The sequence below is a fragment of the Lytechinus pictus genome, chromosome 11 (assembly GCF_037042905.1).
Source record: "Lytechinus pictus isolate F3 Inbred chromosome 11, Lp3.0, whole genome shotgun sequence".
Classification (NCBI taxonomy): domain Eukaryota; kingdom Metazoa; phylum Echinodermata; class Echinoidea; order Temnopleuroida; family Toxopneustidae; genus Lytechinus; species Lytechinus pictus.
The window spans coordinates 10,915,183-10,987,271 of NC_087255.1; the positions used below are offsets into that span (position 1 = coordinate 10,915,183).

The 72,089-nt window shown below is 36.5% G+C and overlaps 3 protein-coding genes across 4 annotated transcripts; 2 read left to right on the forward strand and 1 right to left on the reverse strand.

Moving 5' to 3' along the window:
* The first annotated feature begins 306 nt into the window (after positions 1-306).
* LOC135155927 (uncharacterized) lies at positions 307-8,352 on the forward strand. The gene is made up of 2 exons (XM_064106435.1): positions 307-875; positions 5,402-8,352. Exons 1-2 carry the CDS (start codon positions 846-848, stop codon positions 6,458-6,460), a joined length of 1,089 nt encoding a protein of 362 aa, XP_063962505.1. The 5' UTR covers positions 307-845; the 3' UTR covers positions 6,461-8,352.
* Positions 8,353-17,318: 8,966 nt separating this feature from the next.
* LOC129271764 (alpha-N-acetylgalactosaminide alpha-2,6-sialyltransferase 3-like) lies at positions 17,319-50,233 on the forward strand. The gene is made up of 9 exons (XM_064106622.1): positions 17,319-17,348; positions 20,958-21,149; positions 21,840-22,072; positions 29,192-29,299; positions 31,114-31,558; positions 33,947-34,109; positions 39,718-39,776; positions 45,446-46,824; positions 47,099-50,233. The coding sequence occupies exons 1-6, from the start codon at positions 17,319-17,321 to the stop codon at positions 34,052-34,054; spliced, it is 1,116 nt and encodes a 371-aa protein (XP_063962692.1). The 3' UTR covers positions 34,055-34,109; positions 39,718-39,776; positions 45,446-46,824; positions 47,099-50,233.
* Positions 50,234-58,344: 8,111 nt separating this feature from the next.
* On the reverse strand, positions 58,345-69,941 carry LOC129270806 (thimet oligopeptidase-like). Of its 2 annotated transcripts, none has more exons than XM_054908135.2 (8): positions 69,499-69,941; positions 68,842-68,946; positions 68,301-68,408; positions 66,743-66,816; positions 65,983-66,214; positions 64,627-64,758; positions 63,496-63,612; positions 58,345-61,943 (listed from the first exon to the last, which is right to left on the reverse strand). In XM_054908135.2, the coding sequence occupies exons 1-8, from the start codon at positions 69,499-69,501 to the stop codon at positions 61,860-61,862; spliced, it is 855 nt and encodes a 284-aa protein (XP_054764110.1). In that variant the 5' UTR covers positions 69,502-69,941; the 3' UTR covers positions 58,345-61,859. The 2 variants fall into 2 exon arrangements, with proteins under 2 accessions (XP_054764110.1, XP_054764109.1); XM_054908134.2 differs by lacking the exon at positions 66,743-66,816 and adding an exon at positions 66,888-66,961.
* Between the last annotated feature and the right edge of the window lie 2,148 nt (positions 69,942-72,089).

Consider the following 72,089-nt stretch of genomic DNA (forward strand, 5'->3'; position numbering starts at 1 on the left):
CCACTCGTGAATGGAAGTGGCCCCCCCGGGAGTAGTAGTAGTAGTGGTGGTGGTGGTGGTGGTGGTGGTGGTGGTGGTGGTGGTGGTGGTGGTGGTGGTGGTGGTGGTGGTGGTAGTAGTGGTAGTGGTAGTAGTAGTAGTAGTAGTAAGTCGTAAGTCGTAAGTCGTAAGTCGTAAGTAGTAAGTAGTAAGTAGTAAGTAGTAAGTAGTAAGTAGTAAGTAGTAAGTAGTAAGTAGTAAGTAGTAAGTAGTAAGTAGTAAGTAGTAAGTAGTAAGTAGTAAGTAGTAAGTAGTTAGTAGCAGTAGCAGTAGTAGTAGTAGTACATGTAGTAGTAGTAGTAGAAGTAGTAACAGCAGCAACAGCAGCAGTAGTAGTAGCAGCAGTAGTAGTAGTAGTAGTAGCAGCAGCAGCAGTAGTAGTAGTTGTAAATATCATATTGAAAGGAAGCCTTTGGGTTATCCTTTTCCTTTCCTTTATACATCCATGTGGCTCTCCTTATCCTATTGTTTTTATTTGTTCCTTACGTTTGATGATTATGCAGGATAAATAATAATAACATTAATAGCAGGAGGAAGAAAAGGAGATGCTGATCATGGCATTTTTCAAAATTTGCACTTGTCTTTGTAGTATCACGTTGCAAGCTATGGTATTTACAATATTTCTTTTTTCTTTGTTTTTGTTCTTACAGATAACACCCTCCATGCCTACAACTCGCCCATAACAACTCGTCTCAATGAGGCATTCAAAACACATCTCAGTCTTGCGGACTGCCTAGCTACACAGCTCTAGAAACGTAACGTCGAAGGAGAAGCGCATAGGGCGCTTACAAACCGTCCAACTCAACATGAGGCTGCCGTTTTTATCAGGCTTCCTGGTAAAGTTATTTCTATTTTGATTTTTATATTTTATTTATTTTGTTTGTGTGTTTGTTTATTTATTCATTTATATATCTTCTGTTGTTTTGTTAACTTGTTTTAATATGTACTTGTATGTTTCTTCATCCCCATTCCTCTTCACATATCCACATCCCATTTCATATCCTTCTCTCTGAATTGCACCAAATCTTCACCCTTTCTCTCTAATTTCTCCAACCTCTCACTACGCCTGTCTCTTGCACTTCCTAGCCCTCCAATTCTTACTCTGCCACCCCAATCTTCAACAAGTTCTAAACCCATTTCCTCTACCACCACTTCCACCCTCTCTACTCCTCTTTAAACTGCCATTTTTGTCTCACCTGCATAGCAGAGTGAGACTATAGGTGCCGCTTTTCCGACGGCGACGGCGGCGGCGGTGTCAACACCAAATCTTAACCTGAGGTTAAGTTTTTGAAATGACAGCATAACTTAGAAAGTATATGGACCTAGTTCATGAAACTTGGCCATAAGGTTAATCAAGTATTACTGAACATCCTGCCTGAGTTTCATGTCACATGACCAAGGTCAAAGGTCATTTAGGGTCAATGAACTTAGACCATGTTGGGGGAATCAACATCAAAATCTTAACCTAAGGTTAAGTTTTTGAAATGTCATCATAACTTAGAAAATATATGGACCTAGTTCATGAAACTTATACATAAGGTTAATCAAGTATCACTGAACATCCTGCATGAGTTTCACGTCACATGACCAAGGTCAAAGGTCATTTAGGGTCAATGAACTTTGGCCGAATTGGGGGTATCTGTTGAATTACCATCATAACTTTGAAAGTTTATGGATCTGATTCATGAAACTTGGACATAATAGTAATCAAGTATTACTGAACATCCTGTGCAAGTTTCAGGTCACATGATCAAGGTCAAAGGTCATTTAGGGTCAATGAACTTTGGCCAAATTGGGGTATTTGTTGAATTACAGCCATAAATTTGAAAGTGTGTTGGTCTAGTTCATAAAACTTGGACATAAGAGTAATCAAGTATCACTGAACATCCTGTGCGAGTTTCAGGTCACATGATCAAGGTCAAAGGTCATGTAAGGTCAAAGAACTTTGGCGACGTTGGGGGTATTTGTTGAATTGCCATCATATCTCTATAAGTGTATTGGTCTAGTTCATAAAACGTGGAAATACGAGTAACCAAGGGTGCGTTTATCCGCCACTTTTTCACCCTAGAATCATGATTCAAATCATGATTCTGCAGAATCACGATTGCGTTTAGTCGAAATTGAATATAATCATGATTAGAATCACAAACATGAAACACGAAAAAAGGGGCGTTTGGAAAGACGTTTCTGCAGAATCACGTACGAAAATGTTCGAATAAACGATATCGTGATTTGAATCATGATTATATGACCTCACTGTGTCGGGCTACTTTCGGTTTGACTCTTGCCAAGCTCAAGGCTCTCTATATGCTCATTGTATGTACATTATTATTCTGCATGCATTTCTTGTCAAGTTCTGTGTTGGTCATCGCATCGTCCACTACTTTTCATTTTTTGGTCATGTCTTCAACTTCAAGTTCTAGTAAATGAATTAACTGGACAGACAATGATCTCAGTTGTTGTTGAGTATAGAGTGTCAATATTAAATTGGATCTACGCTGAAATTCACTTCCGAACACCATTTTGGATAAACTAACAAGATGAATATAAGCATATGGACCCTATATGATAGAAGTAAACGAAATTAGGTATAGACTGAATTCTGGAAGCAAAAGATTTTTCGAGAGCCGAAACACGTGCGAAAAACTTCCTCTGTCAAACTGCGCACTAGTGATGCGCACTGGATTGGCCCGAATCTGAGGAGAAACAGCATTGGAATGAAGGTCGTCTAAACGCTGATTCTGTGATATCGTGATTCATGTTTGTGTTTTGAATCATGATTCAAATCATGATTCAAATCATGATTCTGGCTTGAGGTCGCATAAACGCAGCCCAAGTATCACTGAACATCTTGTGCGAGTTATAGTAGTTTCCAAAATCAGCACTGCTGCTATATTGAATCGCGTGCTGCTGGTGAGACGGCCAGAGGCATTCCACTTGTTAAAAAATTTTTTACTCACTCTCTTTATTACACTTTCACTCTTTGTCTTTACCCCCTAGTTTATCCCTCTTTCATGCCTTTCTTGTATATACTCATCTCCCCTCTAATCTCCCTTCTCTCCTCTTGACCTCCCCTACCTCCTTTTCTCCTCCACCACCTTCTCCTTTCCTCCACCTCCTCTCCCACTCTCTTCCCCCCTCTCTCCATCCACCCACTCCCTTCTCTTCTCCCATCTCTTCCTTCTCCTTTCTCCACCTTCCCTCCATCCCTTCTCTCCTTTTCTTTTCTCCTCTCTTCTCTTCTTCTCTCTGTTCTTCTTTTCTCTTCTGTTCTCTTTTCTTTTCTCTTCTCTCCTTCCTTCTCTTCTGCCCTCTCTCCCTCTTCTCCCTCCCTTCTCTCCCTTCTTACTCCCTTCTTTCATCCCATCTAATTCCCATGTACCCTTTCCTTTCCCTTCTTCCCTCATTCCACCTTCTTCCTTAGTCGATATTTCAAGTGCATTCTCTCTCAATTTCCCCAGACTCCCGACTGATAGGATAATTCCTTCTCTCCTGCCCTCTCTTCTACCAGACAATTAATTAAAACGTGTGAGGTGAACATAAACATGAACATGCTGGCACAGATCTTTCGGGATTTAGAATTTCATATGGTGTTGTGCTTTTGTATGGAAGAGTGCCAGAAAATTTAGTTTGAAGCTTGATTGAGAATTGAGAGGGCAGGGGAGATATGAGTAAACATAATTACTTGGGGCTAAAAGGTATTCTTGTATACCCTTATTAAAAGGGAACATAAGCAATTGTTATGCATAGGTGCCAAAACAAGCTGTACATTTTTGTCATTTTGCCATTAATCACTCACCTCCAGTGTTAAAGAGTTGTGAGACAATTCCCATATTGTTGGCAGAAACGATTTCAGTTTCGTTCCTCATCACTAACAAAAATTCAGAAGCTTTTATTGAGCAAATTAGGATATTGGCATTGTTTTTTTAAATCATTTTTTTTTTAATGGGGGGGGGGGGGTGTGTTTTGGAGAATTAAGTATAACTATCAACGTAGAGTCGTATTGCATTACACCTAGGTGCATTTTACAACTTTTCTAACACCACCACGTTGGTCAGATTATGCTTTCAATACGGGTGTACTGTTGACTCGTAGTCATGTATGAGATAAGGCTTTAAATACTTTACTATATTTAGTTCATTGGCACTTTAGAACATTAAACTCTTTGGCCCGAATTCACAAAGGTGGTTTTGAAAACCCACGGTTCAATCCATGGTTTATGCTGATTTCCTGTATAAATTGCGCTTAATTTATCGCGTATCGGGCGCGTGTTTAAAAAATGTCCAATGCTGACGCACGCTTTTGTCAGAGTGCGCCAAGTTGACGCCTGTTGCCACGGTTATCCACGCTATTTTATTCATGAGTCCACTGTTTTTATTCATGAGTCCACTCTTCAAACAGTGGACTCATGAATAAAATAGCTTATCGAACCATGGTAACAGCCGTCAATTTGGCGCACTGTGACAAAAGCGCGCATCAGCATTGGACATTTTTTATACACACGCCCGATATGCGCTAAATTAAGCATAATTTATACAGGAAATCTGCATAAACCACGGATTCAACCGTGGGTTTTCAAAACCACCTTTGTGAATTCGGGCCTTTATGAGACACCCTTAGGATTAATAATGAATAAAACTCATCTTTAATTAAACGAACCCCAATAAAACCTACTCTTCTTTTGTTGAATATTTGAGAGTGAACCATTGTGTGTTATAACAGTCTGCTTGTTCCAGTGACTTTGCAGACACTGTAAAAGTGAATAAAATTTCCATAGAAAATTAGACTGGAACAAAGGAAAAACATACCTTTTACAATAAGCAAAAAGGACACAAACTTAAAGTGATTGGTTAACATTGGTTTGACTTTAAAAAAATCTGAGCTAGAAGGTCACACTTGTCACCTGTGTCTGGGATATGTTACAAAAATGAAGCCCAGAAAAAATTGCGTTCGAAAATAATTATTTAGTGCTTCAAAAATTGAAATATAAATTGACCGAAAACACCATCTTAATTTCATCCCATACACTTATGTGTACTATTTAGGCGTCTATAAGACGCCTATTTACAAAATCGGGGTTTGCCTTGTAGTTTTAGCTTTTCATTCTCAATAATGGTTGTTTTCAGGGTTTATTAGTTCTAATACATGCACTTGTACACATGTTTCATCTTGGTTTGAGAATTTTTTAATCGGCTGCTCACAAAGTTAAACAATACCTTTAAAACTAAAAACTAAGTGTGTTTCTGGGTGTCTGTGATATGGCATAGTACAGGAAACTTTTAAATCTAAATTGGGATGTATCTTGTCTCTTACGCCTTTTAACAGAAAAAAAAATAATTTCTTTTATTTTGTCACTTTTCAGACCACCAGGAAGCTGATCATACTACTGGTTTGGTATGCCATCGCCATGGTGATAGCGATATTCACATTCTCGCACACTCGCTGGAAAGAGGAATCTAATTTATTACGTGTATACAACTCTCTATTCTTCGTGCCCAGCGATGTGCCTCTTGTCAAAGACTCCTTACCCACCCGGCTCCCGGAAAACCTCTACCGGCGAAACTCAACAAACCGGTGGGAGAATTCAAGTGTGTGGTTGCCCTTTGACCCCGAAACGGGGGAATTCAGGTATCGTTACGCCTCAAGGACGTATCCGCAAAGAACTAGCAGTTTAGACGCGCTCAAAGAAAGCTTATTACGTAGATCAGGCAATAGTAGTAAATTGTCAACTCTGGTGCTTATACGGAACATATCCAACGGGCAGCTCCTGTCGGAGACGCTCAACAAGGATTTGTGGAGGGAAAGCGGGAAGGGAAGAACTCGCAACGATTCGTTGGCTGGCGTCTTGCACGAGCTGGTCGGGGACGACGTAGATGACCTCTTGGGGGAGGATAAATATAATTCTTACAATAGCTCCATGCTCCTTGCTGCCATTGAAAGGAATATGCAGAAGATACGCCAGGAGACGGAGATTAGCTTAAAACACTTGTCGCACCTGACCGGGATTTTAAATGGGAGCATGACCAGCAATGGCTCCTCAAAAGAAGGGGATCTTCCTGGAAAGCTCAAAAATAGGATTCAAGACGATGCCGACCTCTTGCCTGGGGATGCGAGGATAGGTATCAACCAGGATCGTTTTGCCTACAAAGGAAGGACAAAACAAGGGAGTGAGATGAGCGCCCTCGCTGTTAAACAATCAGACAGGCCTAGTCTACTAAGTGTGCTAATAGGAAAGGACCTTGTAGATGAAAGTAAACCAAAGCCCGCTGCGAGGGCAAGTATTATACGAGAACTAACAAAGAATGCTTCGGTTAATTCGACAGCACCTAGTAATTCTACCAGTACTCCACTTTCCACAGAAACTCCAGAAGTTGATGGATATTATCGCATCGATACGAGAAGGGTAAGTATATCTTTTTGATCCTCTGAGTTTCTTTACCTATTACTGTTTAGGGATAAATTAGGGATTTTCTTTTCTTTCTGGAATGACTGCATATCGAACACCAAGAAGAATTTGATTACCCTAGTGATGATCACGTCACAATCTCTGTATATCAAAGAAGCATGATAAGAAAAAAATTCACAGCCCAAACTTGGTAGGAATTTGTTCAATGGGGTCCAAGATATACATGTAGCCACATATCTTTGAGCTCCATCAAAGTCCTTGTATTGTTGGCTTTAGTTCTATTAAAATGTTTAGAACCAGGTAAGATGTGGTGAATCTTATGGTTAATCTTGTGGATCGAACTACTTCCTCAGTTTTCTCCCAATACTCATTGGGAAACATTTGGCAAACACATTGCTTTAAACGTAGTTAAGAGGTGCGAGATATGTCAATGTGTCCGGTTCTGTGTTGCTATTGTCTTGACATTGTAAAAATCAGGGAACAATTGGTTGAGGAACAAGGACTCAGTCTTTTGCCAATGCTAGTGAAACTTGACGAGGAACAAGGACTCGGTCTTTTCCCAATGCGTGTGAAACTTGAAACTCTTAAAGAGTGAAGAACGCAAGACAATACTAAAGTTTGTTAGAAGCTGCATTGCCATGGTGAGGGCATATGGTTTTGCAATTTCCTTTCAGAATGCAGTTTGTGATAGAGGTGGTTAAAGTATAAATCATCTTCAATAATATTTTAGTTTTTGTTTGTAAAGAAAAACACATGTCTGCAGGTCCTGTTATGTACATGTACATTGTAGGCAGTGTTGACTCATTTGAGAATAAAAGGACCATACTGTTGCAGTCAATAAATCTAATTGTAATAGCTAAGAAGAGATATGTTCTTGTTTCCTTTAGTTTCTTCAAATTTTTTTAAAATACATACATACATGTCATCTTGTTGAAATTAATATAGACCCTTAATACTCATTGATAATCTGGACGTTGCTTGAATATACAAACCAAGCAGTGACCAGAGGTATATACATGTAAACCCCTCAAAAAAAGTTTGGAAATCTGAGTTTGGCCATTAATTTCTCCCAACTCTCAATTTTGCACAATGCATATTTGACATCATTCAAAAGGTCATTTAATTCTCTTTAAAATGATACCATGCTTGTTATGATCATGCCATCACAAAAAGAGCAGCATTCAAAAGTGTTGGATGAGGTCTGAATTGAAAAGCTGCAAAACGAGCAGAAATAGTCATGAAGGGTCAATACAGAACATGATTCCATTTTCTGTGTCAATAGAGATGAAAATCCATTCAAATCAAGCCCCTGCTTCTGTAGTGATGGTTCTGTGAGATAACATGGTTTGAGTCGTGGTTTGAAATACCCATGCATGTTTGTTTGTTATGTGTTTGATTGTGCAGAGGTGTGTTTGATTCCATGTTAATGTTGATGTTAAGGTGCATGAAAATAATTAAAAGAAACCACTGAGAAACCCACTCGTCACCACTGAAAAAAGAACAGTGACTTTCAATATTGTGTCATTTTGCAACTTTCGAATTTTGACCTTGCCCCACATTTCAATGCACTGCACCTCCTTGTGAACGATAATCACATCATGTAGGGTATCATTTTAAAGATAATTAAATGCTCTATTTATTAATATAATTACACATTGATATTTACTCAAACTGAGGAGGAAATATCGATCAAAGTCAGATTTCCAAACTTTTTTGAGGAGTTTATATTGCCCTTATTTGGCATGTACATGAAGGTGTTGTATCTGCGGTTAGGAGGAATTTGAACCTTTTTTTATATGAGCAAGACATAATCGAAGGAAGTTCATAATAAAAGGAAACAGTTCCACATGCTGTCCTCTCATACTCTTGTTACAATATGTACACAGCGTATCTTATCTTGAAGTTAATGAAGCTGCATGTATATTATGACCTACGTACAGTACCATATGGCACATCCAGTTCCTTAAGTAGCAAATTCTCTTATACAAGTAATTATCCCCTCCCTGGCCGTCGGGCAGTAAAGTGAAGCATTATCAAGGGAAAACCAACATGATCTTCTTTCCCCGGTTCTTTGTTAACGCCGAAAACGATGGTTAGGCACGTTTAGAGATCGCCTCTTTTACCTCTTTGATTGCTCAGATGCAAGTCGTCATGGGAGCCGGAGAGGAGTTTGCGTGACATGAATAATACTCATTACAGCAGCCCCTGCCAGCTTGGAGGTGCGCAAGGGGTCCATGCTTTCTTTTCTTTTGTTTTTATTCCCCATTTTCTCTTGCCCTCTTGGTACTTAATGGGTTGGCCAGTGGCCACTTTCACACTCAGAATTAGTATTGTACATGTACATGTATGGACTGAGAAGCAAATTAAAGCCCCATTCAAATGCTAGGTTACATTTATCTTAAAGATAAATGCCAGTTGTGGTAACGATCTCAAAATGACTTTTTACAGAATCCAATATAATTACCACCCGAGTGTCTGTTTGTATGAATATAAATAATATGTGCCAAAGGATTCTGGAAGAAATTGTGTAATTGCTGAGAAATAAGCAAAACAAGCGCGGATTCGGGCACTTCCGTCGGTTCTTTATTCCAGCAATAATAATATACTGTCCCACGTGTGCCTATCTGAATTGGCGATCTTCAGTGTGATCGTTTTTCAGCATAGATTTTATGATTTCACAAAGTTCAGTTTATTTAACTGTACCAGATCTACATGTAGATCCACGATGATAAAGTATTAATACTTAACCTTGGTTGTACAGACTTTCTCATGAAATCAGTGTTTTACTGCAACTACTTTCATTTAGCTTTAATACACTATACTGTCAATATATGTCAGAAGCTTTCTGCAATCTTGCCCCATTTACACTCTGTAGGTTGACCCACAAAAGGTGGTTCTGGCCTGTTGAGCGGTTGGGTGTAGGGCAGCTAGGGGATTCCCAAAAATTCTAACTGGATGTACATGGATCTAGTTCAAAAAAATTGATAGCAAACTCAGCTGTAAATTGTTTTTTCTAATTTACTATGGAAGATATTTAGGATTTTTGAATTCACCCTATCCATGCATGTAGCTTTAGAATATCACAGATTCATGTTTCATGTATCCCTATTTTGTGGTTTTCAAGGCTTTATGCTTATTGCACTTCAGGTACTGTAATATTAATGCATAAGATATGAAAAATTCCTTGAATTCTTGCTCTTCCTGAATACTCAATCAGTATCTTTCCGTGAAGACAAATTAAACAAACAATTCAAGTGCATTGCATACAAATCAGTGTCAATGACATAGGTGCTTTCGTGTTTAAAGATGATGATTTTAAGAATGATGAAAGGAGCAAGACTGCGAAAGCTAGTGATCAAAGTTCAATGGTGTTCAGAGTGGTGACTAATTTCTGGTGAAGTGGAAGAATTTATTTTTCCTAGTTTGTGTTGACTTAAAATCTTGTTAGTACTAACTCGAAGGGGGGGGGGGGTTGCTTCAGCCCCATATGTACAACTAAATGACCATCTGATTGTGTTTTTTTGTATGATCAGCTACCCCACCCCCCCCCCCACTTTCAAAACGGTTCTGCTGCCTCTGCTAAACCTGGTGGGTGTTTCATATTAAGCTGTTGGTAAAGTTACGCACGACTTTACGCTCAACTGGAACATGTTCTTAGGTCATAAATCAATTACATATAGGGATATCACATAGCACAAGAAAGGATCACCAGTCGTGCGTAAAGTCATTTGTATCTTACGAACAGCTTTATTAAACACCCACCAGTGTACTTAGTGTATTTTGCAACTTCTTCTTACATGTACATGGAGTAGATAAATCAGAAAGATACACATTACACTTTTATAAACATGCATGCTCTGTAATTCCATTTTATACACTAGTGTATAGGCCTACATGTACATACTGACTTCTTTATTTTTTACACATTAAATTTTACATGTACATGTACTTTCCTAGTATAGCATGAAATTCTCTGAAATTAATTTTCCTTTTAATACAACAGTAAACATCAGGTACTCCATGTATTCATTAGGTGGTTTCAGACCGCCTCGAAGTTCGTCAGTTCCAGGTATTCTCTGATCGGGAAAGTTACCCCGATCAGAAAATACCAGGTATTTTGGTAATGTGAAAGCAAACTACGCGTAATTTCCCCGAAAGAAAATACCTGCTAAATAGTAGGTACTTGGCGAAATTACGAGAACTTTCGCGGGGATTTTTCCAAGGTCGCAGGTATTTTGGCAATGTGAAAGCAATTTACGGGAACTTTTAGCCCAGCGTGTCGTTGGGTGCGGGCGCCGTGGGTGGCTGCTGGGCTAGTGGTTTTGAATCTCGCGCCTTGCCTGCTTATTAGACTATACTGCGCATGCTCCTAACTTCAGGAATTTACCCCGAAGGGTATGTTTCGGGGCGGTGTGAATGCAGGATAATTAATGGGTATTTTTTAGCCTAAAAATGTTCTCGTAATTTAACGGGGATTCTTGTGATCGAGGCGGTTTGAAACCGCCTATTGTGGAACATTTCAGAGGGTGAAATGAGATCAAGGACATTTTCCGAGCTTTCCGTGGAGACACATGCGGTTGAAGAATCTAGGAATGCAAATGACCTATCGACTTGTAGACAAGGTGTAAGATCCTGTTTAAGAGGTAATACAGGGAAATGACAGAAGATCGTTGGTGTGACGAACGAGATGTCCTTGTTTACGTATCCTATTTTGTAAAGGGCATTCAGACAAGGGAAAATAATTGAATTTCTTGTATACTTTTTTCTTTAAATAAACACATGCACATGTACATTATGTTTGCAGGACCTTGGTACCATACCATTATTTGATGTAAGAGCCAAGGAGATATGCCTTGATTGAGGGTATGAAGTGCTGTGCCAGGAATCGAACCCCAGACTTTCCTGTGTGTAGTGAGGCTCTCGAGACCGCTAGGCCATGGCACGTCCACTTTTTCTGTGTCTGGGCTATTTTTCCTGCATCTGTTAATGCCCAAACTTACTACTGTATGAAGGCCTACACTGTACCATGTTTGTATTAAAGATAATGGAGCTCAAAGATACATTTTACTGTAAATGTCATTTATAGGGGCTGTTTATTTTTTTTATAGCAACTTTTTTTTTTTGGGGGGGCTACATTTTGGGGGCTATTTATTTGCCCTCATCTCCATAAAAGTAATTTTGATGAAATTGTATTAGAATGTGCAGAAATACACTCTTAACAGTACACAAGTACAATGACATGTGATGTCATAATACTTTTCCCGTGCATGTACATAAAAATCATTGGTATTCAAGTAGAATTTGATTATTACTGCATCTGCAAGTAAGATTATTTTCGAATGCTTTATACCTGTAGCCTATCAAATCCCTTTGAATTTTACACAAAATGTTGCTGGGTAGTAATAGCTTTGTAATGTAGTGCCAATTACAATTCTGAACAAACCTTCAAGCCTCCCTCGTGATTAGAAAGCTCGGTCATACATGTACATAAAGGTACCTGTACTTTCATATGACTTCTTGTTCCTGTGCCGTGGACATGTCTGCCACATAATACCTCAGTCACATTTGCTCTACGGCGGCCGTACGGCAAGTCGAAAACAGCCCTTGTAACATTTTTTGTAATACATGTAGCTACATATAGGTAGTTTGAATAAAAATGAATAAAACGGCTGCTTTCGACTCGCCGTACGGCCGCCGTAGAGCAATTGTGACCGAGGTATAATATTAAAGCATTTGACCAAGTACAAGCGAGTCCCTCTGCATAATCTGGAATGTTCTCATTTGGTCAAATTCACTTGGGAAATTAATATTCATGGCTGGATATTTGATCAAAGAGTACGTACTACCTTTGTACCATGATGGGTCTAATTTACAATCCCTCTCCCTCCCTCTCTTTACTGTCTGGTTGTGATTTATCGTTTAAGGTGAAGGGAGGGGGAGCGGGGGGGGGGGGGCAGTCAAATGTATTGCTGTACACATGTGTGACCAAATTATTTCCAAACTCCCCCTAAATGAGTTTTTTTCCCTCTGTGTGCAAAATAACCCCCTAGACAAGTTTTTTGCTGGCTTTATTTACACAATTTGGCCCCTAAACAAGTTGTCGCCAGAATATGACCTCGGGGGGGGGGGGGGGGGGAAAGCTTGGGAAAAAAATATATACCCTAAACACGTTTGGCTAGTCTTTAAAAAGAATAAGAAAAAAGCTTTGTTAACTGAAAAAAATACCCTAATTATGTTGGTCCCCCTTGTTGACTATTGACCAGTCTTTCAAAACCACCCTTTTTCTTGAAAATCAGTGTTTTTGATACCCTTAACAGGTGAACGCGTGGCCCGCGTCCAAAACTGAAAAAGCACCCCTTTAAACATGTTTTTTTGGTCACGCATGTGTACAGCAATATATTTGACTGGATCCCCCGGGGGGGGGGGGGATAGAGGGGGCTGAAGAATCACTTGTAGATTTCTTTTTAGTAGGGCATTCATGTACATGTAAATCTAGTTTCAGTACAATATTTTAATTGCATTCACTTCCTTTTCATTCACATCTATATACATTAGGCCTACACACCAAATTGAAAAATTTGAAACAAGGAGCAAAAACAATAGACCTACTGTGAAATGGATACATTACATGTACTGTAGGCCAAGTTGGCCAGCATGTGAATTATTTTTTTTTCACAAATATAAAAAAAGGTAATCTAGAGTATATTCTCTACCTGAACATGTGGACCCTCAATACTTGGAGATTGAGAATATTCAGATACACGCGTTACATGTACCTTTTGCGAGTGCATGATATACAAGCTTTGAAGTGTCAGTAGCAGCAATTAGACGGCTTTAAGTATTTCATGACACACTTGATTTATATTGAGCATGGAAGAGGAGTTATTATAAAATATTGATATTAAATGCTTGTAAATAAGCTGCTTGCAAAGGTAATTACCAGCAAAAAATGCTGTCCTGCCGAGTTCCTACGGGAGTTACCACAAACAGAAACAGAATCAGAATGTAATTCTTTTTAAAAATCCATTCCATTCTGTAGGATGTGATTAAAGTATACTGAAAAGGATAAGATACACATCATTTTTATTCCAATTTGGACATAATAGTTATAAATTTCATTCCTGGATATCAAACTTTATATCACATTAAACATCTTGTAGTCTATTATTACATTTTATGATTTATCTATGAATTCAAATCTTTGTGAATGTGAATGACATATAATAGCTGTACAAATACTGATTAATAATTATGATAATAAACAGTTCTAGAATAGTACATGATAACGTCTGTATGCGCTTCCAAAGTACTTGGATATTATTACCCCGGCTTTAGCTTGGAGGCCGTAAGTACTTACAGAGCACACATATTTTAAGGAATTAATTCCTACCAGGTACCCATTTACCTCACCTGGGTCGAGTGCAGCTCAATGTGGATTAATTTCTTGCGTGACAAAGCTACGCCATGGCTGGGATTTGAACCCACAACCCTTTGTTTCAAAGTCTGAAGACTAATCCACTGGGCCATAATGTTCCTCATTGGACTGCAGGCTTTAATTTTGTATTCTTCGAAGGTCTCTTCTTCTTCGGCTACATGGACTACAGCTCTTGATTTGAAGTGAATCATCTTTTAATAGCTATATTAAAGAAAACTTAATAATGGAGGCTTTATTTTCGTATTCTTCAAAGGTCTCTGGCTACTGCAGCTCTATAGAGACCGTTGGGAAATCATCTATGAATTGTAAAAGCCATTGCGGCCCCCATGTGTGCTCCCATTGACCTTAACTGTAAAGAAATAGTGTTCATATTTGATTTTTTTTTTGGTAGGAGTTATTACTCCTCTACCACAGAATTGATCTTCTCAATTCTACTCCCAATCAAAGTTGATTAAGACCTTCATATTTTGAGGCGAGTAGTCCACTCTAGACTAAACTTCATCTCGTTCTGCTTAAAAATCATCATGTGCATTTTGCATTTTAAATCAAACCCTGTTTATAAATGTATGTCTATGATAATCGGGTAAAATTTAATGAATTTTATAAATCATTAATTAATTTTTTTTGCACAGTGATGTGATAATTTGCAAAACCAGATGGCATTTAATAAAGCTTTTCATAAATAATATATTATGAACAATTGCTGGTATATTATATGGCTGCAAGCCAAATTTATTCACACCATGAGATAAAGGGTGCTTGTGTCTGTAATTCTTTGATTCAAGAGGCTTATTCTTGCCAATTTTTCCTCATCCAAAGTTATTAAAACAACAATGATATTTTTTATTTGGTCTTTCTTTTTACCTGCCCCCCTTTTTTTTTTTTTGGGGGGGGGGGTACAGAACTATTTATGACACTCTATGCATTGGCCAATCTTGCCAATCTTTGTACAATTCAGTCACGTGATAGGAATCATCCATGTTATATTGAACTTTCTTTTTGTCATTACAACTAAATATCGCACTGCCGACTGTCTTTAATGAAGAAGCCTAACCTTCTTTAACTCCACTTCTTAATGAAAAAAGGATGAGTGATGAATGGCGGCTGTACAGGTCATAATAGGTGCCTCGGCTGGTATTAGTGGTATCTCATATAACCTGGAAAACTACAAGAGGTCAGGGGAGCGTTTCATGAAAGGACTTGTCGGACGTTTTATCCGACAAGTCCCATTTTATCCGACAGTTACCATAGTAACAGTACCTCTCAGCCAATCAACATCAGAGAAAGATGTCAGATCTGACAACTTGTCGGATGAAAATGTTGATGAAACACTCCCCAGAGCGTGTGATGTATATTCCTCTCTTGATCTGAAAATGGCCCCCTTATATTGCCTGCGGAAGTACCTTACATGTACTATATAACCTAATATACTCTGCAGATTTACGAAGGTCTAGCATGGCTTTTGGCAAAGGCACTATAACAGGTCCGTAAAATCTATAAAATGTATCCATGACATGGCAGGATAAGGGGGGTGGGGAGGGGAAAGTGGTACGGTGGGGGGAGGGGCCTTGTACTGTCACTCCTTGTGACGGCTTTGCATTTCTTATGTATCTTTCGAAATCAAACCAGTTTACTAGGAATAGATCTTTATTCTGAAAAAGTGTAATGCTAGTTCATGTAAAGTGTATATTGTAAAATTCATATAGTAAATAGAGTTTTGTATATTACAGTTTCTTTCACAATTCAATCTTCGGACCGAGTTACCCCCTACACGGACAGTGTGAGTTTACATTGTATCTTGAAACGCCGAGTTAATTAAAAGCCCAGCCTTTGAACGGCAGACAAATTACATCTCCTGTCCCATTAGCTTACTGAATGCAATAAGAAAGTCATTAAGGGATGTCATCTGAAAGACGTTATGCTCACAGCATGATGTACATGTATCCCCGGGTCCCGTAACACAAAGGTTTGCGATCGATCGTACGCTTGATTTTAATGACTGATTGTACATTGTAGTCAGTGCAATCAATCGTAAAGATATGTTTTACAATGATTGCTAAGCTTTGTGTTCCGGGTCCTATGTTAATACCTCGCAATATCTTGCTCTACAGATAGCAGCTAGAAGTACAAGTACAGGGGTCCCATATGGAAGAAATGAGCTCTGTTTAAAGGGAAATGTTACTGACATAAGATTTTAATAGATTACAGGATCCCCTTTCCAAGGTAAATGCCATGCCGGGGGCCCGTTACACATTAGCAATCATCGTAGAAGATGTTTATTACGATTGATTACATTGACTACGATGTGCAATCAATCATAAAAATCAAGCGTACAATTAATTGCTTACCTTTGTGTTGTCAGGACCAAGGTCATAGAATAATCATGGGAGAAGTTATTTCGCGACCTTTGGGGATAAATGTTGGACTGAAAGAAATGTGAATTACTTTGTATGTCAGGTTTGGAATCGGTATACATGCAGGCCTACCTGATTTTACAATGTCAGCAAATAAGAAACTGCACACTGATTTGAATATGTGGGACTGAACATCATGATATATTCATATTGTCCATAAGGCTTCGAGAGATTGACCAGTCTAGTCTTGTTACATAGTCTTGATTATGGAATGTCAATATCTCATGTTTTTTAAAGAATGTGACGCAGTAGTCAATCTACGGTAGATGTAGACTCATTGCTGATTTTTTTTAGTTCCATCTTTGCCAACTCTCTCTTAGCTGCTGTTTCTTAAAAGGGGTACTCCAGGCTGAAAATAATATGATTTGAACAGATTAAGAAAAATCAGACAAACAAAGCACTGAAAATTTGATCAAAATCGGGCAAGGAATAACAAAGCTACAGGCATTTTAAAGATTTGCACTATTCTAGTGAAACAGTTCTAGGCATGTCTTCATGAATATTCAATGAGCAAGCTGATGATGTTATATCCCCACTTGTTCTTTTGTATTTTTTTCCTTGAAGAACATAAAATATTGGAATAACAACTGATTAATTGCATTAGATATTCATTGCTGCAACTTATTTCATTATATGGGGGAAATATCATTCACACATGTACGATGTAATAATAAAAGGGAAAGTGGGATGTGACATCATCAGCCCATCTTATGAATATTCATCATGACGTGCATACAGTATAACTATTTTCACAATATATTACTCAACTTCAAAACTAAATAACTTTTCCATTTGTTATCAGATTTTGATGAAATTTTCAGCATTTTGCTGTATTTAAATCGACATATATCGACAACACACTCAACCATAACAAATGATTTCTGTGATTAATTTTTATTATTATTTTATTATTTTTTATTATTTTGTTTGGCGTCACCTGTGCCTGGGAGGCGAAAAGCGAACTGAATCACTATGACCCGCAGGTCTCTCCTCCCGATATAACTGATTGGGGGAATTAATCATCATGCTTGGTACAAAAGGAGTAAGGACCCAGGTGTGCAGCAGGCAAAATATTATATTCTAAAAATTATTTTGGGGCTCTCTTCCACTCATACCTGATGTGGCTATAGGGTCCGCATTACTTCTCAGAAATGTAAACATCTTTCAACCCTTGAAAAGAATCCCTATATGTTTAGCATCTGGGGGAGTAATTCCCTTTAATACATCTTCAGGTTTGTTGCAAGTTCTTCACATTTTTATGCTACTAGTAATATGGTACGTAAACTGTAGAACCCTCCCAGTATGAACCCCTTTGAATATGCATATACTGGCTATGCTTCCGTATGTCTCCAAAGTATCCTTGAGACGTTGTTTTCCACTGATCTGGGAATGGGTATGCCAAAGTGGCTTTTTTATATCTCGTTGGCTATTCTATTATATAAGATCAACCCTGCTTCTCACTAGTGAAAAATTCATGCATCTATCATCCTTGAAAAGAATTCTTACAAGCATAGCAGGCAACTCCCCTCTGCAAATTCTCAATATTCTACCATATCATGCTTGAAAGTTACATGTATGTTCCCCTTTAGGAATTGTTTGCTTAGCTATGCCCCCGATAAGACTCCTCAAAATTATTCTGGAGGGGCTCTTTTCAACTGATCTGGGAATGAGTGTGCTGCTCTCATGTAAAATGCATGAACTCCAGTGGAATGCATGGAACATTGACGGGGAACAATGTGGCTGAATTGAGGAGTGCAAGCCCGAGATAGTGATCGTGATGGACGGGAATGTCGAAATGCGCTGACAGCTTCGAAAAATTTCATGTGTGGGTCTCTTTGGAGAGGCCTTGATTTGGATGTGCCTCGCAGATGCAAGATGACTACGAATACATTCAAGCGACGATCCTTCGGCTGAGAAGCATATATTTGACTTTCAAAAGATGTTAAATTGAAAACTCAGTTGCATTATTTTGCATGGTCACGACTGAGGACGTTGATCTTCTAGGTTTGATAGGATTCTCAAGATTATTCATTGGATTTTCTCCATTTTAGGTAGTTGGTAGCATGGACCCTACTACATTGTTGGTAGCAAGACTAATGCAATGCTAAGATGCTGATGTAAACCTGGGCAATATTTTCTTTATTCATTGATATATTTGCGTTTTATTTAAAACAACAAATATATACGTATTTGGAAGTTCCAAGCACCAGAACAGATACTGTTTGTATAATCAGAATATAATAAAATACAATGTAGATGAAGGCAAAATATATAATTCATAATAAAACACGAACAAATAACAGATGAATGCATAATTCATAACAAAAAAGTATTAAATAAGTTCAAGAGCAAAATAAGGTTAGCAAACTGTGCATGTCAAATGAATAATAAACAAAAAGATGAAAATAACAAACAAATCAGTCAGTGTGAGAGCAATATTAATTTATTTTTTAAAACTGGATTGTCATGCTGGATGTGAGAATTTCCTGACTTTTTACCTCAGCCCATTTTACATCTTCCCTTAAAAAGAGAAATTGAATCGATCACTCAAAAGAGAAAATTAGAAGCAACAAGGAAGGTACAAAAAAGGGAATAAAAGTCGAAAGTGGCTCTTTTGATGGATGGGATTATAAGCAATCTATGACAGTGATAGGGGAGAATACAGGCCATCAATGATGATGTCTTCTTGTAATAAAAAATCTCCTAGCTGCACTCTTAGGGTGCGTTCTTGCTCAACCACAAAGGCATTTTAAAACACGTTTCTAAGTATTTTTTGTGTCCTTTCCACCAGTAATCAAACTTTTCATTGCAAAAAATATTTTTTAAGCTAATCAAAACCAAGGATTTTGCTTTGTTATTGTAATAAATGAATTGCAAGTCGTCATTAATAACAATTCTCAGTAATGAAGAAAAAAACAGGCCCTTCATGTCAGAAATGAATTGTGCTGTACATGTATGAATGTAGTCTATATACACAGACCTTTTTATTTTTAATAGTGCATAGTGTAGAGTCTGAAGTGGCGAGACTAGATTCATTCAGATACCGTAGCTGCTTCTACCATTCCATTACACATATAAAGTTTGGAGTATGGTAGTCTCTACCCTAGACATGGTATTATTTTTTAAGTGTCAAATGTGAGTCTGTTCGATTCCCAACTCTGTCATTGTCTCCACTTTGATAAAAAGGCCCGAGAGTGATATCTGTCGTCTATAACGTCAGCCACTATGACTGATTAACCTAGACGTAAAATGTTTCCTCGGTAATTGGTTATATACCAGCTTGGCGTTTATCAGCAAAAATGCTGTCCTGCCGAGTCCCTACAGGAGTTACAATAAACAGAAAACAGAAAAAACAGACTAGTAGGAGTTAGTAAACTTAGACTGTTTCAAAAGGGGAAGTTCACCCTGACAATAGTTTATTGTGAAAATAGCAGAAAAATAGGGAAAATATTGGTGAAGGTCCAAGGAAAATCCATTAAAGAGGAGGAAAGTTGTTAGAATTTTAAGATCTTGATTTATGATGTCATATACGAGCAGGTGCCCCATATGTTGTGTCATATAAAATGCATTAATTTCAATATTCTAATGGTTCGTGATGACTAAAAATTGTCTTCTTTCAGAATAAGCAGGTGTGAAATAATTTGTCCGATGATAATGTATAAAGATAAATTCCAGTTCTGGTAACGATCTCAAAATGACTTGTTACAGAATCTAATATAATGACCACCCAAGTGTCTGTTTGTATGAATAAAAAATATGTGCCAAAGGATTCTGGAAGAAATTGAGTAATTGCTGAGAAATAAGCAAAATAAGCGCGGATTCGGTCACTTCCGTCGGGTCTTTATTCCAGCAATAATAATACACTGTCCCACGTGTGCCTATCTGTGTTGGCGATTTTCAGTGTGATCGTATTTCAGCTTAGATTTTATGATTTCACAAAGTTCAGTTCATGTAACTGTACCAGATCTAGATCCACGATGAAATAGTCTTACTTCAACTTGCTTTTACAGACTTTCTCACGAAATTAGCGTTTTACTGCAACTACTATCATTTAGCTTTAATAAAACCCATTTTCAATTTTTTGACAAAATGACTTTTAATTGATTTTCTTGTTAATTCACAATACATGTGATCCTGCTCACATGTGACATCACAAATAAAAAATATTAAAATTCTAATAACTATTTAAATCTTTGATGGATTTTCCTCAAACCTTCACCAATATATTTTTTTTCTGCTATTTTTACAATAAACTTTTTTGTCAGGGTGTACTTCTCCTTTAAAGTCGTTTTAACCTAAAGTTTTTTTTTTTCCTGGGGACATGTTGATCAAATATTCCATTAACCTGTTACTGTGAATGATTGAACGTGAGTTCGTGGAATATAGATTGCATTACTTCTCGTCTTTCCCTGCTGATTCTTATTAGTAATTCATTAGCTTCTGAATTTTGTGGGGTCTGTGTATATAGTGGATTTATGCAGTTGAACAGTCAACAATAGTAAATGGAAATTACTGAAGCTTGCTTATTTTTTCCCTTGTTTTCTATTTGAGAACACCATCAACATAAAGTTCCTAAATTTGAAGATAATAAGTTTCTCTGAATATCTTAGACATTAATAATCTGACATGATGACATCTCCTCTCCTTTCTCTTTATAAACCAGAAATTACGACTGCAGTGCAGTTCCTGTGCGGTGATCTCCAGTTCCGGTCAACTTCTTAACAGCAGCGCCGGTGCGCAGATTGACACCTATCCGTGTGTCCTGCGCATGAACAGCGCCCCCACCAGTACCTATGAGAAAGATGTGGGATCCAAGACGACAGTTCGGGTCATGGGCCACGTCAATTTGTTGAAGGTATTTTTCCTGTTGAATGTCATTCATGATTTTAGATGTTAATCAGTCTTTGCTTCGCTGTCAAGTGAGATAATACTTTGTTTTATAATAATACTCATTTGCTTGCTGCTTTTTCAGTTCTTGAAAATGCAAAAATTTATATAGAGACCAATAAGTATTAAACTCATAGGCCCGTATTCTGAAGTCGGGTTTAACTTAAACTCAGCTTTAAAGTTGTGGTTTAATTATGGAGAGCCAATTGTTACATAAATCACTAACAGTAGAGATAGCTCATTTGGCTCTCAAATCATTCATAATTGTGTAGGAAGTATAAATTGATGATTGTCTTCACCATCGATGCATCAGGAAAGAGCACAGTATTACATAAGAAACATACAACTTAATAAAAATGTTGACACTTATGGCTGCCCATAATTTTAGCACAGAGTTAGACCATGGTCTAAGTTAAACCTGACTTCAGAATACGGGCCATTTAGACTAAATTGGAAATAGAAAATAAATGAAAAACTGGGTAGAAGCAAAGAGAAAATAAGACTTGCTCTCCCCAGAGAAACCGTACCCAAATGACACCCCCTTCAATGACAACTTGCCTGTCATTGGTAACTCCTAGAAATGTTGTCCTAGACCTGTCTTGTTGTGCAGCCCCTGTTCATCACGAGTGTTATATTTGCATTTTCTTCCGACCCGAAGGTCAACCAGAGCGACGCGGAGCAGATGGAGATCTTCATCAACAAGACGACGAGAACAGAGATGCTGGTCATTCCTTGGCTCTACACCACCAGAATCAACAAGAGACGAGACAAGCACTACAACATCGCCAAGAACTTCTCCAAGGTCTACCCGGACACCGAGTTCTACGTCCTGTCCTCTGGGAAGATGATCTCTGCAGAGAGCATCTTCCAGCGGGAGACTGGTATCACAAGGTGAGTTAAGAAGAAGGATGTTTGAATCTACTTCAATATGCACTTTTTATTAGCCATAGAGATCAAAATGCAAATTAATGCATAGAAGGGTTATGGCTAATAGGCGATCTATAGGAGCCAGGAGGGTGTTTTACAAGAGTTAAGTGTGACCTTGAGTAATGATTAATGCCATCGCGCACACAGTATCCAATGTGTAACCTCCTTGATGACTATGCAGTAGTGTGTGCCCTCTAAATACAGTATGACCTGACCAATGTAAGGATGCCTTATATACTGCATGCAAGTGGGAATTAAATGCGATTACAGTTGAGCTTAAATCTTTGTGAAACTCCTATCCTAGACATCCTAGACCTACTGATGTGAATATGTAACACCCCCAGGCTTTTGTCTGATTCCTACTTTCTTCTCCCTACGATCAGCTGTTTGATCGAGCTCTCATTGCACAAAATTTGAATTATTTGGCAATGGGCATGATTTCTCAGTTAAGAAATAGATCATTGCCTGAATGACCTTGTTATACCTTACTTACTTACTGCCCGTTAATGCCTCCTGGCATCTTGGGCAGCAACAAAAGCTCTCCACTCCCGTCTGTCTTGGGCCAGTCTCTGAAGTGATCCCCAGGTCTGTCGGAGGTTAGACATTTTGCCCTCCACGGTCCATCGCCAGGTGTTCTTGGGTCGACCTCGTCGAAAGATGCCGACAAGAGAGTATGGAAGACAAACTTATGAAAAGGAGGTGGAGATGGATCGGACATGTATCAAAAGAAGTGGATGACATTACAAGGCAGCACTTGTTATACCACAGGCTACTTAAGCAATATTTATTTTGCAAACAAGGAGGAACAACAGTTACAATTTACTGTTCGGAAAGTCAAATATTCTTTTATTTTAATTCATATCACAAAATTAGTAACTACTCCCGCCCAACGACAAATCTATAAGTTGAAAAAAAATGTTTTCATTATCAAAGCTTAAACTCAAAGATTTCATATCAATTCACTTTGAATTTCTTTTACGTCATAATAACGAAGCTATTAAAAAAGCCACCTGACGTGCTTCTAGGTATGGTTTTGTCTTCGATATGAAATTGATTCAACCTCGCATAGTACTTGCGCAATATGAGTGTATCATATTCTAAGCTTTCAATGGGGTTGGCATGGAAACAGCAATTTGAGTCGGCTCATTGATTATTTTCTTGGTGTTTCTGTTGCAGCTTTAATAACTGCCTTTGATATTTAAAAGGAAAGTAAAGCCAACAAATATAATTGGAACCTAATAAGAAGATGCCACAGGGATGTTAATGACATATTGAAAAATATATCAGACTGTCTTGCGATAGGATTGTATTTTGTAATTAAAGAGATATTGAGAGGAAAATATCAATTGATTTCAGAAATATGAAGATATGAACGGATACAGCATCTCAACTTCATGTAGGATTGGAAATTTGAGTGAATTTTTCCAGGTTATGTATAATTTTGATGGGTTTTTCATTTTTTGTTTTCACTATGTGGGTGAAAATCTATGCGACTACTGTATGAATTATAAAGGAAACCCTGTCCTTGAAATAAAAGAAAAATGTTTTTTTTTAAATCCTGTTGGATAGAACAGATAGGATTACAAGTAGAACATCAAACAAGCAAATCTATCGATTACTCCTATCCCTGAAATAACTATGACAACAACAACAAAATACCCAAACAGGTATGAAAACAAAATGACTGATGAATCCTGTGTAAGATCGGGTATTTGTGGTGTATTTTGCTAGACCAACATTTGGTAGAATTTTCAATTCTCTATATCTGCTCATGAAAACATAGCAAAAAAAAAGCATATCATGAAATTCATCAATTGCCTCATGCAATATTTCATACTGGTAAATTTCATAATCGCTCTTAGATCAGAAATCCCCTGGAAAATTACCGAAGAACATTTTCATTACCTTAATGCAAGGATTATGATATAAAGAAAATATTGCTGAAATCGACTCCATGAATTGGATCTGAGGCGATTTTGCGATGGAAAAAAAATGGTGTAATAAACACTTGAGATTCGAGAGACGTACATCAGTAGGAGGATCATCATTAGAATCTTAAGATGCTAGAGGTTTGCCCTGAGAAAGTAGATCACACTTCCCCTAGTTCTGAGGATCGTTTACATCCATGCAACGATTTGGAAAACATATTCAGATGATATTAATTTCATATTTCACATACATGTATTTCTTATTGTCTACAGGCTAAATCAGGCTGAATGAATGTCTCTTTTTCCTCTTCCTGATTCCAATAATCCTGAGTTGTTTGCAAATGTATATACCAAAGCAATCGGTATGGATCTCACTTATCTTTTGTTGAACCATGAATTTCTTTAAGCATGATCTGACCAAAATATAATGATATTGCACACAACTGGGAATTCAAATGCAATATCCTTATTAGTCTTTGTGAAACACCCCCTTTATACTAACTTTATTACAACACAAACGCACGTCTTCATGCGCTTTCTATAAGCTTTTCCGCTCTTTTCTCTCTTCTTTTCTCTCCCGCTTTTCTTCTCTCCCTCTTTTCCCTTCTCTGCTGTGATGGTACAATGGTACATTACTGCAGGCATGATGCATGATTCGTGATTTCAGCAGATGATATTATCTCTCATAATGTCTCCTAACCCTGGGGGAAAGAAGGTGAACTTGCATCTCTGATGATGACGGCTTCATGCTAGGGCATTGTCAATATTCTTAGTGCATGTAAAGGGTAGGGGGAGAGTGAGGGAAAGGGTGAGAGAGAAAGACAAAGAGAGTGAGAGTGAAAGTCCGATAAAGAGAGAGGAGGGGGAGACAGACTTAGAGAAATGAATAGATAGAGAGATAGAGATATATAGGTAGATAGACAGACAAAGACGGACGGACGGACAGACAGACAGATAGATAGATAGATAGATCCTGTAGACAGATAGATAGATAGAAAGAAAGACGGATGGACGGACAGATAGACAGATAGATAGATAGATAGATAGATAGATAGATAGATAGATAGATAGATAGATAGATAGATAGATAGATAGATAGATAGATAGATAGATAGATAGATAGATAGATAGATAGATAGATGTAGGTAGGTAGATGTAGGTAGGTAGGTAGATGGACAGACGGACAGATAGAGGGAGACAGACAGAAAAAGAGGAAAGAGAGTGAGAAAAAAGTAAAGATAACGTCATGAGGAATTATTTCATTGATAAAGAGCAGTAATTGAGATAATTTGTTGATGGGGGACAGGAATTAAAGATATCTAGGTGATTCTACCTCCAAAAGTCCCATTATAATTGAATAAAGGGGTGAGAGGAGAGAGACAGAAGTACAGGGAATAAAAAAAATTTGATTAACTGCATGTACAGTATAAAAGCATAGGAATTATGGGCATTTGTTTGCTATGGAGGGCTTCCTTATTGGTAGGTGGTTAGAAATGAATAGTGCTGGCCAAGGCCATGAAAGAGATACTGAGAGCCTGAAATAAATAATAATTAAAGAAAAGTAGATCGAAAAAAGACCAAGTATAAGTTAAATGTTATCCTACATGTATGTGGTCCTCTTTGTTGATAAATAAATGAAAATAAAAGTGTCTTGGTGTATTGATTTTAGATTCTTCATTTTAATCAGAGTCACAAATGAGACTCTTACTTCACCAATTCAGTTTCCTTTAAAAAATAAGTCTTCCATTTCTGTACTGTACTGAACTGAAATTGGAAGAATGCATACCTGGGGCCCGTCTTTCAACTATGGAAACTATAAAATGCATGTTTGTTTAAAAAAATTCTAGATATGAATGTATATCCATAAATTCATTGATATCAATGACAATTTGGTGTGTTCTCCTTTGTTTACAGAGAACATTTTGCAAATTTCCTGTAGAAAAAATTATGACACTGATGGATTTCCATAAAGTTACGATCGATTGGATCAGTCGTAATTCTTTGTAAGACGGGGCCTAGGAGAGCATTCTATGAGACAGAATATATAGATTGTGATTTTCACTTGCTGTAGTTATAAGCTACTGAAATCCTGGCATCTGATTGGCTCAGAGCAGATCAGTGACTATGTTTCATGAAACACCGACTACCCTGATGGGAATTCATTAATTGAAATGTAGTGTCGTTGCTACAGCCTGGGTTATAATGTTGCACTATTACCGGTATACATGGCATGGAAACTTCTGATAAAAGTTAGTTTTGAGTGGTATACTGTATATAACTAGGAATCATCATTACTTAAAAATGTCAGCAGACTCAGAACAGGAGTCGCTTTCAATCACGAGCATGTATGTGTGATTCCTTTTTCTCGTACTGCATAATTAGGCGCATTACCAAGTAAATGAATTAAGTTTGCAGCATTAACATCTCAGGAAGCTAATCGCGAGGCCCTGGGGTGATGTATATTACTTTTCATCACACCGAACCTAGTTAATAGGTAATGGGGAAAAACCCCATGAAAATACAACTACATTAGTTTGACGTCTTCGTTCTCCCTCTGTAAATGGATTGAAGCGGTTTATGCATCCTCTGTTCACACTGTTATCTGAGGGGTGGGAAATTTCTGCGTCTTGGAGAATTCTTCGATAGTCTCATTGAGGGCGTCTGCACCATCCCGAGTTTTCAAATTAGCGCGCTATTTCTGATCCGACAAATTATCCTGATCTGAACAATCTCGAGATTATTTGCAATGGAGACGCAATTATCGCGCTAGTTCGTACGATTAATCTCGAGATTGCAATCCCAAGTCAACTTAGGATTATTTGCAAAATAGCGCGCTATTTTACGAATTATCGCGCTAATTCGTAGGTGCAGACGCACTCGGGATTATTTATTCACGGCGTCAGACCATAATGCATCGATGCCTCGCTCGAGCAGGAATCGCTCTTCTTGCGATGGTGGAGACGGGGTTTCTTGAATCTCGAGATTAATCGTGAAGAGGGCCGATCGGGCTAAAATCTCGTGATTGAGCAAACTCGGGATCGTGCAGCACCGCCTATTGTCACAGAGATTCAAGTATCACTCCTTGCCCATCAATGGATGAGTCTGCAGACAAATTTGGAGGAGAGAGCGACCTTGAGAGGATTGATTTGGCTCAGCTGTTTTCCTTGAACATGTGCATTTCCAAAGCATGCAGGGATGGCGTACCCTTTCATAGCAATGTTAAAGTGTTGTAATGGGGGGGGGGGCACTCATGTATAATGGCGCTATGTGTATGTGCAGCCCTCACTCCCCCCCCCCCTTTTTCGCGCCTTGCCAGGAGTTCCCAAACAGATCATTTTCACCCTTTTTGAATGACCAACCCGTTCTCCCCCATTCCTAAGCCCCTTGTTTTAGGAATCGGTTTTCGAAGATTCCCATTTCATGTTAAATTCCAGGAATTACCCGCATTAAATTTTCAGAGTTTCATCTAGTTCTGAATCCCTTCATTTCATAGTCTGAATCCAGGAGTAGTGCCAATAAACTGTTTATTTTTTTGTGGTGAATTATGCGTTTACTTTTTGTTTGAAACTTCATGTCAATGCGAAACCAATAAATGTCTCAATCAATGATCATGATCATGATGAGTGATAAATTCTCTAAAATTTGAATGCTGGAACAACAACAAAAGTACATGTACATATAACTGGCAGGGCATTTGGAGAGGGTTTCTTTCAGTAAAGTATTTTTCCGTATTATTATTATTATTATTGTTATTATTATAATGCCTTGATAAGAATTTGAAAGATCGCAATATCGTTCCTCTAGTGAATATCACTTCTCTGTATACAGTCTGTAAAGTATACTTTGTGTATCCCCCTTTTCTTTTCTGATATTTACTGTACCTTTCTGTGTTGTTTTCAATCAAATTTCAAACTACTTATATGCAGCTTTACTTGTTCTGAGCAAATGGCTTGATGAATTTAGGAAGAAATTTGTGTCTGAAACTGACAAGAAACCACATGTGTGTTGACAGTCTATTGAATTATGTTTCCTCCGTATCTGCCGAAATTGTCAACATGTACGCATTCATTCCTAAATTTTGAAAAATCTACTTTGCTCATGTTCTGCTGCTGTCTTTAAAGTGTATTCCTCTTCAAGAATTTTTTTATTAAAACTGAATTATTATTAAAAGAAAGGAGATTCAAGGATCTGTTTTGAACCTTGCTATACTTACATGACCAAACGGCCTCCTCACTTAAGTTAGGCTGTAGACATTTACTAATCTAATATTTACCCAGACCAAGGTCTTTTTAAAGTAAAGACCCGAGAGCATTAGCCAGCAAAAACTCAATTCTAAATCTCACGGCCTCATATCTTAATGAATCAGCAACGTTTTGTTGTGACAGGAACCTCGCTGTAGAAATATAGGGACAAGGACTGTTATGAAATCCAAATGATTTGTTGATTAGAAGTATTAAATGTCTCAATGGGGAAAGGGCATTGAGCGAAACATAAAGTGAAAGCTATGGTTAATATTACTATAAAGAAGTAAGTCCTGCAATAAAAAAATCCTTCATGTAGGTGAAAAGTTTAGGTCAAATTTATTATATACCAGTACTTTTTTAAAGGTAAAAATCATTGTGCACATACACACTACTCTTAAATTACTTCAAATGTATGTGTATATTTTTTAGGTCTTAAAACATGATAATTTTTTTAGGTAAAAAAACAGTAATGGGGAATTTGCTGAAGTTTTAATAGTATTAGCATTCCAAGTTTTATGTAATATCTTTTAAATGACAATCTCTTGCAGTTAATCAGTTAGCTACATGATATTTCTCCCTTAATTTCAAAATAATTTGATTTGAAAGCTCGTAATAAATTGTGGTCATATACATATAGCCCACAAATGGAACATGACTGTGTATTTCTTATTGATGATTTAGGCTGTTATTTTAAACATGATTATTGATATGTTTAATGCTGTTGTTTTCAACAGTTATATTGATGATGTACAGTAATGCTGCTATTTTCAACATGAATATTAGGCCTAATATTTTTACTGCTATTATTTTACCACAAATATGTATACCTCTATATGATTTTCGATATGATTCTATCTTAATGCTATTGTTTTCAACGAATCTTGATTTTTTGAATATTTTATTCTCTTCAGGAAAGATGCTAAGACGTGGCTTTCCACGGGCTGGATGACCCTGCTGTTTGCTCTCGATGTCTGTCACAAGATTGATGTCTTTGGATTGGTGCCGGAGAATTATTGCAAGTAAGGATCACTTTACACCTATCAATCTAATATCAATTACATTGTTTGTTTATGCTTTATGATGCACTAAAAAGTATTGGGTTTCAAAATGTAAACTATCCATCTAGAGAGAGGAATAAGGATACACCCACAGCTAACATGATATTAAAGATAAATACCAGTTTTGGTAACTAGCTCAAAATGAGTTTGAACAGAATTCGATAAAATTACCACTAAAGTGTTTGTATGTATGAATAAAGAATATGTGCCAAGTGACTCTAAAAGAAAATGCGTAATTGCTGAGAAATGAGCAAAATCAGCACGGAATTCCATCAAATGTCCGGTATTTTTCCGAGCAATATTAATACACTGTCCCACATATGCTTTGCTGTGTTAGTTGTCATCAGAATTATCGGTTTTCAGCTAAAATATCAAGAATTCACAAAGATAAGTTTATCTCACTGTACCAGATCTAGATCTATGATAATATTGTGGCAATTAAACCTTGATTTTAAAGACTTTCTCATGAAATAATTGTTTGCTGCAACCACTGTCTTTTACCTTCAATGCGTCTGTTGTATGTTGGAAGTTGCAAGAGGTTTAGAGTGGCTCCGTCCTGTCGGATGGCAGGACCCTGTGAAACGAAGCTTAGCGATTGATCGTGGATCTGATTTCAGTGATTGATTGCATTGATTATTGTGTATGATCAATTATAAGAGTTAGCCCCACGATCGATAGCTGATTATTTCACGAAGATAAGGAAAAGAACGTAACATTTTAATAAACAGAACATGTTTCAAGGTTCACACCTCATCATCAGCCTAACAGACCTGCCAACCAGTACGTTTTAGCCGTATTTTAGTATGTTTTTGCAACCAAAATACGGCAGTACGTTTTTTCTTTGAAAAATACGTTTTTTGTAATAATTTTTTATTTTTTATTTTTATTTTTTACTAAATCGTAATTTATTGAGAAAAATAATCTCTATATGTCTCTATTTCATTAAACGTACACAAATATGGTTATTAGATCAATGTAATTTCAGGTAACTTTTTTTTTTTCAATCATTTTGTTAAAACCAGGGTGAAGATATACACATGTTTTAATGTTTTTTTTTCATCTGCAAGAGCAGTGCGCATTTTAGCTTGCATGCAGCCAGAGCGCCGCGATGAGCGAGTGCGCCAAGCATTTTATTATGAAATACACTTTTTTTGGGAAAAATACAGTTTTTTTTATCACAGAATACAGTTTTTCATTCCCAGAGGTTGGCAGGTCTGCATATTTATCTCACATGGTAAAAATACTGATTTTTTTGTCAAAATACTGATTTTGGGGGATAAGAATACTGAAAATGCAAAATACAACTTGGCAGCTCTGGCCTAATATCATAAACCGAGTCACTGGTATTTATACATTTGGGATCTCAAGGTAATTTCAAGAATGTACGTGTAGTTTAATACAACGGTATGTGGAACAGGGTGAATTTAGAAAGGAGTGAAAGTAAAAATTATGTCAGTATGGGTGGGTTGATAGTATTCTTCTTTGAAGGAAAAAGAGATTGAAAAAGAGAGGGGGAGAAAGGGGATGAGTGAGAGGGGAGGGGAAAAGAGGGATTGGGAGAGAGGGAGATAGAGAGAGGAGGGGTGGGGGTTGGATGGGCAAGGGAGAGATTATTTCTTAAATCTTTGTGCAGCTTTGAAAACGTCCTTAAATCAGATAAGATGTGAAGTGGAGTTTAGGTTGGTAGAGTGAAGAGTTCAAATATGCTGAAGCAAGCAGTTCTTAACAGGACTAACAATTATAATGAACTTCAAACCCCTTCAATCTTTTCACAGAACGCACCCCAATGATACCACACCTTACCATTACTACGACACCGAGTTCAAATCCCAGTGCACGTACTACAAGGAGAGTGAGGAACATCTCACGTTTGGCCATCTCTTTGTGACCGAGAAGGCCATCTTCGCCCGCTGGGCCACCAAGTACAACATCAACTTCCTCCACCCCACCTGGAACGTGACCGTCTCCAACTCGTCGGCGCCGCTGGACACGCCATTCATCAAGCTCTTCCACGAGGCGCAGCTCAACAAGACCAAGCAGAAGTCGCATCGGCACCGCTCGTTCCTCGGCGCTCGCATCCGGCCCCGCAAGCCGCCCGTCATCGGCCCCAAAACGAAGGAAGAGGCGGAGAAGGAGAAGTACCAGAAGCTGACGCACGCCATCATGTTCATCGTAGCCATATTTCTCAGTTTGGTGGTTTTCCTACTCCTGTTTTTACTGGCAAGTCTCTTTGTCTTTTGTTTCTATTTATAACGCAATATTCTCGAAGTGACGCATTGTGATCAGCTTGACCAACAAAATGTACATATATCTATATGATGATAACTTATTCCATTCTACTCTTTAAATGATTCACTTTATTATCTACAAGCAGGTATAATGATGATTGTGACCTTGATTTTTTTATGAGAAATTAACGCACTTGTCTTTAAAGTGGTGCTGAGTGTAGTTTATCAATTAATTTATTTTATTGGCTATTCCTCAGAATATATGTCAATATCTGTTATAAAATATCCATGTCTATTATTGACTTGCATGTTGTCACTTTCACAGCTAGCATATATTGAATATGGAAGGGTAATTTGATCAAAGCTATTTGTAATAGTTTTCCCTCCACGTCAATCTAATGAAAGGTCAAAGGTCGTTCATGATGCTGTCATCGGTTATAGGGGTTGATTGTAAGATCATATCAGTCTTGCCCTTGACAGTTCTGTCAATCTAATTTTATGTTTTGAAGACCTGCACGAACGGAATGAAATACCATTCAAATGGGGCATTCTTGTACATGCATTTAATTGGCTCATCTTCATCAGCCTGAGCTCTTCAAATTGGCCATGTATTTCTGGTCGAGCAAATTATCTCAATCAGAATGCTCTCAAGGTCAGCTGAAAAGAAAACCCAGTTAGTGGACTATTTCAAGGATTTCATCAAGTTTACAATCCCGGTGGGTGTTTCATGAAGCTGTTCGTAAAGTTACGCATGACTGGAACATGTTCTTAGGTCATAAATCAATTATATAGGGATATCATTTAGCACAAGGAAGGATCACCAGTCATTCGTAAAGTCATTCGTATCTTACGAACAGCTTTATGAAACACCCACATGAGTCTACTTTTGAAGTAACATTAACCCGTTCCTTTAACCTTGATGAGGGCTAATTTGGGTAGAACATCACGGTAGATAAAAGTTGGACTTGTGGAGAACCAGCCATTGCCTCTGCGGCTTTGCACGGAATCTGTGGTGAAATTGAAACCATCCATTATGGCAAGATGAGACATATCGTACAACGACACATGTTTTGAGTCATTAAACATGGGACTCGTGAAAAGAATGCCAAAAACATCTGTCACGTACAGCGTAATAATCGGCAGCAGAAAGAGTGATGGCGATGAAGGAAGAGAATATTAGGATCTTTGGAATAATTCTTAGATGGCTTTGCTTACAGATGTTGCATTTTTTTTAATGGGGGGGGGGGGGAGAGGACTGTAGTGGAGTTAGTATCATGATTGTTGTTGTTATTATTATTATACTCTGGAATACTGTTACATTCCCTAGTCTGACAAGCACATCTTACAAAAACACTTTTATAGCAGTAGAAATTGTTCATCCGAGAAAACTGTAGATAGGCTTAGCTAGACATTAATTAACCTCTTTGCCAAAATCATGCCAGACATTTGCCAATCTCTATTGCATAAAAAATAAGCAAACATCTATGGCAATATAAAGTATTCAATGAATTATCTTGTTATTGCTTTTGTTTGAATAATGGATGCTAAAAAGAAAAACAAAACAAAACATATTTTATGTATTTTCCTGTATTTATGATGTATTCTTGTACTACATGTAGAACAGTGACCTATCTCATTGCATTTAGAGCTTTGAGTAAATTAAGAGTAATATACATACAGTATAAATAGTAAATGGTAGGGTTTGAGTAAAAGATAAATTATTCCAGTGTAAAATGCCTGTTTGTTTAATACAAGTCGAATGCAGCAAGTTCCAGGTAAACTCTCTATATGTTCTAGGCATTTAGTATGTCAGGAACATGCATTACCTATTAGGTAGTAGGAAATTGGGAAGCTTTAAAGGCATGTGCTATCGTCTCCGTGTTATTTGTGTGCTTTTCGTCTTATGTTTGCACAATCCTTGCACCATGTTTTTCTGCGAATCGCCTCTTAAAGAATGAAAATCGTCATGTCATGTTACCCTTCGCTTTTGTTATAAGTTGAAAAACACCTGTTTGCGTCTCGCTATTGAACAGTGATGTATTTAAGTCAGATAAAGGTTAAGTAGCCTTAAAGTAGATGTATGATGTAACTTTCAATTAAAAGTAATTTAAAGTAAATCAACAGCCATAAATGATTTGAAAAATCTTTTTTGACATCCCGACTCCAAAATCATGTGGATTTTTTATTCTCTTTTCCCGCCCATGACACGGAATGTCAAGAAAAATACATATTAATGCACACATCTCTACTTTCAATGTTTAATTTTTACATCCAAAGCAGATATTGACCTAGATTTTGTAAAGTGTTTTGACCTTTATAAAGTGCATTGACCTCAGTGAAAGTGCAATGACCATCTGTGCTCCCCCCATTGCCTCTACAGCAGCACATGATGCTGGAGGGCGAAGAGGATGAGGACAAGGAACGCGAGTGGGTCAGTAATTTGGACAGGCGAACGCTCAGCCGCTACCGACATAACTACGGCTATTGAATCCAAATTACATGACCCCCCTTGGCATTTCATGGGCTATATGATGAAATCGAAGGTATACATTCGGGTCGCAAAAATTTATCATTGTTTCATGCTTTTCTTGCTTTTCTTCATCAAACTGGTCCTCCGTCAAATGCTCTGGCAACAATTGTTCCGGGATTGCTTCATTAAAAACGTTTGGGTGGCAAATTGATATGTACATGTATGCTTGGTTTCAAAGGGCTGCTCCTAGTTTGGTTAGGAATTTTTTTATTTGGGCCTTCAGGACTCAACAGTTTCCCATGTTTAGTCAGTCAGATTCAATTATTTGGTTGTTAGTCTAGTAAAAGGATATTTTTTTACTGATGTGCAGATAGGCTACAACACAGCTTGTCTGCTTTATCTATACACCATAAATACTGTCCTTGGTAATACATCTGCATACATTGTAAACTATCCCATCAAAAAGGTGTTCTATTTTTTTCTCTCCAAAGATGTTTGGCTTTAATCTGGGGAATGTTTCATAAACCAAAATAGTCAGTGATTTTCACTGACTAATTTGCTCTGAGCCAGTCAGATGCAAGGATTTCAGTAGCTTATAACAATCACTGGCTATTCCTTTTACTAAAGGTACTGACTGTTGAATATTGTTGCTGGAGCATTTTTTTAATACAAACTTCAAAATTAACACTTCTTCTAAAGGCACGCCTAAACGTCATTCATCATTTTGGGTTCTAATATTTCATTAATTCTAATGAGATTAATCCATTTTGTATTCCAAGCTTGCAGTCTCTAGTTATCATATATTTGGTGGCAATTATTTAACTTTTTTTTCAATCCATTTCATACCATTACCAAGTTTCTTTTGGGATTAGTGGATAGTATCACCTTTGAAAAAAAAAGAAGAGAATATGAGTTGACTCATGTAATTTCACTCGAAAATTGCGAGGATAACAATGATGACCCATGTATTCCAATTGGCGATGTTGAGTTTGTTTACCTAATTCTTAAAACAGATGACTATATTTGATCATATCATGATATCATCAGTGGGTTAACTTATGAGAATATCCAATCATATCATTCTAATGAAACTCGATGAAATAGCATTTGCTTGCATCTGCATTCATGAGTCTCTGATGCTTTTGGCATCTGTTCATTAAAGCAAACATGCATGGCTTTTCATTATTGCAATTAGCAATGCTCATTTCCAGTTCTTATAAACAATCTCTATATTAATTGAAACTGAATCCCATGAAATAACCACAAAGTGTTTAGATTGTGTCTCATGATGATCATTTGCAAAATAAGTTGAGTTGAAAATAGGTATGAACACAATCAAGCATTGCCTTCTGTCAGTATAGGGGTTTTCCAAATCAATGATAATTTACGTTCCCTTTATCACTGTTGGCAATTTTTTGCATTCTTGAATTTAAGCATAGTTTCCAACTTTCCATCTGTTGACAATGTTCGTTGATTTTAAACTGTGTCAGAAAACATACAAGATTTTAAACTATGTCAGAAAACTTACGAGAACAAGATCTACAATGATTTTAAGTTCTTTCTCTCTAGAATTTATAGTTCTCTTTGACTACTGATTTTTGTAATAATTGTCACAAGTCATGTCGAAGCATAGGCAGGTGGGGGAGCATTTTCCTGAAACCTTTATACGTCTAGTCGTCTACTAGCTGCTGATGCATTTAAGTTCGAGCGGTGTACATGAATATGCTGTCACACGCTTTGCGCGATCGTAATTTTGTCCACCCCAGCACTCATAAAATCAGCTCCACTTCAAGAACATACATGTAGTTGTATGACTTTAGTATTCAAGAGACTGCTGATGCTTGATAGATTCCTCTTGATCTGCCTAACGAGCTGAAGATAATCCGTAGAATACAGAATTATCTAATTTCCACATTATACGGGGGCCACTTAGTTCCCATAGGCAACAGGTTAACTGAAGAGAAACATTCACAAACCTAACTTTTCCATACTTTCATTCAGAAGTTATAGTTGATCTTTAGCACTGACGTAGCTTTTCTGATGTAACTCTATCCATTACCCTCAAATATGAGATTGAAGGACCATACCAGTGGAATTTTCAGGTTATACATGTAGGTCAGTTTTCATTATTCTTAGTGCAATTTAAAAGAATTGTATTTCAATATGCTGTCAATTCACCTTGAACTTATTCTCAGAAGGTTAAGTTTTTTTTTGTCAATTAAGGGCCATTTTTTAATTTCCTTATTTTTTATTTTCAATATTTTTGTCATTTATTTTTGTTCTTTCTTTCTTTCTTTTAGGGGGGGGGGGCATTATCCAAGTGGGCATGGCATATTTGATTAATATTTTTTTTACCTCAGTCTTGCATGATGATTGCTTGCATCAGTCATATTTTGTGTGGTTGCAACGCAGCAAATGCATGGCACTGAAAGTGAATGGAATCACTTCGAAAAATCTGTAGTTATCTACCGGTAGGCAAACCAGACAATTGATTGCGTTGGTCATTGTTCACAATCAATCATATCAGCAACTGTACGATCAATTACTAAGCCCTGTGTTACCAGCTCTGTTTAGTCATCACCTCTTCTTCATGTATCCCTGAAGGAACCATTTCACCCCTGATGGATATTATGCCTCAAAGCTAGAGATGAATAACATAATTTTCCCTTCATTATTCGCCAAATGCATTAATGAGTCACTTGGCAAGGAGACGATGAATTGGTGTGCGGTCCATTTATTTAAAATGATGTTTGGTTTTAAAAACAGTGAAGGCTTTGGTTTTACACATTTTATGAAGCCAATTTATAATGGCTGTTTATTTTAATAGGAGAAGTGTAGGCCAAAACTTGGTTGAAACAATATTAGCCAATTTGTTGTCCAAAAAATATAGTTAAAGTAAAATATTAGTAAAATACTAATTTTGTAATCCATCCATTAAAAAAAAGCAGAACTAGTTATTTTCTGGCTAGCTTCAAGCTGTATTGTTTAGGCACCAGGGCTTATTATTTATTTTAATCGTTGTTCTACTTGGCCTTCTCTGTATTCTTGTATTGTACTCCAGAGAGAGCATAACAAAAACTATAGTACCCCCCTCTCATATTCTTTGACTTTCCTTCTTAAAATCTTACGCTTGGACCTGACCGAGACGTATCGATAGCATACAAGTGTGCAGTAAAACCCCCATAAAAATATGAAGACAAATGAAATCCACCCCAATGATGAAAATTTATTTTTGGGGCTTGGTCTTGAAGTAATTCTAGAAGTCTTTCTGAGGTATTTACTCTTCTTGATGTCTGTACGAATCAAGGGTATGGCTTAAGTTTGGCGTTGATGCTTGGTAGTAAAGTTTAGTAGGTTTGAAAGGCATAGAAACCCATTGCACAACACGTACCTAAGCTTCACATTCACAGTCAGTGTATGGTTATGCATGTTCTTTGTAAAAGGGTTCAGTATGATGCTAAATTGTTGCCACTTTGTACTGTTGGCAGTGGCACCCACTTTGAGTTAATTTTGAAGTTAACTTAAATCATGTTTGTCATAGAAACTGCTTTGGATTTCGTAGATGTATTAACAGCCCTTCGGTTTCTCTTTTCCATTTCAGTGCAGTTCGGTCATTCCAGACCAGTGTTTGTGATATCATTTATGGTGCAATTTGAATGATGGCATTCTAATGATTTGATGATGACATTTTAATGCATGAACACATACTTGAATAGCAATCTAGCAATCTTTGTTTGATTTACTCAGTTCAAATTACACAATTTCATTGCCATTAGTGGACACTTAAAAAATGTTTTTAAAAAATCTGGTATTTTTTGTATTGAGACAGTCCTATGTTAAAGAACATTGTAGGGCCTAAAACAGATCCCTGTGGCACACCATAACTTTTTTTTTTTCAATTATTTTAATGTGATTAGAATTAGACATAGAGACTCTCTGAATGCTCTTGAAAATAGTTATTTAATCTTTGTCACATGTGGCAAACTCATATTTGAAGAACAATATGGGACCTAAAACAGGTCCATGTGGCACACCATTGCAAATTCAATGCTGTCATTCTAGAATGATGCCAAAAGACTGTCTGAATGCCCTAGAAAATAATCATATCATCTTTGTCACAGCAAATTCATATCTGACACTCCCTGGATTCTACACTTCAAATCATTATGGTAATGGTTAATTCTTCATGGTAATTGCATTGAATGTACTCTGCAAGATAAGTGGTGTTAAAAGTACCCACCAGTGTTTACAGAGGACCACACGAAGCATTTTACACCAGTGTTAAATCCATGGTGTTTTTGTCAACACCCCTTGGTGTTATAACACATCTTGTCTGTTATTTTAACACTAAAACATCTTGGATTGTGATCCTCTCAAAACACTATCTAGTGCTATTTTAACACCATAGTTTGTAGATGTACTGTGGATATGTTTATTTGTTTTATAAAGGCCTACAGATGGTGAATGTGTATGTGTAAAAGTATAAACATGTAACAAAGCTTGGTATTTCTTTGCTAATCTGTGGGATCATGTCCTTGCACTTTTTCTCCATTTTCACTTCTTCCAATCAATGTTTCCCTGTACAGATTTGATTACTATCATCTTTGTAGATTCCCTGCTATTTTTTTTACATTTATATTTTCCTGTCATTTTCTTACTCCTTCACCTTTCCCATTTCAATGTTATTTTGTAATGCTAAAGTATTCCTATCTTATGTTATAAAGGTTTGGAGGTCTGCATATTCTGTCTTGTTTCTTCGTTCACTTTTCTTCACTCTTTCTTTATTTATTTCTTTATTTCTTTCTTTCTTTTATTCTTTCTTTCCTCCCTTCCTCCCTCTTTATCAATATGCCCTTACTGTCTCTTCTCCTCTCTCTGCCTCCCTCCTCCTCTCTCTGATATCCCCCCTCTCTCCATCTCTCTAGCAACAACCCATCAACACCCACAATATATGATTATATAGTCATGTTGCAAATGTTGTTTCCAATACCGTTCATTTAAAGCCCAGTGCACCCCCAAAACATACAACTCTCATTGCTTTTGATGGGCAAAATGGTCAGGCACTGCTATACAGTGTTGTGTTGTGGTTATGATCCATTCTAGTAATTAAGGTCTGAGTATTGAAGGTAATTGGAGAAATAATGTTCACCGCATCTTCTGAACCACAATTTTTCTTGGACATCAATTGTGTGTGGGTGTGTGACTTTCTGGCAAATCTTCTTGGTTTGTGATTTAAAGAAAATATATATAGATATATCTTCCAGAGGGAAAAAGGGAAATGAAAAGCTCAGCTTTTGAGATGTGATTTATCTCACAAAGTTTGCCTTTATAGGAAAAGAAATTTCCCTGATATCGTCAGCTTTTTGGAACATCTTCATGAATCATTTTTCATTGTCAGTTACTTGTGTTTAAATTGTAGTGCAGGAATACTTCAAATCAGCAGTTATAGGGCTTCAGTTATCAACTGAGTGAATTTTTTTCGTATTCACCTTGAGAATGTTTCTTTCAAAGATGCATATTTTAGGGTTAGGGGCATATATATATATATAAATGTAAAAAAAATTATTATGATATATTCCTATAATATTCTCTGCAACCATCATTAATGCATCCATAATTAGATTTTGCATCTTTTTGTTTTTGTTTTCCCTCCCTTTCTCCCTTTCCTTTGATCATTCTAGTGCCTGCACTCGCAAGATGAGCTTCATTTTCAATAGACCGAAAATACCACCTCCTTAGGGTATGCCAGTAAATCCCTTATATTCTCCTTTGTGTGATTTGTATATATTTTTTTGCATATATATTTAACAACTCTTTACGTATTATTGAAGAAATTTTCAAAAGGAAGGAGAAACACAAATTCTGCAAATAGTTTGGTTGGCATGTTTTTTTTTCCTTGCAGTGTGAGTGGGTACATGTTATCACCACAGGGCAGTTCACACTTGGCATTAGTAGGCCGTGTTTCTACAATCTTTCTGTGAAAAGTGCTGTTAATCATGGTGATAACACATGCTTGATGTGAAGTGGAATGCAGTCAGATCAAAGATGAAGCCATTGTAGCTTGAGCAGCTTGCTTCAAAATAATTTCCAAAATGATAATCAGTTGGACAGTCCTTTCTTCAGTCCAAGTAAATATATTTTTACGTTTTCATGAATGAAATCCCTTTTCATTCCCCTACTCTGCTTCAGGCTTCAGCTGAAATGAACATTGTCTACATCCCTTTTTTATATGATTTCTTTAAATGAAGTGAATTCCTTTCATTAAGCCAATATGAGTTGTTTTTTTTCTAAATTTCTGTGAATGTAGATTGCTGTGAATGTAGATTTCTTTTTATATTCTTTTGTGAACTTGATCTCAATCATTTTTAATTTTAGCATTAAATTGGATTCAATGTACCTGTACATGTATGTGGGTTAAGTTGTTTAGTATCAGAGTGCAGTGTACATGTATACACTTTTATCTCTCACAAATCTTGCCCTTCTAAAATAATATTCTTGATTTATACTTCTCGTTGAGTTGGAATAACCAAAACTAAAACTGCACTTTTCTGCTCTGACTGTTCCATTTTCCTTTCAAATGAATTGCATTACCGATCAGTCTTGGAAATTAATCTCATTCTCTTGAATGAATTGATTTGTTCTGTTGCTAATGCCTCTAATTTCTCCCTTCTACCGTATCTAATTCCCCCCCCCCACAAAGCGTGGGCTTGGTGCTGTGTTGTCTCTATGGGAGAAATCTAATATATTTTTTTTACTCTAATATCTTCGTCTGAACCATTAAGTACGCCATCCTGGTGCCAGTTGAAATGTTAACTAATACCTCTCTTCTAATAGATGTTTACTGGATCCTAATAATTTTGTATGCATGGTTTGATTATAAAAACTTCTCTGGGGGTATCCATTTCCTTTGATTTTTTAAAGGATAATAATCACTTATTCTTTTTTCAGTAATTTTGCATGATTTTGCCGTGTCCCCCCCCCCTTGTATGATAATTGGAATTACTTGTAGTTGTAGATCATTTTTCTGGAAAAAAAAGTTGTTATGGCGAGCTTTAAAATTTTTTGTTGTTGAATATTTGAGGAAAAAAAAACAGGTGTTACATTGTACATGTATAAAGCTCATGAGCTATAATGAATCCTGAATTATCTGTGCCTATTCAGTGATACTACATGTACTATTAAAATAATTTTATCTAATTTTAAAACATGTTCAGTTGAGAAAGAAAAACTGTACAGTATTCTGTTATGTGATATCTTCTAAATTATCGATTAGTCTAATAAACTGGATTAAAAAATACTATTTTTCTATTAAACTTGACAAAACTGCAATGAATAATGAATTAGAAGACAATAAAAGAATTTGAACACATTTATTCATAAGACCCCCCCCCAAAAAAAAATTTGATAAATGAATAAATAAATATATAAAATGAAATATATAATAAATAAAAAGATTAATAAATAATAGAATTAAAAAAAAAAAAAGCTTGAAGGCAACCTTAGTATGAACTTACTTGTAAATATGGGAGCATTTATTTAAAAAAAAGTCGTTGATTTTCACTGACAACTGTTATAAGCTACTGAAATCCTTGCATCTGATTGGCTAAGATCAAATTAGTCTTTGACTAATTTGCTTCACGAAATACTGCCTAATTGTTTTAGGGTGAAAATATGATGATTGAATACAGCCAAAGTAAAATAGGATGCTATATGTAAATTGGAAATAAACAAAATCGAGGAAATCACTGGGGGGGGGGGGGGGGTAAATGCATGAAATATACATGTAGTCGAACACTGAGGTTGTTTTGATACTTTATGATTCTAAACATGTTTATCTGCTCAACACAATGCTAAAAGCAACTTAATAAGGGTCGCCTACCTCACTTAATTAGGACCCTCATTATCGCTTCTGATAGTAGAAATTGGGCCGCATGTCCGACTCAATAAATCCAGCTATCGAATGTTGCCCGAAGGGATCTTTTCTTTCAAACCCACTTTTGATGTGTTTTTAGGAACGGATATTATGTTTGCATGGGCAGGTTGTTTGCCATTGTCACCGATAACCCAGAAAGTGTTGGTGATTTGTAATTTTGCAAGCTTCATTGTCATTTTATGTCACAAAGTAAGGGAAGCAGGGGGGGGGGGGGCATTGTTGCATAAAAGTTCCCATTATGGTGACTTCCTTGCAATCCTTGAGTTTATTTGTAGTTTTATTATACAGGATGGCATTGTCAGTTTCAAAACTGCTTTCCACAACGGCCTTTTGAGAATATTGATTCCTTTCAGGCCGAGTCACACTTATTCTTAATCATCAGAAATCAATAGAATCATTTGGAATGAAATTAATAAGAATAAAATAGAATAAAGGGGTTTTGAATTTTCCCAACTGGAGATCAATTCACATTTGACCAGGCTACTCATCACACACTAAACACACAAGAGTCAAAATGAGCCGAAATTGGGTCAGATTGAAAATTTGGGCTACGTTCACTGATATTCGAGGGGCATTCTAAAGATTATAACTGCATTCTGTGTGCATTCAAAATATTTGTGCCAATTCTTGTGGCCGTCCCGATTGTTTTAGTCATGTTCAAAATTTTTGAGGTGTGTTCAAAGTACATTGTTACTGCATTCTTGTATTCTTACATCATTTGAAACATACATGTACCAAGGGGATATCATTGGAGGTGGTATCTCCTTGCACGTACTGAGCACATTGTGAGAGCTGAATAGCAGGATTTTGCTTGATTCCGAATAAGTTTCATGGGGGCCTTTAAGAGCAAATTAGCCCTAATGTAAAGACTAAAGAGGACATATTCAGTAAATGGGAATAAGTATTCGAGCAACAGTGTCACCATGCTACACTTCAACCTGTAAGGCGTGCAGGTTGGGGTGTACTTGGGGGAAAAGTGGAAAAAAAGAGTGATCTAGATTTGGAAAGGCCAAGAGTAAACAGTCCGTAAATTGCAGGCAAGGTGAAGCTTTGTAGTTGGCACACAGCAGGGCCAGACGGGGATGAAATTTCACCAGACTGTATTTGATTACACTTCTTTCTTGAATGTCTCCAGAGGGAACGTCGGCTACATATTCGGCAATGGATTCAGTCCTTTCCAATTTTCTTGACTCCAATTTCGCCATGCAGCGGGGGGGGGCGGGGGGGTAGTTGACCCTCAAGAAATTTTGAAAACTTAACTTTTTTTAACCGAAAAGTTTTACAAAATTCACCGACAGTATGCAAGAAATCATTCAATTCCACTTTAAAAAAAAGGCAAAAATACCCCAATGACAAGATTGGTCGCTTCGCTCCCTCGCTTTTGATTTTTTTTCTTCAAAGTTTACGCGTGCTGCCCCCCTTCCCCCCCCCCCCCCCCCCAGCAGAAAAATGTTTGCCCACGGCCATGAGAGGGAATATTTTCTACTATTTTCTCTCCTTCATATTTTCATTCTCTGTCCTGTTCCCCTTTTCATTAACATTTCCAGTCTTATTCAAAATAGGCCTTCTGGAATAATCTTTAGTTAAACCTAGGCCCATGAACATCGATATGAAAGAAACATGACTTTGTAAATTTTAATTGGGGCAGGTAAACTGTGGGAAGAGTTTGGGTGTAGGGGGAAAAAGAGGCATAATAGCAATGTGGAATAAAATGAGATGCAAGTTAACTACTTTTAATAATCTCTATGATTTCAATGGAAATGCTCATTTTATGGCACTTGATCTGTCATTCTAGACCCTAAGGCCCGTATTCTGAAGTCAGGTTTAACTTAAACTCAGGTTTAAAGTTGTGTTTTAAGTATGGGAAGCCAAAAGTATCAAAATTATTTATTGAGTTGTATGTTTCTTATGATTACTGTCCTCTTTCCTGATTCATCGATGGTAAAGAAATAATATTTTTATACTTCCTAGACAATTATGAATAATTTGTGAGCCAAATGAGCTGAAGTATGATATCTCTACTGTTAGTGATTTATGGAACAATTGGCTTTCCATACTTAAACCACAACTTTAAACCTGAGTTTAAGTTAAACCCAACTTCAGAATACGGACCTAAGTGTTGAATAAAATGATTTCACCCACACAAAACCCCAATGAAAAGCTGCCGTTTATCATCCAATAAATTCTTCCCACATAGTCATTGTAATGTTTCTGGCGGGTGTCCGTAATCCACCTGTGTATATTACATTTTTTTAAATTCATGAGTACCTCTTTCTTCTTCCAGAAATAAATCATTTAATCCTTAATTTTTTTTCACACAAGATGTATTATCACACTTTTCTGGCTCCCACTTTATATGTCTTTTTTGTTTCTCTCTGATCGTTCGAATTTTATGTAGTCTTTCTTTGAATGCAATTCCTGTTCTTAGTCTTTTGCTGTAACGAGTGGGTGTTCTAATCATTGTTTATTAAGGAAAACTAATCGTAGGAAGATAAAACCTTTCTAAAGAGTTTGATGTGGAGATAATGACTGCTCTAATTTTAAAAATCAGTGTGAATCTGTTTAACCTAATTTTTTTAGTCACAAACTTCCCTATTCTTTTTGTTATTATTGTTTTTTAACATCTCAGTCACGTTTCCCCTACGGTGAGTAAAAAAACAGCCATTGTATTCATTTCTATTCAAACCACCTATATGTAACTGTTACCAAAAAAAATCTTAAAACGGCTGCTCTTGACTCGCCGTAGGGAAAATGTGACTGAGGTATGAATGGCGTTGCTTTCTCTGTGGCTGCAAAATATATTTTCATAGAATGGAGATAATGATATAATATGGTCTTTTTGCTTTTGGTACATTTTGTAAGATAATGCTCAGACGAATGTTATTTCTTGAGGGGGGGGGGGGTATAGGGAGGGTATACCTTTCTTTCCAATGGGCCAATAGAAGGCTCCCCCATGTTACACTTGCCTAGAGCTGACACTAATATCTTGTTCATTTGTATCCATTGTCTTTAATAGATTGTCGTTCATTTGGGTTTTCTGGAAATTGATCATTCTGTAATACAATAACATTTTATTATTTCATTCCATTATTTTCTTTTGAAGCTTTTCAACCACACACATACACATATAACATACACGTAGCCATGGGGTGTCATCTTTCATTAATATCTACCAATAAATGATACATGTATTGTATATCTATGTTAATTGTATATACGCACTATAACATTACATATAATTGTTTGCACAGCTGTTTTTATTAATAGAACCATATAAAACATGATTGCATTCACACATTATGTGATCAATTTAACCTTTCATATTAATGTGGCAACAAGAAAAAAAAGAATATGCTAAAGGTTTTGATTTTAACATTTCATTTCAAAATTGGTAATCACTTTCTGGGACCTTGGCATTTCACTTCACTTTTCTGCTAACTTGTTTTTGTTGTTTGTTTTTTTGTTTTATCTTTTAGGTGTCCATACATGCGATATAGAAACACTGCTCATTCCTGTTCATCTAAAGTCAAGTGAGGGCGCAATTTAAGCGTTCTGGTCGTACTACTGCTGAAAGTTCCCTGGAGGCTATAAAATGCTGAAAAGTTAATCTAAGCACTGGATATTTCGCTTGACTCAAATCAGACTTGTAAGCTTCGTTCGTATTGCCACAGTGGTCTATGGAAACAGCAACTTAAATTTCCCAAATGTGAACAACTGCTATTGATACACACTTTGCCATATGTAAATGAAATGGCCCTGTTCACACGAAGAGATAATACGCTCTTCTCAGTGGCAATAAGAACAAATCTTACATCCTGTGTGCAGTTCAAACTAACAGTATGCATAGTCGTAGTTCTTTTTCCTTTTTAATTTTTTTTTAACCTCATACCTCTGTTTTGGGCATCATGGTCATTTATAACAACTATTTTCAACATATCCAGCTTTTTGTACTGTATTTAAAAAAAAATTAATGTACTACGCTTACACACAGTGTGCTTTTAATTTAAGATTCATATTCAAATATTCATTCATCTCCTTGACTGGTACCATTGTTAATATTTTCATTTAATTTAATGTTTTGTGTATGAAGTTATAAATGTTGAAACGTACAGACATCTAAAATGGTCAAGCCAGAACTTTATGACAAGGATTTGTTTTTAGTGAGATGTAGACCAAGTACCCCCCCCCCTGTCCCATTACAAAAAAAAAGGGAAGATATTTGGCTTGAATTTCCGGTGGATTAGATAACTTGTAATGCACTGTCTTCTGAATAAATTATTAACGTCTTTGTAAAAATTGATGGTAACTTTGAATTTGAATGTGTTGTTCATTGAAGAACATAGTGTGGCAATACTCCTCTCTTTTAGAAGCATACCATTTCTAACATCCCCATCAATTGTTCTTAACATATGCATTCATGTGGGTTGTGGTGGAGCTAGGTTCATACATTCTCGCAGTATAATCTCATGCATACATGTTCATGTATCACCATATTTGCAGTGTGAACAAATGCCCATTCTGCCACTGAAAGCGCATGCCATTAAGAGGCTCAGTTCACATTTGTAATTTTGATCATCATTTTCACTGCAAAATACGGTTTCTCTTCTTCACCATTTAGCTATAAAAATATCCTGAACATCTAGCAATTGTTTTGCTCGCACATTTGTTTCGAGTCACCCTTAATCACTTCTTAATGTTTTGAGTGGGCCTTCGTGAATATCATTTTCCACATATAATACTATATCCAGTGAGATTTTCTTTCTTATCAACATAAGATCAGAGGGTCATGAGTTCAAATCCCAGCCATGGTAAGTTTCCTTCACTAGACCATGATGCGCCCATATTGTCTTCGTCAGTGATTTTACGAACCGGCTCAAACCTCGGCTGGTCTCCAAAACATGATTTTGAGATAATCGTGTTCAAAGTTTGGAAGTTTTTCAGAAGCTCATAACTTCGCGCTTTGAAAGAAACCAGATCAGTTATTTATACCGATTGAAAGCATACATTCTATTCTTTACATACAAAATTTTATCTGTAATTCATATTCATTCTTTCAATATTTGAAATGAAGTGCATGTATGCATTTCAGAAGCTGCTAATTTTAACCAATATCAGGGGGTTTGAGCCAGTTCGTAAAATCATGTGCACCATGCGCACTGTTCGCGACAAAAAGCATAGTTTGAGCCAGTTCGTAAAAATATTCTTGCCACGCACATGTTTTTTTTAGAGGCACAAACCTCATACGCGCAGCATCTAGGTTGGGTCTTCGACCTGTGCACGCCATTCCAGAGACTTTATAGTACACAAAAAATGGTTTGAGTCAGTTCATAAAATCAAAGGAGTGGGTTGAGCTGGTTCATAAAAAAATCACTCACTTTTCTACATAGAAATATTGCTAACGATTTTTGAGGGATAAGAATATGTCTGTTGTTATTCTTAAAAAAAAAATAGTAATGCCATCTATAAGTATAATGGGCTTTTATTTTCCCAGCAAACCAGTGCTAAATGATACTTCAAAATTATATTCATGAGATACCCTGGTGGTTTTTTTTTAAATTATTATGAGTAACACAATGGATACGTGTGAGCATTTTATAAAAGACGCTATTAAAGAATAGGAATGGGGAGGATACTGTAGTGAATTCAGTTGTGCATGAAATGGAAATGTTAAAATTTAATGTACCAGACGTAGCCACAGGCGGAAATATTTGATATCAACAGAGGTTTGAGGTAAAAAAAAAGGATTTAAAGAAAATAGAGGAAGAGGAAAGAGAATTAAAGCAGCTATTGCATACTATAAAGTGTACCGGTATTCGGATAAAAAAAAGGGAAATCAGAGAATTTTTGATGCAGAAAAAATTACAAGATTCTGTTGTGAATACGGTACACAAACAAATGGGTTTATATACATCCATCACTGAAGCAGAATGAATGAGCAGTGTTTCCTTCGATCATTCAAGAATTAAAATGAAAAAGGTTTCTTCTTTATCAATCTTTGAAATATTATATAATTGTATTTCCTATTTCATTCGAGCCCTTTAACTTTTATTTTCACATTCTTCATATCCACTAGTTATTCACTGGTCACGCATTACATGTACATGTCGTATCCCATTGTCACTGTGATACAGTCTTTAATTCTTAAGTCATTGTGCTTTTAGATCTATGGTTTGCTTTTCAAATTCTCATTGTGCTGTAGATATATCAAAAAATGAAGAATACCTAAAAGGTCCTATGTTAGAGAAAAGGTATCTGTCAGACATGTTTTTTAAATGTTGTACACTTGAATTTCTTTCTAATGCATTTAGTCATTTTCGGTTTAGTTTTTCAATTTATCCCCTTAAAGTTTTTTTTTAATTCACCCAACTTTCACTTTCTTTGTGGTTGGGTATTCCCGACTTCCCTGGTATAAACATCCTTCATTTGACAGATAGGCCTGACACACTCGCAAGAAAAAAATGTCATACATGTGCATCATTTATCTCTCTCTCTTAGACGTCTCTTTCTTTTCTTTACCGAGTGCATGCCCTCATACCGCATTTTGCATGATAGGTAGTTTTTCACGCTAGTGTGAATGAGCTTAGCATCCAGCGCAACCCACATGGGTGTGTATATGCATCTGTGTATAGATTAACCCTTTGGTTTTAGAGACTTGGGACCCACTCACACTAAAGCCTAATGATTCATCCTACAAATGATTGTGTGATTGAAAGCTTTAATCATTGTCGATTGTGGAAATTGATGTAAAATCAGTCACTTTATAGCTACGGTATGTGCTACATTGTAGGTCCTTGGTCTAGCAACACAATAATTTGTGATTTATCTCAAAGGATATACTCACTGTATTTGTAATTGATTGTAGTGCTTGAAGCTTTAAATCGTAAAAGATTAGTCTATGGTCAATTCCTGAGCTTATGTGATACAGGGTTTGGGTGGGCTGTTTATTCAAGCCTGTGGTAATATGAGAATTCAGAACTGAATGGTTTTGATTTGAATGGTTTTGATTGTATTGTTTTAAAATTAATCTTTCACGAAATATCCTCTTGTGGTTACCATAATGTATTATCAGGAGCGTAGTTTGCAATATACAGATATATCTAACGACTTCCAGTGGTGTGTTTCATAAAGCAAGTACCGTAGTCAGTGAAATTCACTGACTTTTAATTTGAACCAATCGGGTGCAAGGTTTTCAGTAGCTTAGTAAACACTACATGTACTGCCTATTTGTTGCGTGAAAAGCTCCCAGATGTAATGACTCGGAGAGTTGTACTCCTAATGTAGCGATGCTTTTAACTGAGCAGAATAATGGTGCAGATATTTGTTGATTTACAATTTATTCTCTTTATAAAAAAAACCCCAGATTATTAAGTAATGTTGGATATGATTGAAAGTGGTCAATGCAGTAATAGTGAAATATGATATACAGCTGGAATAATTAATCACTAACTACATGTATATTAAAGTACGTAGATATGTGGCATCATGCTCTTACAATTGAAGGGGGGATGGCATAATAGACCACCCCCCCCCCCCACCCACTAGGCTTGCTGCTTAAATTTTTGGCCATGATCTTTGAGAGGATACGTGTACTTACAGACCTAAGGCCCCTTTCACAAAGCCTAGCAATTGATTGATTGTAGAATTGATTTGTATGTCTGATTACACTGATTGACAATGCAATCAAGTAGATTGTGATCAATCACAGCGCTTTGTGTAACATGTCCCTCTGATATGCTGAAACTGCTGAAAGAATGGGTTGTATGTATTGGTCATACACCTTTGCGTGGTTCGATATATTTCCTGATCTTTATGCCTCTTTATGAAACTGAATATTTTAAGTATTAAGAACAGACAGCAATGATTGAATGAAGGTCTGTCCAGGCCTGAGTCGGTTTTTCATATAGCTGTTCGTAAAGATGCAAGCAACGTTACGAACGACTGGTGATTCTTTCTTAAGAGCTGAATCCACACCGATGAAAGTTTGGTGCCATTATTTACCTTCAAGAAAGGATCACTATTTGTTCGTAAAGTCGCTCATAACTTACGAACAGCTTTATGAAATACATGTGATGTATCATGTGTGTGCCTCCTTTACAATGTACTTTTGAAGCTGTGAAGAGAAGAATAGTAATTTGTGAAACCAATAATGGTTTATTCAGTGCCAAAAATTTTGTTAGAAATATAAATGAAATGAAATGAAATGAAAAAGAGTATAGTATGAATGGTGCATATATTATAAAAGTGGAATAGTATTCATACCAAAACAGGAAAATTGCCAAAGGTTTAGTTTGCAAGTATTACAGGTCTACGACAACAAAAATAGGCTAGTCTTTAGATAGTCCTTGGAGCATTTAACACATTCATATTATTGGGATTGTTCATGTTCTATAGAAACTCTTTCCATGGAAATATTTTACCAATCTTAAAATCAATTTTGAGGACAGGTAACTGATTTTAAGATAAGAAATTTTTGTTATGGTGTATCAAGCAGCTAGCTCACATGCACTACTGTAGTTTATTATACAAATGGATAATTGAATTGATTGTATTATGATGTAATACTCTGAGCTTTTTATTCTGTACTGAATATAACAAGGGATATGTATAAATCCATTGTAAGCTGTATAAGAAAATCGCAACAGACCAAGTGTTTGTAGCTAAAGTATACATTTAACTGCGTTACTCGGGTTAGCCCAGTTGGACCGAGCCTGTGTAGGCTATGGAAAATTGTTATAGCGAAATCATTCACTGGGTTAAAATCCCCACCAAAGAGATAAACACTGGTCCCATAGCTTTAAAGATTTGTGAACTATTGTCAATTTTAACGAGTAATTCCTATTGGTTTATGATGGGCATGTAAAGCAATACGCACATCTTACGATGATCCTGATTGCTCATTGCCTACTTACAATGGATCATAAACCTTTGTGATTCTGGTACTGTCGGTTTCCTCGTTCAAACACACAAAAGTATTAAATTTGAGGCTTGTTTTACAGATTCATATTTAGTATATTATTTAAAAAAAAAGAGGATTGTAAAGTGGATTTGATGAGGGTCATTATTATTCAGTATTATGTGTAAAAATATTTGCACCATCTTCCGTACGTGACACTTAAATACGAACACATTTCTTGCCAGGTATCGATGCACAAAAGCAGTGGTTTATATCGTAGGGATGGACATTTGAAACGTAGTTTGTTTTTTTGTAGAGTTAACTCAGGTTTTCCCACCTAAACAGAAAGGGGTGGGACTACAGGGTCGCTTCACTCCATAAATTTCTTAAGCATGTTTTTAAGTATCATGGAATATTTTTTGTGGTTGTTTTGAAATAAAATAGGTATGGTGTTGATTTAACAAGTCTTTGTTGCTGATATTTTCTGTGTTTCTAGCAAGTATGTGACCTGCCAAAGTGGAGATTGTTAACAATTTACATAAGTATTGGTCAATTGCTTGATAGTAATCAGAACTCCATGAATGACATTAACACATTCAGTATTAAAATGTGCGTTTTGTGGTTATTGTTAAATAAATGATATAATTATGGCATTAATTTAACCCATCTTTGTTGCTGATATTTTACTGTGTTTCTAGCAAAATATGTACTGCCAAAGGAGTACCGGTAATTGTTAACAAATTTTTGGTCAGTTGCTTGATATACCTAACCATTTTTTTTTCTTCTTTATTGGAAGTCGAGGGGTAGAACTGTATAACGACATCAGAATGTTGGTCAATCATATAAAATTCTTGATTTCAGCTTCTATGTTCAATATTCATGACAGATTTTACTCACATGTGTACGCACAGATCTTGTGTATGTTTCTAATCCACAGGGAGTGGAAAATGTGGACACTTGTGGGCAGGATGGCCAGTAGAGCTCAATACATAAGCAACTGATGGTTGTTTTAGTGGGTGATATCATGATTATGAAATTATTATTAAATCTTCCTGCCCTCCTTCATCTTCTCACCTCTTACTCATTATCTCCCTCCCTAAAAACCCCTCTCCTTTTTTTCCCCTTGTAATAACATCCTGTATTGTCATTATGTAAATACATGTATGTATTGCATTGTTTTCCATTTAAAGGGTGATATCAACCCAGTAAATTGCTATAAAAGTCAATTGTATATAATTCATGGTTGAAAAAAAACTAAATTACTATCTATAAACATGTTTCATGTACAACCTGTAAATATATATATATATATACATTTTTTTTGCAAAAAATTTGCCCATTTCCGTGCCTCAATACTGTAGCGTTGAAAGCGGGTGGATGAATTCTGATGAAACTTGGAGTTGCATCCTTTTGCTTCTACTGTGACTACCTTTTGAGTACATCTGGTGTAGTACCAGAAGGATATTAGTTCAGCTGACTGTACAGGACTTAAGACCTTCTAGCCTCGTTATTGTACAGTAATGACACATTGGAAAATTATCATGTGTATGATTGTTGTGTGAATTATATATAGTGAATCCTGTTCTATTTATTTTATCATATATTTATATATGTTGATTGATAATGCATTGTCGACAACATGAGAATACAGGTACATGTACTGTCGTAGTACGATGAATAATGTTCATTTTACAGTGGTTAAAATAATCTCAAATCACGTTCAAGTGATAATTGATGTTCAATGTTAGCTTTGAAAACCCTCTTTTGCCCTGTTATTCATTGTTTTATTGTATAGCTGTAATTCTTTATTCTCGTAGTTAAAAACTTAGCCTATAGTTTAACTCTCAAATTATCCATTTGATGCACTGTTACAGTATTCTCAATGTTTTATTGCCCTCGTGAATTTATCTTGTAATTATTAATCATTTTCTTAATATCTTAAGTATTTTTTTGCAATTTTAAATTTATCTTGTAATCAATATGCACTCTCAAATTAACCTAATTTCCAATCACAAATGTAATTTTTCACTCTTTAAGTATTTTCTTTAATATCATTCTTCATTTCCTCACAAATTATATCATTCTCAATTTTGTCATGTGATATTGATCTTAAATTATTGATTTGTGAGATTACCATGTACTGTATATTATTTCTTTGCTGAAAATATATTATTTATGATGGTATATATGTTGAGGTGTTATAGGTCATGTTATGCACTGCATTTGTGATAGAATTCATGAATATCAAAAAGCTGATTACTTTTTTCTCGTTTTTTTTTTCAACTTGGAAATCAGAGTCATTTTCCCTCGTAATACTCTAATTATCTTTCCCTATATCCTGTGATATAACTGATTAGGACCCTATCCATCAGGATACGAGATTTAAAGATAAATTCCAGTTCTGGTAACGATCTCAAAATGAGTTCGAACAGCATCCAATAAAATGACCACCCAAGTGTTTGTATGTATGAATTAGAAATATGTGCCAAATGGCTCTTGGAAAACCTGTGTAATTGCTGAGAAATGAGCAAAATAAGCACGGAATTCCATAAAATGTCAGGTACATGTATTTTGCAGAACAATATGAATACACTGTCCCACATATGCCTTTTTGTGTTAGTGATCATCAGAATTATCGGTTTTCAGCTAAGATTTCATGATTTGACAAAGATAAGTTAATTTCAATGTACCAGATATAGATGTATCATTATATTGTGGCATTTAACCTATGTTTTATAGACTTTCTCATGAAATAATTGTTTACTGTGACTACTTTCCTTTAACTTGAACTTGCACAATTTATTCTGTCAAGGTGTGGCGTTGATCGTTGCGAAAAAGATGATTATTAAGAGATCCACTGTTGGCTTTAGTGTTGGTGATATTTGGAACTAAAATGTCAGAATTAGCATTTTAGAATAATCTTCCTGAGGAATTGAGATGACATCGATCTGTCAGCACCTTTGCAAATTCTTGCACTGCCCTTGACGATCCTTCTAGCTCATTATTAGACTTTTGCAATACAATTTCATAATTGCAAAATGGGAATGAATCAAACAGAAATTAAAGGGGAATCTTACCCAAAAGAACAATTATTTTAAGACCTCAAAAAAACTATAAAAAACCCCAAAAAACAGATGAGATGATGGATAGAAACGTAAACAATATGTACAATGATAAACAAGAGAAAATTATTATTAAAAAAAAAGAATAGTTGAATCACTATGACAAAGGGAATTTCAAATTGACCACACATGTGATATCATTGCGATGTAAGTCAGAAGACAACTTATCCATTGATTGTTCGAATACATGAAGTGATTGAAAAGTAATCTTTTTCAAAAATATAACAAATATGCCATCTAGATTATACTTTGATTATAACTTGGAGGGGCAAGGTACTCTGAAGAAAATCATAAATTCCCGATAGTTAAATGACAATTGGGAGAGTAGTTCTTGCAACTCATCCACAATCTTTTCACGCAGTTGCCAATTTCAGATTAACAGTGATCTCATTTTTTAATCATCTGTATATTTCTTATTGCTGGTCAAATCTTTCAAACTTGACATTTTCTGTTTTTCAAAATTGCTTGATTTACATGAATTATTTTATTGCCAAGGTTAGATTCCCCTTTAAGTAGTGAAACTTGAAATAGGCATGAAGGGTTGATTAATTATGGTGGTTTCTTTCTAATACTTTCACTGCCTCTGAATGTACATACATGTATGTACAGTCAAATGTACATGAAGTCAGTTCTGAATATATTATTTCAGTTTTGAGAGAGTTGAATTTGTATGAACACCATTTGATGAATAGACATTGTGAGCGATCAGCCTATGGTTATTGTGTTATTTGTTATAGTGAAATTTTTTATTGATGAAATATTAATAATGTACTACATGTATGTTGCAAATAACTGATGTTGAAACTTTACAAGTTGGCGTTAATGAGAGGACAGCACCAAGCACTTTTCACTAGTGTTTAATTTATAGTGTTATTTAAAAACCCATTGGTGTTACTCTCGTTATTATATTAACACTAAGTTCAGGTTGAAACTTTACAAGATGGCGTTAATGAGAGGACAGCGCCAAGCACTTTACACTAGTGTTTTATTTATGGTGTTATTTACAAACCTAATGGTGTTTCTCTCTTTATTACTCTAAGTTTGGTGTTATATATACAGTAAATCCCAAGGTGTATTTTCAACACTTGATGGTGCAGTCCTCCACAACTCTGCAACCTGGTGCATAAAAGAAAAACCTAAATTTTTGCATATTTGCCAGATTTTTGTTTATGACAAACATTTTATGCAACAGGCCGCTGGTGGCGTTTTCAACACCATAGTTTTTTTCATAATGCTTAATTCATTTCCAAATGATTATACTTGCTAAAGTTTGAAAATCCAATTAAAAAAAAAAGGAAATGCTAGCAAGGATTAAGTAAGGAAAGAAGAAATACAGGGTTTGTATGCCAATTCTATGTTGCCATGGCGATTTATCAAAACAGTTTTTGTTTGTGTCTCTTGTTAAAATTTCATCAGACATGTTTGCAGAATTTTTTATAGGCCTTATTCAACTCATTTAATTGTTCAGATGATCAACTCAAATTTGTTTAAGTTATCGAATTATCAAAATTAAATAGAGCAATCATGACAATTGGTGCCATAAAAGCATACCCATTACAACTCATCTATGTGTAATAGTGGTTTGAATTATTATGTTTTTTGTAGTTTTTTTTTTTCTCTCAATGATTTAATACAATCTCAGACTCATTCGGCTTCTGTGGAATATGTCTGAAATACAATAACAAACTCAGCCACACATGGCTTATATGGAATGCAATATACATATATTTTATCATGTATGAAATGTACAAGCAGCTCATGAGAAGCATACTAACTAAAATACTCCATTACTGATTGGTGTAGCATTACCTTTTCAGTTGAAAAATATTGGAATTCAGTATTTCTTGGTAATGTTGCGCTCAATTTGTATAAACATATAACATGGTCTGAAGTTTAGCCTAGTGGTGCTAAAATGAGTGTGTACTGCAGCTCTATAAAAAGCTGTTGGAATATAAGGTAGTCTGCATTGAAGGCTTGCTTGTAGATGAAAATGTCAATTAGAACCTCTGCCTGCAGAGTAGTGTATTTGAGAGGAGAGATGTTCTCAATCTTCCAAACTTTGTTATTAATTTTTGAATGGGTCACATGGCTTGTATGTTTCAAACTAAAAAAGAAAAGGATGAATCAATCATTCTCATGGATTTTTTTTTGGTTTCATGTTCATGGGTATTTCAAAAATGCCAACCAAGAAGAGTTGTGGATATCAAAAAAACAGATGTAGAAAGAAGGCAATACAATTGACATCGCAGCGGCAGTACGTACCAAGAGCCATCTGAAAAAAAAACTGATTTTAATGCAGTCGATGCACCTCTAATTGGACATTTTGAAAGTATTGGTGTTCGTGTTCCCAATTATACCTGGGGAATTGAGAGTCTGAAACTCCACATCTCATCTCTAACTTGTTTGTATATTTCTCGTAAACAATTGTGATTTTCTGTTTTACCTTATGTACATGTGCCCTAGGTAGCCTTCAGATGCCAACTGTTTTATTTAAGGTACATGTATGTTCAATCAATCTGTTGAATTAATGTTTAGATGATTATTAAGATGAATAAAAAATATCACATTTTATTATGTTTCATTAGTTATTGTTAAGATGGTTTAAGTAAGCATGTCATATTGTGCTTAATCGTTCAGATGATTTAACAAGGCACATTGCATATTTATTGTGTGTGAAATTAGTCAATGATCAGTGTGCCAAAAGTGATTATCAAATTGGCAATGTATCATGTGATCATAATCAATTTTTTTTTTTTTTTTGGGGGGGGACTTTGTCAATTATTGGATCCTTGAAATTCCCTTTTAATGTTAGAACTGTATTATATAACAATGGAAAGATCGAAGCCAAAATTAATTATGAGACTGGAATAGGGGGGAAAGAAGAGAGAATCAAGACAATGAAGTTTGATTTTTCAAAGAAACAGATCTCATTAAAAAAATTCATTTCTGGATGTTGTTGATCATGGGCAATTCTTTTTTTATATTCAAATTCTGGGTGATGGTTAAAATCATGCATTTTGATGAACAATTTGGCGCAAGTCTGCATTATCGATCATAACTCTATATGTTGTTTCTTAAAATACAATGCAGCTAATATACATGAGTGATTATATGTTTTGTCACATGTGAGATCGAGATATCTATGTAACAGTAAATGATAACACAATTTGTGTTTGAGCTGGTTTTTATTTTGTATATCATGCTTGTATTTAACTTTTCTTTTGTAGCCAGTGGCAAAAGGAGAGAGAAAAAACAAAGAGAAAAACTGTCATAAAAGTTGTAATAAATTATGAATTTGTCAGTCTATCTTATTATACATTGTACTCGTAAAGGAAACACTTGTTGAGGCAAATATTACACAAAATAAATGGTAGATCTTTTCTATGCAATATCATTCTGCTACTGTTTGTTATTTGTTGTGTATGGTAGAAATGCCGTATAGGGGCTGTTGCACCTGTATGTTTTAACTAGCGTATGCCGGTGTTTGTTTGTATGGCAATTTCATCATGCCATAAACACAAAATGATTTTCTTGAACTCGGGGAAATTCCAAATTACACGAACTTTTGATTGCTTGATATGAATTGAATCGGGAAACATGGTTACATGTTGAAAACCGGTTCCATGACATTCGCTCCGGCGACAATTGCTCCGATGAAAAATCTGCAAGTATATCCAAGTAAAAAAATCTGCCCAAAAATGGCATATATTTATGACAGAACTTTTATTGCTACATGATTTCATAATAAAATGCTTGGCACACTCGCTCATTGCGGCGCTCAAGCTGCATGCAAGCTAAAATGCGCACTGCTCTTGCAGATGAAAAAAACATGTGTTACATGTATCTTCACCCTGGTTTGAACAAAATGATTGAAAAAAAAACAAGTTACCTGAAATTACATTGATCTAATAACCATATTTGTGCACGTTTTATGAAATAGAGACATATAGAGATTATTTTTCTCAATAAATTACAATTTTTTTTTTTACAAAAAACGTATTTTTCAAAGAAAAAAAGTACTGCCGTATTTTGGTTGCAAAAACGTACTAAATACGGCTAAAATGTACTGGTTGGCAGGTCTGTATGATGTCATTACGACTAGATATTAAATTCTCTTTTATTTTAATGAGGATGAAAGCATAGTCACAGATTTGAGCATAGGTATTCGTACGATGATTTCAAACATTACACAGTAAGATATTCCAAGTCTCAATATTAGCATCAATTCTACTGTTTTATTCCAAAATCGGGTCGCAGACCAATCTTAAGGTGTGCGGTGGCCTCAATGCACACAAATATTCATAAAGTTAGTGGACAGTTACAGTATAATTACTCAAGTAAGAAATTCAAGATGACAAAATTCATCTTCAGACATTTTCAAAATGCTTTAATAGTGAAAGACAGAATAGATTTTTCAAACAATTTCTAATTTTCAACAAAACATAACTTTTAACAAAAAAATTAATTCACACTTCCTACTCATGACTTCAAAGTTTGAGCATACATCTTGGTTTCTTCAATTCCTGAGAAAATGCATCAAAATTTCAAGACATACATTTCTTTTCCACTGCAGTGATATCATATCCTTAAATAAACTCATGGCAGATTATGTTTTCATTTATCAAAAGGAGTTCACAAATCACAACACCACATATCACATCTATGAGTCTGAGACAAATTTGTCAATACATCACACCCGATTCAAAGACTATTTTGAGGAAAAATATGTCATTTGCTTTTCAGCCTATATTGTAATGCTAACCAACTATGCAAACAAAAGAAAATTCAAGATCCTACCGATACTCTTGGATAATTTGTCTTTAACATCACAGAAATGTTTAACATAATCATTATCGATATCATAAAGATGCCTTAAACTATTTAGAACATTTCCCATGTTTCTCACACTGACTCTTGTTTATCCCACAAAGGGAATACATTTCCTAAAATGACAACTTTGTATTCAAATACCACTTTTGTGCTGTCAGCCACTACTTCACCACTCAACATCACATTGGATATATGACCAGAACATAATATTGCAACTTGCCATTTTCAAACGGTGAATAATTCAACACTCTTACAAACATCAAACTTGGAATAGCAAAAGGCTTACATAATGAAACCAAGATGCTCTTTCAACGTGAAACTTTGGGTGATGGATACATTGAATCAAAAACATCGATCTGTACGACAAAAGACGAATGAAAACCGCCTCTCCATTTCTACTGAAAGGCACACATTTACATACAGCCGAGTAGTGTGATAGAAAATTCATTAGAAAAATTGAGGCAAAGACGCAATCTTTTAGCAATCATTGATGAGCGAGAGTGAAAGTGAGAGATGGACGGACAAAAACATTAGATGCAAACACGAGAAAATATAAGTGATAACTTGAATGAAGAGAAAGGCTTTGTCTGCAGTTCTAAATTCACATTATTGAAAATTGAACTATTGCTAAATTTGATATTTTAAAGGGATATTCAAGAATTGGGGGTATCTACCTTTCTACTCTAACCTCGATTAAGTAGGAAATTAGTTATCGTATTTCAAATCCTTTCTTGTATTCAGATATTAGTCGCTTTCCTTGGAGTTTTCACAATAAAATAAAACCGTAAGTAGAGCAACAGGGTCACGTAACATCAAGCTTAGCGACCGATAGTCGGACCTTCTTTCACAATTGATAATACACAATAATAAATGCAATCGATCATAGAAAACAGCCCTATGATTGATCACCAAGCTTTATGTTAATTGGCCCAGGGGACCGTTATATGAAAGTTGTCAGCACTGACGATTTGTCTTTCTCCAACAGTTACCATAGTAAAAGTCAGACCAGTGTCACTCAGCCAATCAAAACCAAGAATTTAAATAAAATAGTCAGCACTGACAATTTAGTCAGTGCTGACAACTTTCATGAAACACCCACCAGGACTGAAAATGAGAACAACCCTGATGGTCCCCACATATAGGTGTTCTTCTGATCCAAGAAGCATGAGTTTGTTGGCATGTGTGAATGTGAACGTGACCTCTATTTGGGCAATGTGAAGACAGCATGTGTGAATGTGAACATGACCTCCATCATCAGCGTTATTGGTCATGCACAATGATGGCAACTTTCACACATGCAGACTTTATTGCTAACTTGGCAGATAGTGTAACTCCATAAAATATGTATAGACCAACATTGTTCAACCGACGGTCCTTTTACCTCTAAGTTACCAAACAACATTGCTTTGAATTGCATAGAACGTATACATGTAAAGTACATTACACAAATGCATCAGGCACAGAGATAATCAAGTCACGGAAAAAAGGGAGAAAAGTGAGAGAAAATATAAAGGAAAAGATGTATCTATATTAAGTCACTTTCAAATATATACATATATATCAAATCTATTTCAACATTTATATCTCTTCCCCTGGGATTGTATTTCCAGTATACACAAATGACAAATTGTGAGAAGTTTTCTTAACTTTTAACCCTGTTTTAGTTTTTTCTTGCTCTAATTTAAAAAAAAAAAAAATCAGCCAATTACTATTTCATCTTCAAATATGAAATGCTATAGGTCGTTGGCATTCTAGTCTTACATGTAGGTTTTACAAATGACGCTGATTAGTGTAAACAAATCGTGTCAGTATAATATGAATGTATTTTATTGTAAAAATGTATAAGGAAGGCTCAATTTATCCATTCCGATACCTTAGGGTCAAGGAGATCATCACATCCCATTGCTTGTCTTTGTGATTCCCAAGGAATTCTTTGGAATAGATCATCTGTGAATTCTAAGCAATACAATCCAGAGAAAGGAGATCTTGGGGATAAAGTTGAGTTTCAGAAAGGGACGATAATGCATCATTCAAGAATGGTACGCAAATACTTGAATTATACGAAATTAGCTAGTGTCACATACACTCTACACAGAAATGATTTCATGGGACTACATAATTAAACATGGAATTGAAGGTCCAGAACCTTTTGTGATGCTTGCCTTATATTGTATGTAATGGAATTTGAAGATCCATACTATTGAGGAGTAATTTTTTTCCCATGATTGTCTCTTAAACAAACAAAAACAAAGAGCCTACAGATTACATTTGTGACCAGGAATGGCATAACCAAAAAAGTCGCAGTGTGATTTTCTGTAGGACATTAAGAGTGGTTTTGGTCAGAATGGCAAAATTTCTGTTCTTAGTAACTTCTTGAAAGAGTGTGCACTGATTTTTCTAAGCACTATCAAAAAATTGATGCACCAAACAAACCTAAGAGACATTTTTTTTGCAGTTTTAATTAGACTCATGTTGTTTGTTAGGGGGAGGGGTGTAGCAATTTCTTCTTCATGAAAACTAAATTATTCTCCTTATTTTGAACACCAATGGATTAAAAACTGGATAAGCTCTTGCATTAATTCTTCTCTATTATCATGAACAGGATGTGCCAAATTGGTGTGACAACTTTGAAGCCAATTTAATGACCCCTTTCATGTCAATTCCAATGAACCCCAACAATCCTCTTTTTGTCCCCTTTAAACAATAGAGTGAGGGTATAAGTGCAATCCAATAGACTTAGCTTTAATCCGTGTTTTCTCTTCAAAAGCAACAATTTATTGTTAGTGAATGTTATTCCCTTTGTAACAAGGATTATGATCATCCAAAAGTTATATATTATTTTGAAGCCGAGAATCTCCTCTTTCAGTAGGCATAATTAATTGAAGTCATTTCTGCCATTTTTTTGTGTGGGTGGTGCCATGCCTGGTCGCATTTTACTTTTCTGAGAACTCAACTTCATCTCTTGTGGTGAAGTACCTAGTCTAACATTGGTCTTGTACCACCATAGGGTCCAGCTGTTGGTCTATCTAAGAATGTAGACTGACATTAAACCTCCAGGCCTTTGCTGATGAGGAATGGTTCTTGACTGGGTTCACGACCCAGGAAGTTCTTCAGCATGTCCATTGCATCCTGGGTAAAGGAGAAAAAAAAGTAAACCCGAAAAGGGGTAGAAGGTAAAAGATTTTTTTTCGAATTCATAAATGTGTAAACTTGAAAATTCAACAATGCATGCTATAATGATAGAACCCCAAAACACATTTGCAATGTTTTTGTTTCGATTTCAGTTATGAAATATAACTGATTATTCACTCTGTCACATTTCCAGGGTTCCCAGCTTTTCAAGAAAACAAAATTCCCTGATGAAGTTAAAAAATTCCCTAGTCATTTAAACCCATTCCCAGTTTTGCATGTTTTGTATTTTGTTGCAGTGAAATACATGTATTTTAAGTTTCAATTTTCCCTGATGGACTGGGAAAACTGATGTCAAAATTTCCCCACATAAACACGAGGTCGGTAGTACAAAGCATTTCTAAGAGATGCTTGGTCTTGGGCGAGATTCTCACATCTTGATTTTCTGCAGGAATCTGTGTCTTTGTGGTGGGCGTTCGAGAAAGTTTAAAAAAAATATTGTGCTTGATATGATATAATGTATGAAATGTGTTTGGTAATGGTGTCATCCACTACCATACATCTTCTCAATATTGACTTCAGATAGGAAAGTCGCTCCTACAATGGATAGTGTTAAGTTTTGGCTTGTATGCTAGATTTTCACACTGCATAGAGAAAAGGTACGACTTCACAAGTTGATATCTAAACTAGAAGTGTTTATTCCACAACAATCAGAGTACTTTCTCTCTTACAAGTTACCAATACATGTAACATCTGATAATGATGAGTCACAGAGGAATGAGAAGACACTCCTACGAATATAGAAGAATAAATTATAGTAATGGAATGTCCACTATTTTTATTTTTTTTTAATGTGAGAGAGACAGAGAAGACAAAGAAATAGCAACCACAGGGTTGAAGTGAAAGTAGTAGTGATACGTGTTCAAAACAAAATCAGCACTCAAATACAGGTATCTCTGCCTCAGTAAAATATTTTTGGACCACATACATATGTTCAACTTAGCAAAAATTAACTTAGATGAGGTATATAACCCTATTTCGAATAATCTAGTCCAACAAATTGATTCAACCAAAGACAATACAAGGGGAAGACTAGACAGTCAATAGAGTGCGTAATGAAACACTCGGGAAGAGCGCCCAACATCCTTGAGTGAGTAGATAGCTGCATATCGCCAATTTGGGTTGTGTGCAAAACATATGAGAGAAATGGTGGAGGGGTGACAAAATAGACGATATTTACATTTTAAACAATTTTTTCTTCATTTTTTTGGTCTAAAATTAGAGATGAATATATCTTAGAGGTTTCTGGAAAAGAAAAGGTGGAATTATCTATATGCACTGCCCTTGTGCCCTCTCCCACATCCACCATATGTTTTATACACAGCTGTGTGCCGATGTGCGAAGGTTTACTTACTCAACGCTGTTGGGCGCCCTTCCCCATGAATGCAATCAAGCGTTTCAAATAGGTGTTCCCCTTGTAGTGTCTTTGATTCAACTTATGAAAGTTCAACTAAGGTAGAGTTACATGTACGTTACCATCAAGACTACTTACAATGGAGCCACCAGGCTGGAGGATGTACTTGCGGTATTCCTTGCCGACCTTCTCACTCATGATCCCTTCCTTCTTGAAGCGAGAACAGAACATGTCCATGCTGTACACCTCACTCCACTAGATAAAAAATAAATGGAAAGAGTGGTCACTTGGATGGGAAGAAAAAGAAAGGATTTGAGAAAAAAAAATTGTCTGAAGTGTTGCAAGAAAATGTTCGCAAATTTCTCTTGCTATATTACTGTTGCTATTTCAATTGCAGCTTTATAACTTGAAGGGATAAAACAACTCAGGGCTTGGGGCGGTTCTGTACCTGAAATGTTCAAAATAGCCCTGGAAAATGAAAAAGAGCATTCGAAAATCCCATTCACTGCATTGTCAAAGCTTATCCAATGAAGCAGATTTATGCGGGTGGTGAAAAAGAGCCCCCCCCCCCCCCGAAAATATCTACCTGGTTTCCATTGACCTGGGTGGAAAATGGCGAAGTGTAGATCAACACCTTGCCACAGAAGACAAGTGCTGCAACGGGATTTGTATGAATGGCAGGGCGAGAGTCATCACCACTAAAACACAATGCTCCTGGTGGGTGTTTCAAAGGCCAACTTGTCCACATGGTCTACCTTCATTTAGTCTAATGCCATTCCGTCAATCAACATTTCGTCTAACAACCATTTGGTGCAATAGTCACTTCGTCTAATCACCAGTTCGTCTATGACCATTTTGTCTCATAACCAGTTGGACCAATACTCATTTTCTTTTCATCCATTTCGCCCAATTAACACAAAGTAACACTATACTCTATACTCTATAGTAAGACTATATGGACCAACTGGTTATTAGGCAAAATGGTGAGTGGACAAAATGGCAATTATACCATGTGGATAGTGGATGAACTGATGGTAAGCCAAATGATAGTAGAGGAGTTGGTAATTGGTAGAATTGGCATTAGACCAATTGGAAATAACCTTTTCATAAAGCTGGACAGGTGATCCTTTCTTAGGAGTTTTATCCAAACCAATGAAACTTTGGTGCGCATCGTTTACCGCCAGAAAGGATCACCACTCGTTTGTAAAGTCGCTCGTAAATTACGAACAGCTTTATGAAACACACACCTGATACGAAATGAAGACTTACCAGATATCCATAGTACTGAGCATCATAACCGTCTGCTAGATGAGCAAAGGCCGCACACATGTTGGTTCCTTGAGTGGCTGGGATACCAAGGATCTGCTTTGATAGACCCGAATAGATAGTCTCTGTGTCAGCCTGAAGAAAAGAGTCAAGAGGGCAAAAGTAGAAAAGAGGGGCTATTTGCATCAAATCATTTATAACATTGACATATCCAAGACTACTGACTACATGCAAAAGTAGATTTCAAGAGTTGTAGCTGAGGTAATGAGGATCTTCTATGACGTTGCTGAGCTAACAGTCTCAGTATTAGCCCATAGAATAATAATTTACCCACAAGGTCAGGCAATTTACAATAATCATAGTCGCATATATCAACAAACACTTTTCTTATCTCCCTAGGTGCTCCACCAAACAGCAGCATATTTACCCAGCCTTTAGAAGAGTAGCTGTAATATGCCATGCCTTTCAACTTTGAAGGAACAATTCCTGACAGGTCCCCATTTTCCTTACCAAGGTTATGCTTGATTAATTTTGACATTTTATATATCAGTTTATAGCCCATAAAGTGCTTTTTCAAGCTCAAGAAAAAACTCTCAAATTCATTGCGTATGACTCGTTGTGGGGTGGCAGGTCACATTTGTTCCTTTAAAGGGGAAGTTCACCCTGAAGAAAAGTTTATTGTAAAAATAGCAGAAAAAGTAATACAAAATATTGGTGAAGGTTTGAGGATAATCCGTCAAAGATTAAGAAAGTTATTAGAATTCAAAGTTTTGGATTTGTGACGTCATATGCGAGCAGCATTCCTACATAGCGAATGGTAAAAAATCAATGAAATGTCATTTTCTCAGAAAATTGAAAATTGTTTTTACTGTGCCTTTCGTATATCAATAGACAAATCATTTCACACCCGATCATAAATAGAAAACAAAATAAAGTCATCAGGAACCATACAAAATTCTGCTATTTTTACAACAAAGTTTTCTTCAGGGTGAACTTACCCTTTAAAGCAAACAATCCTTGTCTCTTTGTGAATCTGTCTAAGGACAGTTACTCTGGTATTGCTGTTCCAAGCCTTCAGCAAGCCTTTCCAACAGCCTTCAAAGATACTCTGATCAACACCCTCCCTATACTAAGCTTGAACAGACATAAGAGAACAAACAAAATAAACTCATCCCTAGGGTGAATCATTTGATTAAACGTTCCGAAGAAGAATCTGTCTGAGGTTGAAGACCCAATCTTTGCTGTTTCTTGCCTTCAGCAAGTCTTTCTTGACAGCCTAAAAGATACTCTTACCTCTACCTCCTTCCCTAGGCTTGAACAGACAAGGGATGAAAACTAGTTCTTCTAAAACAAACTTACCTCATCTCGAGTGTGGATCGTTTGATCAAAAGTTCCGAGAAGGATCTGTCTGAGGTTGAAGACCCCGGCGTTGGCGTTCCTTGCCTTGACCAGCTTGTCCACCATCTCGGCAGGGAGGGCAGAGCCATCCTTGTAGTGACCGGACAACCGTGCCAGGGTCTCCGCCTGCCAGCACCAGTTCTCCAACATCTGGGACGGGGCTTCCACAAAGTCACGTTCCACCCTGGTACCGCTACAAGAAAATAATGTATGTGGTTAGAGAACTTGAAGGACCTTGTCCAGCAAGGAGTTTTGATTGATCCAATCAATCTCAACTATGGACAGCCAGTGACCCAATCATCTAGAATGCATGGCGTATTAGTTCAGAATGTTCTCTGAACCAATACACCTCATCTTTTTGAAGTGGAGCAATTAATTCAATCTATCTCAACTATGCAAAGCCAGCAACACCATGGTATTGATTTGGTAGATTAAAATTCTCATCCTCAACTTGCATCATAATGGAAAATTGAATATAATTAAAAATTCGATCAATGTTGCAGGAAATGCACGTCCATTATATTAAAAGTAAAAACAGGGAATTTTAGCACAATAATGGGTTATGAGTCATTCACAAGTCACGTGTAGCTTACAAACAGGTATGTGAAAACGGCCCTTCCAGTTTCTTGACTTTCCAATTAGGGGGCATCCTAATAATCATTCACGTGAATAGATTGAGAGAATTCCACTTCGAAATCGTCCTCTAAATGCTAACACTAACCTGAAGAAACAGAGCTTGGTCTGTCCCAAAATGTCATGCATGACGTGTCCAAACTCGTGAAAGAATGTCTCAACCTACGCAACACAAGGACAAAGATAATAAATTAGATGATAAGTAGGGGAAGCTAATGGTTTTACAAAAGTACCTGAAGAAGCGGAACTTGGTGTGTCCACACAGCTGGTGCATGACGTGTCCAAACTCGTGGAAGAACGTCTCTACCTGATGGTTTCAAAGAGATCACATGATGGTTTAAATTCATTTCGACTACAAGGAGTTGGTCTACTCAATAACAATATATAACATTTATGAGGTGCTGATTATCTTGTTTCAATTCAATGGCGCACTAGTCACTATATATTACCGTGGCTATAGCTCCAGCTGCTAAAGGTGCTTGGTGCATTCTAGGAATTAATCCCGCCAGACACTCATTCACCTCACCTGGGGTGAGTGCAGCACAATGTGGGTAAATTTCTTGCTGAAGGAAAACACACCATGGCTGGGACTTAAACCCACTTCCCTCTGATTGAAAGACGAGAGTCATAACCACTAGACCATGACGCCCCCACACTTCTCAGATAGTCTAATACCACATCGGCCAGGTTTATACTCTCTTGGTGGACAAGCAGTTGGTCTACTCCTCACTTGGGTCTTATACCTCATGGGCTAAACCGATCTGGGCCCCGTCTTACAAAGAGTTGCAATTGATCCGATCAACCACAACTATGGACGGCCAGCAACATCTAAAGTGCAAATTTGTTCAAAATATTTTCTAGATGTGATGTATATTCATATATTCACCGTTCTCTTGAAGATTCAGTGTGATTTTCTTTAATTTACCAAGGAGATTACGCAAATTTCCTGCAGAAAAAATTATGACACTGATGGATTTCCATAGAGTTACGATTGATGGATCAATCGTAACTCTTTGTAAGACAGGGCCTAGGTCTACTATCAATTAGGTCCAGTTGCTATTTGGCCTACACTAAATGTGGTCTAATATCCACCTTGCCTATCCATTTTGCCTACTCCTTTATCTTGTTACTTTGTCAAATAAAAATTGGGTTCATACACCTTTCATATAACAATTAGGACAAGTGGGTATTAGACAGAATGGATAAAGCTGAACTGGACATGCTTATTTCAGTGTACACATAACTAAAATCTCAAATCTACGAGAGCGACGAACCCCCCCCCTTCCCCGCAAGCTCAATGACAGTGCAAGTAAACCATAAAAACTTTTTATCTCAGATTACTCACTTTAGAGTCTATATACACAGGGTTAAACTACAAGCTAATCATGAAAGTTAAGAATTTTGAATTAGGTTTAGCAACATTTTGTAAGCCTAACATCCATGTGTTTCTGTTGCTAACTTCCAAGGAAAAAATTACATGGGGGGGGGGGGAGACGATTTTACCCCCCAAAAGCTCAAAAGAGCCCTGGAAAATGAAAAAAAATAGAACCTTGAAAAATCAAAATATAATGCAATGTAGTTGATTTAGGCATTAGATTGTGAAAAGTAGCCCCCGAAAATGAAAAATTATCTTTTTGCCTACTTACCTCATCGTGGGTGGATAATGAAGGGGAATCGGATGTAGATTTGGTGAAGTTCGCTACCATAGCCGCTATGGCTGGTTGACGGGTACCATCGGGAGCGATGCAACCAGGCTGAAATCAGACATAAACATCATTATGAAGACGGTCGCGGGTCAGTTTCCAGTTTCATAAACTTTGTTATAATGACAAATGATAAAAGCTACTGAAATATTTCAATCTGAATGGCTGATAGTAAATTTGATATACAACATACAGCGTTTGTTGTTATAACAACTCTTTATGAAACCGGCCCCTAGGCCCCGAAACACATAGGTTTGCGATTAGTGATTAATCGCTAATTTGAAAGAACAATTCTGATTGGTTTCCAGTCAGTCTACTGGGTCCTGGTGTCACTAAAATGCAAGCAAAGGCGACATGAGTTTGAATCACACTGCAGCATGGATGTTCTTTGGCATGACATTGTCCTGGGACATAAAGCTACGTGCCAAATGATTGGTGTTTTTTCATTCCTTTTTTAATGAACCAGGACAGAGTTATTTCTTACCTGAAGACCAAAGCAGGCTGCGTGGCTGAACTTGCCTTCCCTTGGGAACAGATCTAGGTAGAAGAAACCCATGAACTGACCCGTCTCCTTGTCTGTCACACTGAACTACAAATACAAAAGAAAGATTGAAAATAATTAACCAAAAATGCACACATTATATTTCCAAACCCTCCTACGAAATGCACTTCAAAATTAGGCCTTAATTGTGCGCAATCAGTGTTACATAGAGGATTTTGACATAGTAAAGATGTGTTTGTTTCTACTCCACACAGCTGAGCATGATAAGCTGTGAGTTCATTTACAAATGAGTAGTAGGATGAAGAAAACCAAATGAGAGAGATTAAGTAGAGGATGATAGAGAATAAATACAAGAAGGGGGGTAGATAACAATGTACATGTAAGGTAGATTGAAATATGGCAGATTTTTCATCCATTTTTTAATTGCGATTTTGAACAAAAATAAAAATTCACAATTCAAAGAGGGGATCACAGGCATTCCTGTCCTGTATTGTCAAAGTAACATGGCTTTTCACAAATTGTGGCAATATCGTAAAGATCAGATCTGATTTTCTTGTTTGCACGTTTCGCATGGTCGCACATTCCAATACAAAGGTCTGGACAATCACCGACAAAATGTACATAGAATTTCTATCTTACCATTTGAACGTCATCGTTCCAGACAGGTGCTTGGTCCTTGGGTACCTCTTCAAACTTCAATCCAAGCAGCTCCTGGAGAATTTATTTAAAAACACAAAAGTAGGAGGTTTAGCCATGGTCCATAAACTGTGGTGGGTTATGAGAACCTGACAATGTGCTTTTCCACGTCGTAAATTGACCCCTGCCATATTGATTAGTCTCAATGCCTCTTTCACCGGCCTTGAGATATTTTAGGTGCCCCTTTTAATTTTCCCCATATGAGCTGGAATGCAGAAAGGTGACCCAGAAAATATCAAACTTCAAGGCCTGCATTCTTCTACACAGAGCCGATGGGAGAATCGCATTGTAATTTGGAGAATGAATTTCATACATGTCTTGCAATTCTGCAAAATGCTTCATGGCTTTCATTGTATGTACATAAAATAATTTGAAACAGGCACTGCCCAGAGTGTGAATGAAAAACGTTACATTAGGCATTTTTATTTCACCTCCATTCTTTGCATCATCAATATTAGATATTAATAGATAAAATATACATTTACACTGACATGATACAGTATGAGCAATTTGCTATAAGCTGTCAATCAAGACATTATTATTTCCTTTATACTTCGGTTCTATCATTTCTCATAGAGGATATCAAACAGTCCAATTTTCTCTGAAAATTCATCATTGAAATGGAAATAGAAGTTGTTGGAATTGAAGTTTAGTCTGCCCGATTAAAAAAAAAGGGAGAAAGAAGCTGTGGTAAGCTAATACATAGCTGCATTTGAAGCTTTGAATGAACTTTGTGTACAAGTCTGAGTTTAATGAACTTGTGTAAGGTGGACCGTTCTCTTATTGTTTTATCTTTCAATTATTTATTCCAGATTTCTGGTTTAAATGATAAGGAAAATAATGTGACAGAGGTGAGACTTCCTTGGGAGTGCTGTTGTTTTCAATCTAAGCATTAAAGCAGTTCTTCAGGACTGTGCTTGAATATCATTTGGAGTTAACTTCAGTCTCTGAATATTGAATGGGTTCTACTCCAAACTGTTCTAGTGGCCTTCATCTGGATATGAAATTGATTCCATCCTGTTGCAAGGGCTCTGTAAGCATCCTTCTGAATATGTATTCAGTTCTGCTTCAAATACTAACAATTTTCAGTTCTTATTGACCTCTATCTGCAATAGACATAAGATTCCATTCTCTTGAAACTGCTGTGTTGGTCCTTGTCTGAAAGTAAAGTATGTTGCACTCCAAGTCTTGTGGCTGATCAAGTGGCCTTTATCTGGATGATAAAATGATTCCGTTCTAATATAAAACTGTTCTCTTGGTCTCTTTCCAGATTTGTACATGTAGATGTTGCACTTTGCTCAAGCTGGCTAAACATGTACTGTAAATGTAGCTGTTATGAGTGAAGCCTCTGATGCAGAAAACCCAGTGGAATAAAGCTGAGCCATGTACAGTCAGACCAGATCTTACACGAATGCTGAAGCCACTGGCTGAAGCGATGTCTTTTGATGTATCTTGACACACAACATAGGTCTGCTTTCGATGACAGTCCCAACTGCATTTCCATGCACTTGGTCTTCAGGTTGAACTGTTGGTGTTGTTGACCAGTGCCTGGGCTAATCAGCTTCAGTGATGAACAGAGCCAATTGGGTATCCAAGGAAATATCCATCTCCAATCTTGTCCGTGACACAAGTGCTGGCTTCCTCAAGAGTCATCGGGCCAAATGAGGTAAAGCGATCATTTGAAAGTATCTGATGAACAGCATGTTTAGGTAATAGCTGAAGTAACAAATGAAAACATGAAGGGAAAGTTCATTATGAACTGTTCATAGCCACCGAGATATATTGATAGAACTCTCTAATCGATCTAAGGTGGTCATTTGTAGGTGCTCAATCAAAAGTGTAGCGCGGTCGGATAAACAAAGATGGTTGGTTGTTCAGTAGGAGATTGAAGGCCAGTTCTTCTCCAGTGCCACCTAATAACAATTGTGACTTCTGGAGCAATGCTTGTAGATAATGTCAATGTGAAACATGAATACACTGTTTTGCAAAGCTTGTTTAGATTTCATCACTGGATCTGGAAGAATGGTTCAGAATGCCTTGGTCGTTTTTCAAGGGTTCAAGGTTGAGGATGCCGACGTGGGTGCGTGCTCCTTTTCTAAAATCTGTAATTTCAACATCGGCACATGTGCACATAGTTCCAACAGCAACTAGTTGATATCTTGTGACTAATGTTTCTTGGAGACATCTGAACTCAATGTCATCAAAAATGGATTCAAAATGTTGTTGCTCTCTCTTTGTGTTGTCCAGAATCCCTGAGGCATTTGGAGTCAAGATGCTGTTCTGTTCCTTATTCTGTGCATTCACCAATCACTGTTAAACTGCAATGCCTGGATATTGTCACCAAACACTGCTTTCTGGATGACACATGACTGTTTCTATTGCTTTGATTTGCGAGCGAAGGTGCTTGTCTATGGACACCTTGATGAAGTTTAAGTTTTATCAAGTCACAGCAAACAGGTGGTTCTTGAAGCATGTCATTCTTCGGTGGCCCTCCAGGGTACCAACAACTGGAATGTTTAGTTCAATCGAATTTG

Coding starts and splice junctions, on each gene's coding strand:
- LOC129271764 (XM_064106622.1), top strand. CDS start 17,319: ATGCTTGGTACAAAAGGAGTAAGGACCCAG. Junction 22,073..29,191: donor CGGGAGACTGGTATCACAAG/GTGAGTTAAGAA, acceptor TATTCTCTTCAG/GAAAGATGCTAAGACGTGGC. Junction 29,300..31,113: donor GTGCCGGAGAATTATTGCAA/GTAAGGATCACT, acceptor ATCTTTTCACAG/AACGCACCCCAATGATACCA.
- LOC135155927 (XM_064106435.1), top strand. CDS start 846: ATGAGGCTGCCGTTTTTATCAGGCTTCCTG. Junction 876..5,401: donor CGTTTTTATCAGGCTTCCTG/GTAAAGTTATTT, acceptor GTCACTTTTCAG/ACCACCAGGAAGCTGATCAT.
- LOC129270806 (XM_054908135.2), bottom strand. Junction 63,613..64,626: donor CTCAGTACTATGGATATCTG/GTAAGTCTTCAT, acceptor TTTTTTATCTAG/TGGAGTGAGGTGTACAGCAT. Junction 61,944..63,495: donor TCCAGCCTGGTGGCTCCATT/GTAAGTAGTCTT, acceptor TCCTTTACCCAG/GATGCAATGGACATGCTGAA.